Source organism: Dipodomys spectabilis, unplaced genomic scaffold (assembly GCF_019054845.1).
Source record: "Dipodomys spectabilis isolate Male_0828 unplaced genomic scaffold, ASM1905484v1 ptg000002l, whole genome shotgun sequence".
Taxonomy (NCBI): Eukaryota; Metazoa; Chordata; class Mammalia; order Rodentia; family Heteromyidae; genus Dipodomys; species Dipodomys spectabilis.
In genome coordinates this window covers 40,739,080-40,810,282 of record NW_024870679.1, presented here as the reverse complement: position 1 = coordinate 40,810,282, position 71,203 = coordinate 40,739,080, and the positions used below count along the sequence as shown (strand labels likewise).

At 43.2% G+C, this 71,203-nt stretch overlaps 1 protein-coding gene across 1 annotated transcript; it reads left to right on the top strand.

Annotated features, from left to right (window-relative positions):
- Window positions 1-19,300: 19,300 nt before the first annotated feature.
- Window positions 19,301-59,241, top strand: Ptp4a2 (protein tyrosine phosphatase 4A2). Its single transcript, XM_042675172.1, has 6 exons — window positions 19,301-19,682; window positions 39,010-39,714; window positions 46,102-46,194; window positions 55,037-55,167; window positions 57,277-57,351; window positions 58,573-59,241. The coding sequence occupies exons 2-6, from the start codon at window positions 39,619-39,621 to the stop codon at window positions 58,679-58,681; spliced, it is 504 nt and encodes a 167-aa protein (XP_042531106.1). The 5' UTR covers window positions 19,301-19,682; window positions 39,010-39,618; the 3' UTR covers window positions 58,682-59,241.
- The last annotated feature ends 11,962 nt before the right edge of the window (window positions 59,242-71,203 follow it).

Sequence of the window (71,203 nt, the reverse complement as noted above, 5' to 3'; positions counted from 1 at the left end):
GGCTAATCAGAGATAAGAGTCTCATGGAGGAAGTGGTGCTAAGCCTCAAAGTGGTAGTGTGCTAGCCTTGAGTGAAAAAGCTCAAGGACAGAGCCCAGGCCTTGAGTTTAAGCCCCAGGACTGACACAATAATGCTTTGAACCTCAATCCTCAGGTCTCAGTCTTCTGAGAAGCTAGCATTACAGACATGGGCTACTAGTGCTCAGCCAAACTTCTATTCTTAATGAAAGTAACAACATTGAAAAGCAGGTTCAAAGCCAGCCTGGGCAGGAACAGCCATGAGATTTATCTCCAGTTAACCTCCAGAAAACTGGAAGTAGCACTGTGTCTCCAGAGGTAGAGCCCTAACCTTGAGCCCAGGCTCAGAGTTCAAGCCCCACAACCAACCAACCAACCAAATAAATAAATAAAATAACATCATCTAATAATTATTGAGGGCCTTTGCCACTGCCAGTGCAGGTAGTATTGTGCAAGCCTATTGTGCAAGTCCTTATCTGTGTAAAGTGACATTGTTATGATCCTCCCTGGCCAGGAGGAGGTTGAGAATTAGGTAAAATGACTTTCCTCAGGCATTTGGCTAGAAAGTGAATGAATCAAGAACTGGCTTCCAGTCGGATGCTGGAGGCTCACGCTTGTAATCCTAGCTACTCAGAAGGCTGAGATCTGAGGATCATAGTTCAAAGCCAGTAGGGGCAGGAAAAGTCCATGAGACTCTTATCTCCAATAAACCACTAGAAAACAGGAAGTGGTGCTGTGGCTCAAGCGGTAGGGCACTAGCCTTGAGCTGAAGAGCGCAGGAACAGCGCCCAAGCCCAGAGTTCTAGCCTTACGACCACCAAAAACAAAAACAACAAAAAGAAGTGGCTTCCAGAAGCCCTGTCCTTAACTAAGGTGATAAGCCCTGTACTTCTAAGGAGGTCTCCAAGTGCCCAGCAAACCTGGGCCTACTACATGAGGATCCATCTGAGTGGAAAACAAGGAATGTCCAAGACCCTTCTCTCTTGCTAGGGTTTCTTGTTTTTGAATTTAGTTAGTTAGTTGGTTAGTTAGTTAGTTTTGTCCCTTAGCTTCACTCAAGGCTAGTGCTCTACCACCTGAGCTGCAGCTCTACACGTGGCTTTTAGGTAGTTAAGTGGAGTTAAGAGTCTCACAGGGGCCGGGAAGGTGGCTCAGTGGTACAGCGCTTGCCTTGCATGCATGAGGCCCTGGGTTCGATTCCTCAGCACCACATAAGCAGAAAAAGTCAGAAGTGGCACTGTGGCTCAAGTGGTAGAGTGCTTGCCTTGAGCTGAAGAGCTGAGGGACAGTGCCCAGGCCCAGAGTTCAAGCGGCTCAAGTGGTAGAGTGCTTGCTTGAGCTGAAGAGCTGAGGGACAGTGCCCAGGCCCAGAGTTCAAGCCCAGGACTGGCAAAAAAAAAAAGTCTCACAGATTTTTCCCACCTGGGCTGGTTTTGAACTACAATCTTCAAATCTCACACTCCTAGTAGCCAGGATTACAGCTGTGGGCCACCAGCACTCTGGCAGAGTTTCTGGTATGGGGGAAGGAATGAGAGCCTCTGTGCTAGTTCCCAGCCTCCAGTAACCTCAGCCCTCCTTCTATAGCCCTTTCTTCCCAGTTTAGATAAAGTGTTCATTCATTGGCCTCCCCAGGGCTGGTTCTGGAAGCTGGGCCCCGTCTTCAGCCATGTCTCCTTTCTGCAGCCTGCCTTTTTTGAACTGCCTTCTGTGTCCCTGAGCATAGAAGCAAATGACACACAGGCAGGGATAGTATCACTTTCTTTATATTTCAGGGACAGTGTTGAGGGCTGCCTGCTCCTGGAGTTAGGGTTCACTTTCAAAGGTTCCTGTGCTAGCCAGGCTGTAGTAAACACTGGAAGTAGGGGGAACGAGGCAATGAGCCTGTGACTGCATCAGGGCTGACGCACTCCCTGCCTTTTCCCCTACCTCAGTCCCAGAGTAGCATGGAGGGCAGGACATTGGCCAGGCCTACGCTTCCTAGCCTTTATTCAGCTGCAGGGAGAGGCCAAGGGCTGAAGTGGAGACTAGAGCTCAACCTTTCTTGACCAGGAAGAAAACTAGCTGATACAGTTGAACACTAGAGAGAGGGCAAAGATAAAGTGATCAGAGGAAAGAGTCAAAGAGGCCGGGAAGGGATTGGTGCCTAGGACTCACGCTTGTAATCCTTGCTACTCAGGAGGCTGAGATCATGGTTCAAAGTCAGATAAATCCTAGGCAATCTAGGATTAACTAGCAGAAGCCAGGAATGGAGGGGTGGCTCAAGTAGTAGAGTACCAGAACAGAAAAAGCTAAGGAAGAACACAAGGCCTTGAGTTAAGACCTCATACTGGCATGTGCGCACATACACATGCACACATACACATCAGATGCCAGGCTCTCAATACATGTAACTAGGACAATAATAATAATAATAACAACAACAACAACAGGCGGGCGCTGGTGGCTCATGCCTGTAATCCTAACTACTCAGGAGGCGCTACCCTAAGTAGCAATCTTTGTAAATGCTAGCAATACCCATCTGAGTTGTTATGACTATGATTTCCTTTTACAAGTAAGGAAACTGAGGGTTAAAGTTCAGAATGGTTGTTGGACACCTGTGGTTCACATCTATAATCCTAGCTAATCAGGAAGCTTGAGATCTGAGGATTGAAGTTCAAGACCAGCCTAGGCAGGAAAGTCCTTGAAACTTTTATCTCTAATTAACTACCAGAAAAGCTGGAAGTGGAGCTGTGTCTCAAGTGATAGCATGTTAGTCTGGAGCAGAAAAACCTAGGGACAATGCCCATGCTCTGAGTTTAAGCCCCAGAATGGCACACACACACAAAAAAAGGTTTAAAATTATCCAAGGTCAGCCAGGTGCCTGTAGCTCACACCTGTAATCCTAGTTACTCAGGAGGCTGAGATCTGAGGATTGAGGTTCAAAGACAGCCTGGGTTGAAAAGTTCCTGTGAGACCCTTATTTCCAATTAGTCAGTAAGAAACTGGAAGTGGAGCTGTGGCTCAAGTGGTAGAGGGCTAGCCTTGAACACAGGCTCAGGGACAGTACCCAAGCCTGAATTCAAGCCCCACAAACTGACCATAAAAAAAGAATTATCTGGGGCTGGGAAGGTGGCTCAGTGATAGAGTGCTTGCCCTGCATGCCTGAGGCCCTGGGTTCAATTCCTCAGCACCACATAAGCAAAAAGAAAAAACCCGGAAGTGGCACTGTGGCTCAAGTGGTAGAGCGCTAGCCTTGAGCAGAAGAGCTGAGGGACAGCACCCAGGCCCAGAGTTCAGGCCCCACAACCGGACCCAAAAAAAAGAATTATCCAAGGTCACTCAGGTATTGGAGAGTCTAGCTATGGATCCTTGTCTGTATGTTCTTTGCTCAATCATATGTATTATTTTAATTAATTTAATTTACTCAATTAGAGTAAAGTAGTTATTATTAGTTTTGGTTTACAGGTTGGGAAACTGAGGCTCCTCTGGAAAGTGAATTAACTTGCCTAAGAACCAGAGTGTGTATATATACATGTACATATATACATATATATATATATATATGTATATATATATACATTTTTTTTTTCCTGGTTGTAGGGCTTGAACTCTAAGCCTGGGCACTGTCCCTCAGCTCTTCACCTCAAGGCTAGCACTCTACCACTTGAGCCACAGCACCACTTTGCATTTTCTGCTTCTGTGGTGCTGAGGAATCAAACCCAGGGCCTCATGCATGCGAGGCAAACACTCTTCCACTGAGCTACCTTCCCAGCCCTAAGTCACATATTTTGTTTGTTTCTTTTTTTGGGGGGGATGGCAGTCATGGGGCTTGGGAACTCAGGACCTAGGTGCTGTCTCTAAGCTTCTTTTGCTCAAGGCTAGCACACTACCACATGAGCCATAGCACCACTTCTGGCTTTTCCTTTTTCTGTATATGTGATATTGAGGAATCAAACCCAGGGCTTCACGCATGCTAGGCAGGCACTCTACCACTGAGCCACATTCCCAGTTCCTGTTTCTTTAAAAAAATATATATTTTTGGGTCTGAGAATGTGGCTCAGTGGTTGAGTGCCTGCCTAGCATGTGTGAAGCCCTGGGTTCAGGTGCTCAGTACCACATACATAGAAAAAGCCAGTGGTTGGGGCTGAGAATTAGCTTAGTGGTTGAGCGCCTGCCTAGTATGCATGAACCCCTGGATGCAATTCCTCAGTACCACACAGAAAAAGCTGGAAGTGGTGCTGTGGCTCAAGTGGTAGAGCGCTAGCTTTTTTTTTTTTTTGAGTTGAGTCATGGGGCCTGGGCCTGAACTCTGGGCCTGGGCGCTGTCCCTCAGCTTTTCAGCTTAAGGCTAGCATTCTACCGCTTGAGCCACAGCACCACTTCCGGCTTTTTTCTTTTTGCTTATGTGGTGCTGAGGAATCGAACCCAAGGCCTCATGCATGCAAGGCAAGCACTCTACTACTGAGCCACCTTCCCAGCCCAAGTGCTAGCTCTTGAGAAAAGTAAACTTAGGGACAGTGTCCAGACCCTAAGTTCAAGCCCCAGGACTGGCGCTCTCTTTCTCTTTCCCCCTGTCTTTCTCCCTCTCCTTCTCCTTCCCTCCCTCCCTCTCTCCCTCCTTCTTCTCTCCTTCCCTCCCTCCCTCTTCTCTTTTTCTCTTTCTCTCGATATATTTGTATACAGATATATATATCTATATATTATTAGTATATATTAGTTGTATGTGAGGGGGGGATACACTGCCATTTCCATGCACACATACAACATAATCCATTACTTTTCTTTATTTATCCCTCCTCTCTCTCTCTCTCTCTCTCTCTCTCTGATGGTTCAGGCTAGCCTTGAACTCAAGATACTTTTATCTCATCCTCTTGAGTGCTGGGATGGGATTACACATCCTGGCCCCACTTTACATCCTTAATACTACATGTTGACCTCTTGGGAGCCCAACTGTCCCTAAGCGCTGACTCCATTATTATGAGTCCATCTCAGTTTGGTCTGTGTATCATGTTGCTTTCTCGCTGCCTCAGTGTTTTTCATGCTGTCTGGAGACCATCTGAACACTTAGCTTCCCTCTGGACTGTCAGCTCTCTGTGGGCTAACTCTGGCTACTCCCTCAGCTCTGTGTATCTGCTAGGGCCTGGTACAAAGGAAGGGTTGTTTGAATGAAAAAATAGATTCCTGGACTGGGACTGTAGCTTAGTGGTAGAGTGCTTACCTAGCATACATGAAGCCCTGGGTTTGATTCCTCAGTACCACATAAACACAAAAGGTTGGAAGTGGTGCTATGACTCAAGTGGTAGCGCCCAGGCTCTGAGTTCAGGCCCCAGGACTGGTGCAAAAAAAAAAAAAAGAAAAGAAAAAGCTTCCTTAATGAGTTGAGATTTGAGATTTGAGGTCTGCTGGGCTGGGTCAGAGCCATCTCTGCTCACTCCACCTACTATAGGCCTCTTTTCATAGGGAGGCCTGCACAAGCCTGAGAGCAAAAGCCAGGGCAGTAGGAAAGCTGCTTTAGAGTCCTTCCTCTCTCCTCCCTCTTCCTTTTCCAGACACTTAGGAGAAGTAAGAAACCTCGAGGGTGCCCTGCACCAGCCTCAACCCCCATGTTGTTAAGGAATGCAAAAGGTGAAGAATCACCATGGTAACCAGCACCAGGTGTGCTGGTGAATACTTAGTTTCTGCAGCATCCCTGGGAAGGCCTGCCCAGGGCCGGTCTCAGGCCTGTTTTCTGGCTTCAGGGAACCGCATTTCATTTGTTCTCTTTAATGGGACATTATAGGAGACTTTTGCTTTTCATTGCCTGCATTTTCCTATAAGTGGAAAGAGAGAGGGGGGAAAAATCATTTTCCTTTCTCCTTCCCACTTATTCAGAGAAATGCCAGAAAAACGCGATCATTCCCTTTAGAGGGCTTTGCTGCCGCTGGTCATGAAACCCCATCATCATTTCAATTGCTCTGTTTTAAAGGTTTGTGAAAACTGCACCAAATTGATTTTTTCCATATCTATTCTATCTGTTATTTCTGTGGTCTCTCTCCTTCATTGCTGCATTTTCTCAGGGCAGGGGGGGGGATTAAGTCTAGATGAAAACTTGAGGTACTCTTGTGGTTTAAAATTCCAAACTGAAGAGAGTTTGTAGAGGGTACCAAATGCTTGTCTCACTCTTTCTTTTTTTCTTTTTTTTTTTTTTGGGTCCGGTCATGGGGCTTGAACTCTGGGCCTGGGCACTGTCCCTCAGCTCTTCAGCTCAAGGCGAGCGCTCTACCACTTGAACCACAGTGCCACTTCCAGCTTTTTTCTTTTTGTTAATGTGGTACTGAGGAATCAAACCCAGGGCCTCAGGCTTGCAAGGCAAGCGCTCTACCACTGAGCCATCTTCCTAGCCCCTCGCTCTTTCTTATACATGCATTTATGTTTTTATTTTTTACCATAGGTATGTTGAAAAAGATTTGGCTCACAGATTCTAAACTCAATTTAGCTTCAGGTCTTAATCACTATTGAGCCTCACAGAATCTTATAATCACAGGATGAATTGAAAAGAATCTTAGAAGTCTTCTGGCTCATAAGTACTCCAACTTTGAGATTTTTATCAGTAGTTCAAAGTCAAAAAAAAATAAGAGAGACTGAAATGCAGTTGTCAGAATTTAATTTGGATAAACAAAAGCATTAATGAGACTCAATGATCTTGTGCTCTGTTTTGCCTTTTTTTTTTTTAATGGTGTACTGGTGTTTGAACTTAGGTTTGTTCCCCAGACCCTTTTTGCTTCTTATTCTGCATAGGTTCCTGCTTTTTGTTAATCCTGCTGGACCACAATCCTCCTATTTACGTGAGATGATATGTGTACACTACCATGCTTAGCTTCTCTTTTTATTAGATGAGAAGAAAGTTTCCTAAACTTTTTTTTTTTTTGGGGGGGGGGGTCCGGTCATGGGCCTGGGCGATGTCCCTCAGCTCTTCAGCTCAAGGCTAGCATTCTACCACTTGAGCCATAGCACCACTTCTGGCTTTTTTTTTTTCTGGTTATGTGGTGCTGAGGAATCAAACCCAGGGCCTCGTGCATGCAAGGCAAGCACTCTACCACTGAGCGACCTTCCCAGCCCCTTCCTAAACTTTTTGTATGCTTAGACTGGAACCATGATCCTCCTGATTTCCACCTCTCAAGTGGAAATCAGGTATAGCGTTATAGGTGTAAATCCTTATGCCTGCCTTTCAAGGCCAGCCCCAGTAAAAAGCTCAGTAGACACCCTTCTCAGTCAATAGCTGATTGCAGTGTCATCCCAGCTCTGTGGAAGGCTGAGGCTCAGAGGATCAAAGTTCCAGGCCAGCTTGGGCAAAAAAAGTTCACAAGACTCCATCTCAACGGAAGAAATTGGGCATGGTAGTATCATTCCAGCTACAGTGGGAAATGTAAAATAGAAGAAACATAATCAATGTATAGACTTCCAGCAAAAATGGAGCTCTTGTCTCAGAATAATAACCAGTGCAGCCAGGCACTGGTGTAATCAGTAGGGTGTAATCAGGAGGCTGAGATCTGAGGATCAAGGTTCAAAGCCAGCCCAGGCAGAAAAGTCCTGTGAGACTCTTATCTCCAATTAACCACCTAAAAACTGGAAGTGGTGCTGTGGCTCAAGTGGTAGAGCTTGAGCACAAAGATATGCAGGGTAAGGACCTAGGCCCTGAGTTCAAGCCCCACAACCAACAACAACAACAAAAATAACCAGTGCAAAAGGAGTTATAGGTGTGGCTCAGTGATAGAGCACCAACCTAGCAAATGTGAGGCCCTGAGTTCAAGTCTTAGTAGTGCAGGAAAAAAAATGTAGGAGGGCTGGGAATGTGGCTTAGTGGTAGAGTGCTTGCCTGGCATGCATGAAGTCCTGGGTTCAATTCCTCAGTACCACATAAGCAGAAAATGCTGGAAGTGGTGCTGTGGCTCAAGTGGTAGAGTGCTAGACTTCAGCAAAAGAAGCTCAGGGACAGTGTCCAGGCCCTAAGTTCAAGCCCCAGGACTGGCAAAAAAAAAAAAAAATGTAGGAAGGGTATATACTTTCTGAACGAAAAGATTTTCTTGTGTGTGTGTGTGTGTGTGTGTGTGTGTGTGTGTGTGTGTATGTGTGTGTGTGTAAGAGAGAGAGAGAGAGATGGGGGGAGAGTGTCCTGGTACCAGGACTTGAGCTCAGGACCTGTGCTCTTACTTGGCTTTTTTGCTTACAGCTGATGCTCTACCACTGATCCATACCTCTGCTATAGCATTTTGCCGGTTAATTAAGAAGACGTAGTTTCATGGATTTTTCTGCCTGAGCTGGTGTGGAACTTTGATCTCAGCTTCCCATGTACTTTAGGATGACAGGCACATGCTACTGTGCCCAGTCATGAGAAGAGATTTCTTGGACTTTGCTGTCTTGGTTGGCCTTAAACCTCATTCCTCTACTTCTCAGTCTCCCAAGTAGGTAGGATTATAGGTTTGATCATAGATACCAACAAAAGTCACTTTTTTTTGGGGGGGGTGGTATCGTACTGTGGTTTGAACTCAGGGTCTGGGTGCTGACCCTTAACATTGTTGTTCAAGGCAGGTGCTCTATTGCTTGAGCCATAGCTCCACTTTCAGTATTTTGGTGGTTAGCTGGAGATGAGAGTCTCATGAACTGCCCAGGCTAGCTTCAAACATCCCCAGATCTCAGCCTCCTGAGTAGCTAGGATGACAGGCATGAGCCACTGGTGACCGGCTCAAAATTCACTATTTTAATCTCTACACATTTTCCCCATTTCTCTATGCACTAGCCTTCATTGGAGAGTGAATATTTGGGAGCTACTGATCTGGGTTACTAGTAGCAGTTTATCTTGGAGGTGGTGTCTGGACTTCTGTTTGAATATCTCTGGGAGCCGGGGTGCTTACTACATTTAAGAATTTATGACTCTTGGCCTTTCCCTTGCCTGCCCTTTTTTAGACAAGCTGGATGTCCTGCGTATGTACTTCCTTATCTCCTCTGTGCTTACCACTTTTGTGTATTCATCTCAGGGTGGTTTAATTGCTGTAGAAACATCAACTGTGCCAGCTTCTTGAGAGCAGGATCTTTTGCCTGTTTCTTGTTGGATCCTCAGCCCTAGCACGTGGCAGAGATTCAGCCACAACTGTTGACTGAAGGAATGGACTTCTTTCCATTAAACTAATGACATCATGAAATGATTGTTAATAATGGCCATGACAATAACAAACTTTTGTTCACATGTACTCTATGCTAAGCATTTTATGAGATTTTGATCAGGAACAGACTTTTGTGTTAGGGCCTTCAGGATAAAATGAAAATTATAATTGATGAAGCATGTTATTTTAAAAGGAAATTTCTCCTGGAATTTATCCTATAAAATTCCCTTAAAAGAGCTCCAAGATGGATGTTCAGTGATGTCTATTTCAGTATTGCTTGGAACAGCAAAATGTTGGAAATAACCCAAAGACCTATCAATAGGGAACCTGCTAAATAAATTATAGTTCAGTCATTCTATTGGGAAGCCTTTAAAGAGAACAAAGTAGAGCTAAATATACTGACCTTATTAAGGAAAACAATCTTATTTCTGCTAGACATGAACACACACAAGTACATACACTAAACCACTCATTACATACACATACACATCTTACATAAACCACACATACCCTCCCATACATAAATATACAGGAAAAACAAAGGAATATACAGAAAAAAAAAACTCTGGAGGGACAAATGTCAATAATGGTTTGTTCTCTGGCTAGGTAATTAAAACAAAACAAACACAACCAAAACTTCAAGGATGTTTTGTCAAGGTACAGTAGTCCCTGCTATTTGGAAGGCTGAAGCAGAGGATTACAAGTTGAAGTCAAACCTGAGCAACATATTAAGACTCTGTCTTGGGGGGGGGGGGGGCACTCAGTGGTAGAGTACTGGCTTTGCATGCATGAAGCCCTGGGTTCGATTACTCAGTACTAGATAAACAGAAAAAGCTGGAAGTGGCACTGTGGCTCAATGGTAGAGTGCTAGCCTTAAGCTGAAGAGCTGAGGGACAGCGCCCAGGACCAGAGTTCAGGCCCCACGACCGATTTGGAAAAAAAAAAAAAAAAGACCCTGCTGTCTCAAGAAAAAAAAACAAAACTAGGGCTGGGAAGGTGGCTCAGTGGTAGAGCGCTTGCCTTGCATGTATGAGGCCCTGGATTCGATTCCTCAGCACCACATAAGCAAAAAAAAAAGAAAAAAGCCGGAAGTGGCGCTGTGGCTCAAGTGGTAGAGCAGTAGCCTTGAGCTGAAGAGCTGAGGGACAGCACCCAGGCCCAGAGTTCAGGCCCCATGACCGGACCCCCCCAAAAAAAAAAACTAAACTAAAACATAATAAACTACAACCAGACCAAACATGAAAACATAAAAGAAAAACAACCTCTTCCTTCCCTCTTTTCCCTTTTTTTTTGAGACATGATCTGTCAGTGTAGTCCAGGCTACCCTTAACTTTGGATTCTCCCGTGTACTCAGGAAGTACTGGATTGCAGGTGTGCACCACTATACTCAGCTAAGAAAAGCTTTGACATTGAGATTAACATAATCCCTTGTCTCTTCGCCAGGTCTTCTGTCTCCTTCTTCAGCTTGGAGCCAGTTCTCAGGTCCTCAATGTCTGTGAGTAACCTGGGGACTTTTTTTTCATCACATGAGCTTCATTTTATTTATTGGATTATTTACTTATTTACTGCCAGAACTGGTGCTTGAACTCTGGGCTTTTTCCTCTCAGCTGGCAGTCTACTACTTGTGCCATAACTCCTCTTCTGGCTTTTTGCTGGTTAGTTAGAAATGTTTTGTCTGCTTGGCTGGTTTTGAACCTTGATCCTCAGACCTCAACCTCCTGAGTAGTTAGGATTACAGGCGTGAGCCACTGGCGCCTGGCTACCTGGGCTTTAGAAGAGGGCTAACATTTGATAACTTCTAAAGTTTGTTCAGAAATTGGTAGTTCGGTTTCTCTCCTACCAAAACTTGTGAGAAGAGGGGGAAGATCAGGCCATCTCATTCCTATTACATGAAGATGGCTGACAAGGCCCCGTTTATTTTTCTCTCTTGTGAATGTTTGCATTTTAAGAAAAGATGACTTGCTAGCTTGGCTTTCAATCTTCAAATCTGCAGTTTCTATGCATATAAACTGAGATTGGGTAAGAATAGGTTGGGGGGTGGGGGGAAGAGTCAGACCAACCATTATAGCATCCTTAAAAACATAGCAGTAGCCAGGCACCAGTGGCTCAGGCCTGTAATCCTAGCTACTAAGGAGGCTGAGATCTGATGAGCACGGTTCAAAGAAGCCGAGGCAGTAAAGTCCGTGAGACTCTTATCTCTAATAAACCACTAGAAACTGGGAAGTGGCGCTGTGGCTTAAGTGATAGAGTGCTTGCCTTGAGGTAAAGAGCTGAGGGACAGTGCCCAGGCCCAGAGTTCAAGCCACAGGACCGACAAAAAAAAAGAAAAAGAAAAGAAAGAAAAGAAAAAGAAAACATAGCAGTAGTAAGTTAGGATCACCGATGTGACAAAACCTGAAGATTACCACTAAGGAAATTACACACCCTTTGAGGAGAGGAGTGATGTGTTCTGCACTATGGCGGTGAAGGAGTCCGCTCAGTTTCACAGTGTGACCTTGATTGCCCCGTTTAACTTGGTGCTTTGAGGGCTCCATGTGTAGAAACATTATCTGGTCAGAGCTTATATTAAACATTTATACAGGCACAGATAACCTACAGTCACCCTGAAAGCAGTTGTCATAATAATGAATTTACACTGTTAAATCAACATCCAGAATGTTGTAGATTGTAACCACATGATTGAGGTGTTGGGCTCTGGAAAAATACTTGCTGGGTATGAATTCTCCTGGAAAAATACATGGAATTCAAATCTTCCTTTATTAGGCATTATCACAGCTGAGCAACCTGGTCAAGTAGCTTTGCTATTACTCTCATAAATTCGGGTAAGAATAGGATAATAATGTAAAATGGCAATAATACTATCCACTTCCTGATATATGAAAATTAACTGATCCACATAAAGGGTTTATTTATTTATTTTGTCTGTCTTAGGGCCTGAACTCTGGGCCTGGGCACTGTCCCTGAGCTCTTCAGCTCAGGGCTAGCGCTCTACCACTTGAGCCACAACACGACTTCTGGCCTTTTCTGCTTATGTGGTGCTGAGGAATCAAACCCAGGGCCTCAAGCATGCAAGGCAAGCACTCTACCACCGAGCCACCTTCCCAGCCCCTATTTTATTTTGGTGCCAGTTGTTAGGAAAATGGAGGAGAATGGAAAAGGAACAGACTAGACTCAATGCTCAGTACTGGCGCTTGGACTCAGGGACTAGGTGCTTGCTATCCCTTAACTTTTTCACTCAAGGCTGGTTTGTGTTCTACCTCTTGAGCCACAGCTCCACATTTGGCTTTTTAGTAGTTAATTGGAGATAAGCATCTCATAGACTTTCCTGTCTAGTTGGCTTTGAACCATGATCCTTACTTAGATCTCAGCCTCCTGAGTAGCTACGATTACGATTATAGACATGAGCCATTGGTGCCTGGTTCCACATAAAGGCTTTAGAACAGACCCTGATACATAGTAAGTAGTTGATAAATGTTAGGGGTGAACATTGTCATTACTTCCTAATCCTTCTTAGGATGTAGGGAGATTTACTCTTCACTTCCCAACAAGTCTATTTTTGTTGTTGTTGTTGTTGGTCCTGTAGCTCCAACTCTGGGCTTAGGCACCGTCCGTCCATGCACTCTAGCTCAAGGCGAGTGCTCCACTGGTTAAGCCACAGCACCACTTCCGGTTTTCTAGTGGTTTATTGGAGATAAGAGTCTCAAGGACTTTCCTGCCCAGGCTGGCTTTGAACCGCGATGCTCAGATCTCAGCCTCCTGAGTAGTTAGGATTATAGGCATGAGCCACTGACACCTAGCTAACAATTCTAGTTTTAATTATTAATATACTCTTTGATATTTTCTTACTGCCAAACAGGGAAACTGAGTCACAAGGTATTAAAGAAGACTTAATGAAACCAAGAGGCAGGGTAACACCAGAGGTCCAAGTACCAGCATGGACTCCACTGTTGTTTCCTGGCACTGTTTTGGCCAGATCCCTGTCCCCCACTGGCCTCAGTTTCTCCATTTATAAGATAGAACAGGAAGCTGAGTCTCCATTCTCACTTTTTCCTTCTTTGCCAGTTCCTAAAGTATTGTGTCTGGCTCAAATCCAGTTACATCTCAAGTATTCTGATTGTCCATGAGCCTCCCTGGAGAAGGCTAAGGCCTTCCAGTCCTCTCAGGCTTAAGACAGGCAAAAACAGAAGTTTTCTAGCTACAACTGGCACCAGGAGTGCAAGCTCTCCACACAGGACCCAGGATGGTGTCGTAAACTCAGACACTCTACCAGAATCTACACAGGGAGCTGGAGAGGCTTGGAGTTGAGGAAGTGGCTGAGAACAGGGGCTTGCTTTGGATCCCTCAGGCTTCCTGTGCAAGCTGATCTTTGAGGCCAGGGTTGGGTAGGGTTGTGAAGCAACCAGGAAGAACCAGAGAGCCCCCGCCCCTAGTAAAAGAGAACTCTAAAATTCCGGAAGAGAGATTAGAGGCAGGGGATGGGTGGGGCTGTGAATCAGTACATTCTTTCCTTCTTCCTTCTGCTCCTCCTCTCCCTCCTCCTCCCCCTCTTCCCCTCTTCTTCCTCTTCCTCCTTCTCCCCCTGAGTTATCACTGCGGGTTGGGCCCTCTCTTGGCCTTCTGCTGACTGGCCCACTGGTACAGTACAGATGAAACAAGCATTGCTAGGCAGCCTCCCATGCTCCTCTGAACTTTGTAATAATCTGGATCGTTTATTTTGCAGCTCATGACCCCATTTGGTTGCTGGCAGGGGAATTTTAGTTGTTTCCAACTGGGTCCTGTCCATAAGAGTGTTTCCTAGGCCTGCCTGAGCATTAGCAAATAGAATGATTTCTTTTCTCTCTTCTGTCTTCTTTTTGGTGCCATGGGGGAGGGGGGGGGTGTCAGTGGGAGGGGGTTCGAACTCAGGGTTTGGGTACTATCCCTTAGCTTTTACCTCAAGTCTGGCATTCTACCACTTGAGCTCTACTTCTGGCTTTTGGTTGGTTGACTGGAGATAGAAGTCTCATGGAGGGCTGGGAAGGTGGCTCAGTGGTAGAGCACTTGCCTTGCATGCTCAAGGCCCTGGGTTCGATTCCTCAGCACCACATAAGAAAAAAGCCGGAAGTGGCGCTGTGGCTCAAGTGGTAGAGTGCTAGCCTTGATCTGAAGAGCTGGGACAGCGCCCAGGCCCAGAGTTCAGGCCCCACGACCAGACCCAAAAAAAAAAAAAAAAAAAGTCTCATGCACTTTCCTCCCTGGGCTGGTTTTGGAACGTCAATCCTTAAAGTTCAGCCTCCTGAATAGCTAGGATTACAGGCATGTGCCACTGGCACCCAATTTAGCTCTGATTTCTTAAGCAGGGCCTCACTATGAGGCAGTGTCAATTGCTCTAACTAAAAAAAGACTAGTGTTAGAGGTAGGGAATATGAAGGTTGAGGGAAGACAAGGTAACTTTCCAAAGGTCATCCAGTGGCAGAGCCAGAAATAACCCAACTCTGTTGGTTTTCCACTATGCCCCGCCTATTCCTTTAATTTAGATCACTGAGTTTTTTTGTTTCTGGGGGCAAGAAAGTAGCATTTATATGCTAGCTACTTTAAATATTGTGTCCTTAATTTGATTTTTGCATTTTTTTGCATCATATAAATAGATGTGTTCACCAAGTCCACAGCGCTGCAGGCGAGGAGAGTAGAGGTCAGGAATTTTAAGTCACAGAGCTGAGATTTCAGTGTAGTCATCTTACCAAGCCTATGCTCTTTCCAAAACCACAGCTAATGTCTTCAGAGTGCTTGACAATTTACAAAGCACTTTCAAGCTTTTCATTTCAGAGCTTTCATTCCCATATGGCAGACAAGGATACAGGTTCATATTCATGAAAACATGTAAGGTCACAAAGCTAATAGTGAAGAGCCGAGTCTGTAACTTTATTTATTTTTATTTTTTGGTCCAGTTGTGGGGCCTGAACTCTGGGCCCAGGCACTGTCCCTCAGCTCTTCAGCTCAAGGCTAGCGCTCTACTACTTGAGCCACAGTGCCACTTCCGTTTTTTTTTTCTTTTTTGCTTATGTGGTGCTGAGGAATCGAACCCAGGGCCTCATGCATGCAAGGCAAGCGCTCTACCACTGAGCCACCTTCCCAGCCCTGTAACTTTATTATTTATCTCTCTCTTTTTTTTTTTTTTGGTAGATCGTGGGGCTTGAACTCTGGGCTTAGGCGCCGTCCCTGCGCTCTTCAGCTCAAGGTGAGTGCTCTACCGCTTGAGCCATGTTGCCACTTCCGGTTTTCAAGAGGTTTATTGGAGATAAGAGTCTCACAGACTTTTCTGCCTGGGCTGGCTTTGAACTGAGATCCTCAGATCTCAGCCTCCTGAGTAGCTAGGATTACAGGCGTGAGCCACTGGCGATCGGCTTTTATTATTATTATTTTTTTTGGGGGGGGGGGGTCCAGTCGTGGAGCCTGAACTCTGGGCCTGGGCACTGTCTCTCAGCTCTTCAGCTCAAGGCTAGCGCTCTACCACTTGAACCACAGCGCCACTTTCCAGCTTTTTTCTTTTTTCTTATGTGGTGCTGAGGAATCGAACCAAGGGCCTCATGCATGCAAGGCAAGCGCTCTACCACTGAGTCACCTTCCCAGCCCCCAATTTTTATTATTTATCTCAAACAAGATCAAGATCAAATTCTTTATGCTCCAAATTTTGTGGACCACTCAGTTCTGGCATTACAGGTGTGTACCACCATACCTGGTGCCTCATTTATTTTTGTCTAGTCTCCTGATTAGTTTAGATTACAGACCCTGGTGCTACCTGGCTCAGCTAAAGCCTGAAACTTTTTTTGTTTTTAAACTGATGCTAGAGCTTAAACTCTGGGTTTGGCCACTGTCCCTTAGCTTTTTTCACTTAAACCTAGTGCTCTACTAGGTTTTTGGTGGTTAATTGGAGATAAGACTTTCCTTCAAGGGCTTGCTTTGAACCATGATCCTCAGATCTCAGCTTCCTGAGTAATTAGGATTACAAGTGTGAGCCACAGTACCCACTTAGAGCCTGTAATTTTAAAATAAATTCTGCAAAGACAGTCAAAAACTTATTGAATTAATTCACTCCATGGTGCCAAGTAGCATTCTAATAATTATAAGATTAGTTAACATTTATTGAATACTTACCATATGTCCAGTAGAGTGCCACATAAATTATGTACACTAACTCCTTTAGTGCTCAAAAGACCCTATTTTTTTTGGGTCCAGTCATGGGGCCTGAACTCTGGGCCTGGGCACTGTCCCTCAGCTCTTCATCTCAAGGCTAGCACTCTAACACTTGAGCCACAGTTCCACTTCCGGCTTTTTAAAAAAATTTTTGCTTATGTGGTGCTGAGGAATCGAACTCAGGGCCTCAGGCATGCAAGGCAAGCACTCTACCACTGAGCCACCTTCCCAGCCCCTCAAAAGATCTTATGTGGTTAGTAATATTATCCTTTTTATTTTCTAAATTAAGAAAATAAGAATCAGAGAGCTGAAGTAATTTTCCAAAGTTACACAGCAACTACGTGGCAATGAATGATACATTGATCTCTGCCACCTACCATTACTTCTTTCTCTAACTGCTGTGTGTGGCAGGCCCACACAGCTCCTGTTCCCAAGGAGCTAAGGCTCTATAAAATCAACCAAAGATACAGCCAGCTTTGCCTCACAGGGGTGCTGGGAGGATTAATAAGCTAATGGCACTTGGAATGCTTCAGCAATGGCCTTGAATAAACTTAGGGCACTAAAGTGTGAAACTCTTTGCCAAGGGTGGTTCATACTTTAACAAGGCACCTGCAGCCTCAGTTCCTGATCTGTGGTGTGGAGGAAGTAGAATCACATTACTGCCTTCCTTGGGAAACCATTTGGATGTTTGAGATTAGAACTCTTCTCTGCTTGCATGGGGAAAAGTAGCCTGACAGTCTCTGGGGTCTTTTTCTAATGTTTCACAGAAAGCTTTTCAGATAACACTCAGGGGCACCAACTGTTGATGGAAGTCAGAAACGTTAACATGGAGATTATTTGGGCTCCTGGGCTAAAGGCAACTTCTGTCATTTCCTCTCTCTAAAATAGGGTAATGATAGCTTCCTCACAGGAGTATTTTGAAGAATAAACTTGATCATGTAAACGCACTTCATGCAGGGCTTAGAATGGATGGTTAATAAATGGCCATTATGGTTATCTTTATGTTATCATGTTATTTACTGATATTTTAGGGGTAGCCTGAGAGCCAGATGGAAGGAAGATTCCTTTGTTCAACAATCTACAGAATTCCCCTAAGCAGATCAGTCTAAGAAGAGAAGCATTTATGATATGTTAAGTGCTGGATTTGGTAGGCCTGAGGTGTTTTGAGAACTTAAGGGCAGAATCAGTAACTAGCAGAGGCAACCAAAGGTTTGCAGGGGAAGTGCACCAGTAGGTGCTTTCAGGAAGTGGGAAATGTTGCTGGGAGGCAGGTAGATGCCAGGGCTCCTCACCAAAAGGCCTTGATTCTAATCTCTGGCTCCTCAAGGCCTCTCAACTCCCACACAGCCCAGCTAGTCAGCCTTGCCCTAGAATACCCCCTCCTGGGCCACCTGCTGGTGGTAAACATCCTGAGCTCTATGCTGTGGCTAAAAGCCCTCTGAGTCATAAGACCTTTTTCCTTTCAGCGTTAAGCTCTGACAGAATATTTTTGGTCAGGAGTGATGCTCCCGGTCTACCGTGTGGGGAATGGCTAAGGTTGACTGATGACTGCTTTTCCCCACAGGGCAGGATGAAGGTGTATGGTGATGTCTGGGGAGAATGGCAGAAGAAAGGGGGCCTCTCATTTCCTTGTAGTTAGGAGCCAGTTTTGATCAGGTAAAACTCTTCTGGGGCGATTAGGGAGCATCAATGTTCTGCCATACCTCCAGCACCCTCGGGGGAAGCCTCCTCCCTTCCTCCCAGACCAGCCTTCATGGCCTTTAGTTGCTGCCATCTGGCAGACACCCAAACTAGTTTCCCAACTCACTGGTGACCACATTTTCCAAACCAAAACTCAGGACACGTGACCCGGTAAAGAATTTCTGACCAGTTTAAAGTCAAAAGATAAAAAACCCTTTCCACTAAAGAGAATCTATAATAATCAGCACCTTTAAAGTGGGATGTTAGAAGTCTTGAAACAGCCTCCCTTACTTTTCCTGTGTGAGCTGGTCCTGGGGCTTGAATTCAGGGTCTGGTTTGGGCGCTGTGTCCCTTTTTCATGCCACACTAGCTTTCTACCATTTGAGACAGCTCCACTTCTGGCTTTTTGTTGTTGGCTAACTGGAGATCAGAGTCTCAAGGATTTTTCCGCTTGGTCTGGCTTTGAATCTTGATCCTTAGATCTCAGCCTCCAGAGAAGCTAGGGTTACAGACAGGAGCCTCCAGGACCCGGCTGACATCTTTTTAATTAGGCATTTTTTCCCTTCATATTTTATATTACTGATAAGATGAAAAATGCCCCATGAAGTAGATGGCTATTGTTTCCATTTAACAGTTGAAGGTACTTAGGTGAGGAAATCACTCAGCAAGTTCAACACCCGAAGTCCGATTTGGGGACTTATGTTCGGGCGAGTGCTGAGGTCTGTGTTTGTCTCATGGACAGAGATGGGGGCTGGGAAGCAGCGCAGAAATATCCTCCGCGAAGATACACATGCCATCTGAGGCCTCCAGCAAGGGCAGCCAAGAGCTCAGCTGCCCGGATTCCCACTTCTGAGCTGGAAACCGCCAAGCCCAGGCCTCGGCGGCCGCCACGCAGTTCCACCCGGAACAGCCTCGGGCCTCCCCACCCGGGAGCGGGAAGAAGCACCACGACCCTGGGGGGCATTCCGTGGCCACAGGCCAGAGCCCCAGCCCAGGTGGGGACGGGCGGGGCGCAGCGGACGCGGCGACTCCCCAGGCCGCTGGCGTTCCCTCCTCCTTCCCCCACCCCCCTCCGGTCACATGGGCGCGCCTTCCGTCGCCTGGAGTGCCGCGCGGAGCAAACCACGAGGAGGAGGAGCGGGGGAGGCGCCGAGGGCAGTGGGTCAGCGCCCGCGGGGTAGGTGGGTGGGACCAAGCGCTCCGCGAGCGGTCGGCAGCCAGTCAGCGGCGCCGAGGGCGGGCAGACGGCGGCGCGCGCCGCGCCCCGCAGCGCCCCCTGAGGGGCGGCGGCGGGAGCTGGTTCCGGCTGCGCGCGCAGCGGTGGCGGCGGCGCGATCAGCTAGGCTGTAACCGTCGTCTGTCCAGAGCGGCCGGAGCGGCAGCGGCGGTGGGGTACGGCGCGAGGCGACGCCACAGGGCAGCGGCGGCAGCGGAGGCAGCGGCGATAGCAGCAGGAGACGCAGTAGCGGCGGCAGCAGTAGCAGCAGCAAGACGGACTCGTGGACACGCGCCGCCGTTCTCGCCGCCGCCGGGCCGGGCCGGGTGTCGCGCGCCGAGGCTGGGGGGGAGTCGCCGCCGCCGCCACCACCACCGCTACCGCCGCCGCCGCCGCCGCCGAGGTGACTGAGGAGAGAGGCGCCTCCTCGCTCCCGCCACCGCTGGACTTCAATGCCCAGTCCCCAGCTCGCCAGCGTGAGTGCGCCCCTCCCGGGCGGCCCCCGCGCGGCGGCCCGGGCCTCGAGGCCGGGGATGGGGGGGGGGACGGGAGGCGCCGCTGCCATTAGAGCAGGCCCGAGACACGTCCCCGGAAGGAGGGCCCAGCTGGGCCGGGCCGGGCCGGTGCCGGGGAGCGCGGCGGGCAGCAGGCAGCGCGAGGGTGGTGAACCCACGGGGTCGTGTGTGCGGGGGGGCCGTGAGTGCGGGGGGAAGGTAAGCGCGAAGTGCGCGTGGGGGAGAGCTTAGGGCAGGCTGCGGGACTGGGGGACTGTGTGTGTGTGGGGGGGAGGTAGAAGGTGAGCCGCGCATGGACGGGGTGCAAGGGTGCGCCCGCGTTTGTCCAGCGTGAGAGCAGGCGTCCTGGAGGCCTTTCACTCGCTCTTTGTGTGTGTTGGAAGTGAACCTTGTTGTCTTGAGGGAGGGAGTTTCCTAACCCTGGATCATTTTTATCTCTGGCTGCTTGCGATCAAGTTAAGAGGAAAAGAGGCTCTGTCCCAACACAGTGATCTGGGACTCGAGGAGATCCTCCCCACCTAGAAAGAATGTGTGTGGCATCCCCCCCCCCTAATTCCCTTCGACCCCCTCGTTTCATAAAGTTGACATAGGTGTATTTGCTTCGAATCTTAACTTGGTTTGAGAACTCTGAGAACTAACAGAAGCTTGACTCTTGCCCACGGTGCTACTTTCCTTGCCTGTAGAGAATTTAGGAGCACCGTCTCTTTTGGAAAGTATTGCTAATATTTTCAGGTAAAAGATATTTTACTTTAACTGTAACTCCTCTGTACAGTATGTTCACAAATAAAATTAAATTAAATTAAAAAAAAAAGATATTTTACTTTAGACAAGCAGAAGTATTCTCCTACCCTTTGGAGGAAGGCTCCTAAGAAATAATAGTGTAGCGTTGTTGAAGCAAAAAGAAACCACCTACTGGGTTAGTTTGTTATTTTCTGGAATTTGTCACGAAATACTGTAAAAAGTGACTAATTCTAGCACCCCCAAAGGTATTCAGCAAGTGCTTGTGAGTTTGGAGTCACTAAACTACCACTGCTGGATTAGTGTATGCTACTTATTCTAATGGGCAGTATTACTAAGTAGTTTCAGACAGGAAGTGAATCGAGTTATATGTTACATTTGCAAAAGGAAAGTAAAGATACCGAAGGACACATTATTAGGGCTACAGAATCACTTGGCGGCATACCATTGTATTGGTGAGAAGTTGCCAGGGTTCTGATACTGACTTTTTTTTTTTTTGGGTCCGGTCATAGGGCCTGAACTCTGGGCCTGGGTGCTGTCCCTCAGCTCTTCAGCTCAAGGCTAGCGCTCTACCACTTGAGCCACAGCGCCACTTCTGGCTTTTTTCTTTTTGCTTATGTGGTGCTGAGGAATCGAATCCAGGGCCTCAGGCATGCAAGGCAAGCGCTCTACCACTGAGCCACCTTCCCAGCCCTGATACTGACATTTTTAACGTTTCCTATTGAATGGGCTAGCTGGTGCCATGGACTTTTTCCATGGAAGTATGGATGCCTGTGAAGAGTACCTTGGTGTAGGGATTTTATTTGTAGTCTTAGAAGATAAAATCTCAAAGAAGTTAGGAATAAGTGGTTCTTTTGATAGTGGGCATATTATAATCAGGCAAAATCCTTGATACATAATTAGAAGTTGGGAATTATATTTTTCCATAAGAGTGTTCTTGAACTCTGGGTCTGGGCACTGTCCCTCAGCTCTTCAGTTTAATCACCAGCATTCATTCTCTGCTTATAAAATAATGTCATATTTTGTGAAGGGAGGGATTAATTAGTATGTTTTTTTATAGTTTTTCACAGTCACTATTAATATGATAGATATCCTTGTTTGCATTTATTTGACACATTTTGAGGTTAAGGAATTTGTTTTGGGTCATTTGGTTAATAAGAATTTGGTTAAAATTTTGCCTGACCCAACAGACCCTGATTTTCCCAGCAAACCATACCAGCCTCTCAGGTTGGATGAGACCTCTCTCATCCATACAGTACCCAGAAGCTGTGCATATAAGTGTTTGGAAATAATGGAGAAGACAATGACTGACGGTAGGGATGGTTTGGGAGATGCTGACTTGAGGCTCTTTGAAGCTTAAATGTGGGAGGAGATTATGCTTTGAAAACTCTATTGGGGCCTCCAGGTATGTGCTTTGAGACAGTTTTTATGAGGCACCTGGGATGTCTAGGAGAGGGAAGTCTGTTAAAAGAAGTGCAGCAGCCTTTTATGTCATTTTGGTTTTTTGGGGGAGTGGTGATGGTGGTAGAAAGAAAATACTAGAGCTAAGAGTCAACTGGAAAGTTGCGACTTCATGAAAGTTACTCAGTTGAGATATATGGGTTGTTTAAAATCAGAAGATCATTTATTTATTTATTTGGGCCTGGGCACTGTCCCTGAGCTTCTTTTGCTCAAGGCTAGGACTCTACCACTTGAACCACAGTGCCATTTCCGGCTATTTCTGCTTATGTGGCGCTGAGGAATCGAACCCAGGGCCTTATGCATACAAGGCAAGCACTCTTACCATTGAGCCACCTTTCTAGCCCATAAGGTAGTATTTTATTTTATTTATTTATTTTTGGTCAGTCGTGGGGCTTGAACTCGGCTTGGGTGCTGTCCCTGCACTCTTCCGCTCAAGGTAGTATTTTAGAACACCTTTACAAATGAAAAAATAATTTAGAACTGCTGAAATGGGTATTTTCTGACTCAGAACAGTAAAAGCCAGACCACTCCCTCATGAGTCAGTAAAGTAATATTTAATTTGAATGAACCCAAGTTTATAGGCAGAAGCCATTTACAACATCATTGAACTTTGGTGGCACTAGGGAAGAGTAAATGTATGCCTAGGCATATAGTTGTTTTTCTTTGGTCGGTCATGGGGCTTAAACTCTGGATGCTGTCCCTCAGCTCTTCAGCTCAAGGGTAGCACTCTACCACTTGAGCCACAGTACCAGTTGGGGGTTTCTGATGGTTTTTTTTTTTTTTTTTGGTCGGTCGTGGGGCTTGAACTCTGGGCCTGGGCGCTGTCCCTCAGCTCTTCAGCTCAAGGTGAGCGCTCTACCACTTGAGCCACAGCGCCACTTCCGGTTTTCTGGTGGTTTAGTGGAGATAGGAGTCTCATGGTCTCTCCTGCCCCGGCTGGCTTTGAACCGCGATCCTCAGATCTCAGCCTCCTGAGTAGCTAGGATTACAGGCGTGAGCCACCAGCACCAGGCTACTGTGAAAGAAACTCTTATCTCAATTAACCACTAGAAAACTGGAAGTGGTGCTGTGGTTCAAAATGGTAGAGCACTAATGTTGAGCAAAAAAGCTCAGGGATAGTTCCCAAGCCCTGAGTGAGTTCAAGTCCCATAACCAGAAAAAAAATGTGAACAAGGTAAATTGGATTTATTTTTCTTTAATTTTAAATTTACTTTTATTTATTTATTTTTGTGAATTGAATGCTAGTGGCATCTGTAATCCTAGTGACTCTCAGGAAGCTGAGATCTGAGTATCACATCAGTTGGAAGCTAGCCTGGGCAGGAAAGCCTGAGACTTACTTCCAGTTAACCTTCCAAGAGCCAGAAGTGGAGTTGTGGCTCAACTGGTAGAACACAAGCTTTGAGTGAAAAAGCCAGTCAAGAATTCGAGGCCCCTGAGTTAATGGCCCTGAGTCATGCTCTACTATTGAATTATATTTCAGCCATTTTCTTTTTCTTTTCTTTTTTTGGTCAGTGGTGGGGCTTAAACTCTGGGCCTGGGCGCTGTCACTCAGCTCTTCAGCTCAAGGCAAGTGCTCTACCACTTGAGCCACAGCGCCACTTCCAGTTTTCTGGTGAGAAGAGTCTCATGGAGTTTCCTGCCCAGGCTGGCTTTGAGCAACCAGTGCCCAGTTTTCAGCCATATTCTTGAAATAACTTTTTTCCTTTTTTTTTTTTTTTGTCGGTCGTGGGGTTTGAACTCTGGGCTTGGACACTGTCCCAGCACTCTTCAGCTCCAGGTGAACGCTCTACTGCTTAAGCCATAGCACCACTTCTGGTTTTCTAGTGGTTTTTATTGGAGATGAATCTCAGGGACTTTCCTGCCTCGGCTGGCTTTGAACTGTAATCCTCAGATCTCAGCCACCTGAGTAGTTAGGATTACAGGCATGAGCCACCGGTGCCCAGCGTCCTTTTGTCTTTTAATGGTTTTGGTTTCTAATATGATAATCACAGAGCACTATAATTTTGAGGTGCAAAGTTGAGATTCAGTAGGAATTTAGTTTGTAGAGTTTGTGCTTGTTCTTTTGTTGAAATGTCATGTTGGTAACCAGTGAAGCCTCTCTGGACAAAGCATTTACAAATAGGATTCAGAGGAACAGTATATACACTTTTGGCTATTGCTCCTGGAATAGTGAAATTTCAGTAGGAATAAAATAAGTCATTTCCCCTTCACCTCTAGGTATTGTTCTATCAATTAATACAAATTTGTGGACTAGATCTTTAAAATTTGGGAGACTTTTCAGATTGGGGATCTTTAAAATTTTTGAGTAACAAAGTCAGAATACATAGTTTTGGTAGATGTAATGAGTATAGTAATAGTAGAGCTCTGGTGGTCTTGAGATACTTGTGAAATCCAGTATCAATCTTCAGTACTTCAGGTTTCACACTCTTTTCTTTATATTATTCCTGTGCCAGATAATGAGTTACCACATTTAAAATGCAATCCTAAGTCATGTTCTTTTAACTATACACATAAGAAAAAAAAATATATTTTTTGCAGGTTGTGGGGCACTGTTCCTCAGCTCTTCAGCTCAAGGCTAGCACTCTACCACTTGACACAGCGCCACTTCCAGCTCTTTTGCTTATGTGGTGCTGAGGAACCCAACCCAGGGCCTCATGCATGCAAGGCAAGCACTTTACAACTGAGCCACCTTCCTAGTCCGTCCGTCCGTCCGTGTTCCCCCCCCCCCCTTTTAATGTTTAAAAAAGGCTTAAAGTACTTAAATCCCTGTCATGAACAGTGGATGCCACCAAGTATAATTACTTTGCCAAATAGCCATTTGAGTCTGTTAGTCTTAAGTATTAGTCTTTCATGCATTTGCAGGTAAACTATTAAGTGTCTGGTAAACTGAGTGCAATGGCTTATACCTATAATCCTACTACTCTACAGGTGGAAATTGAGAAGATCATGGTTCCAGGTTTACTAGCACACAAAGTTCAAATCCTCCTCCCCCCATCTCAACCAATAAAAAAAGCTGCTGACTGTGCCTGAGAAGCATAAATAGGATCTCTGTCCAGGCTGACCTGGGCATAAATGTGAGACCCATAATGAATCAAGGTTTGATTTTAGTGCTTGGCTCAAGTGGTAGAGTGCCTGCTTGCCAAGCAAAAGGCCCAGAATCATTAAAAAAAAAAAGGTGGTGGTGAAGAAAGCTACAAGCTGTAGCTTTCTTCAGCTATCTATCTGTATCCATCCTATCTCTTCGTTAATTAATTTCTGTTGGTCCTGAGGCTTGAACTCAGGGCCTGAGTGCTATCCCTGAGCTCTTTTGCTCAAGGCTAGCACTCTATCATTTTGAGCCACTGCTCCACTTCTGGTTTTCTGGAGGCTAATTGGAGATAAGAGTCTCACAGACTTCCCTGCCAGGGCTGGCTTTGAACCATGATCCTCAAATCTCAACTTCCTGAGTAGTTTAGGATTATCGGCGTGAGCCACTGTCTCCTGGCTCATTAAATTTTGTGCTTGAATTCAGGGCTTGGGTTCTGTCTCTTCACCTTATATCACTCAGGCTGGTGCTCTTCTACTTGAGCCACAGCTCTACTTAAGATTTTTTGTTTTTAGTGGTTAATAAAGAGTCTCAAGAGATTTTTCTGCTCTGGCTGGCTTTGAACCTCAATCCTCAGATTTTAGCTTCCTGAATAAGATAGGATTACAGGCATGAGCCACTGGTGATCAGCTCAAGTTATTTGTTTGTTTTTGGTCCGGTTGTGGGGCCTGAACTCCGGGCCTGGACGCTGTCCCTCAGCTCTTCAGCTCAAGGCTAGTGCTCTACCACTTGAGCCATGGCGCCACTTCTGGTTTTTTCTTTTTTGCTTATGTGGTGCGGAGGAATCGAACCCAGGGCCTCATGCATGCAAGGCAAGCACTCTACCACTGAGTCACCTTCTCAGCCCAGCTCAAGTTATTTGTGTTATTTATTGAACCACATTTTCTAGTTCAGCTGACTTCTGGACAGTTTCTTGGGACTTGATGCCTTACAGAATTACTTGGTATAAATCTAAAGTGGGTGTTGAATGTAAAACTTGTGCTCCTTGGAGTTGTAGAGTTTACACTGAGCCAGAAATCCACTCCCTTAGTACCTTTATGAAAGTAGCCACACCGAGCCACTATCCACTTTCACAGATTCCCATAGTAAAGTTGACTTAGGTGAGAAAAGTTTTTCTTGTGGGCTAGGAATATGGCTTGGTGGGAGAGTACTTGCCTAGCATGCATGAAGCCCTGGGTTCCATTCCTCAGTAATATATAAACAGAAAAAGCCAGAAGTGGCACTGTGGCTCAAGTGGTAGAGTGCTAACCTTGAGCAAAAGAAGCTCAGGGACAGTGCCAGGCCCTGAGTTCAAATCCCAGGACTGGCAAAGAAAGAAAGTTAGTTTTCTCTGCATTTATTCAATTAGTTTAGATTTATAGGACACCAAAATCTTGGCTAATAAATGATTTTGAGCTTGCGTACTCATTATGCACTTGAAACCAGGGCCTTGTGTTCTTGCCTATCTTTTTTTTTTTGGGGGGGGGTCTGGTTGTGGGGCCTGAACTCTGGGCACTGTCCCTCAGCTCTTCAGCTCAAGGCTAGCACTCTACCACTTGAGCCACAGCGCCACTTCTGGCTTGCTTTCTTTTTGCTTATGTGGTGCTGAGGAATTGAACCCAGGGCCTCATGCATGCAAGGCAAATAAGTGCTCTACCACTGAGCCACCTTCCCAGCCCCTTGCCTATCTTTTTATGGATTGTGCTCTACCACCTGAACTGTGCAGTGGCCAGTGCAGCTTTTTTTTTCTTTTTCTGGTATTTGGTGATAAGAGTCTTACATACTTTTTTGCCTAGGCTGGGTTCAAACCAAGATCCTTAGATCTTTGTCTCCTAAGTAGTGAGGATTACTGGTTGAAGCCACCAGGGCTTGGTGAGCTATATATTTTTTTGTGACCTTGAGTACATGTTTTTTGATTGTAAACACTTCTTTCTTACCATAGGTTCTATTAACACTGTCTACCCCAGGTTAAGTGATCTAGAAATGAAATTTTGCCATTTGTACCTATTTTTTTTTTTTTCTTGTGGGTCATGGGCTTGAAATAGGCCTGGGTGTTGTCCCTGAGCTCTTCAGCTCAAGGCTAGTGCTCTACCACTTGGGCCATAGTGCTACTTCCAGCCTTTTCTATTTATGAGGTGCTGAGAAATTGAACTCAGGGCCTCATGCATGCGAGGCAAGCACTCTACAGCTGAGCCACCTTCCCAGCCCCATGTACCTAAATTTATATTGTACTACGCTGGCTTTTTAACAATATAGAGAGGGCTGGGAAGATGCCTTAGCAGTAGAGTGCTTGCCTAGCATGTATGAAGCCCTGGGTTTGATTCCTCAGTACTATATAAACAGATAAAGCCAGTACTGGTGCTGTGGCTCAAGTGGTAGAGTGCAGGTCTTGAGCAAAAGAAGCTCAGATATAGCACCCAATCCTTGAGTTTAAGCCCCAGAACTGGCAAAAAAACAAAACAAAACAATCCCCCCCCCTCCAAAAAAAAAAACAGTGTAGAGAATTTTAAGATCTGTCTTTCTTTCCTGGTTGGACCTGGTTTGAAAAAAATATTTTAAACATTACAACTTTTTTTACCTTAGAGAAGTGGTGTATTTTCATTCCTTTCATAGTATTTTTGGTTTGAAATTTCATTTTTCCAGAAGATGTTAGTTTTTTTGGCTTAAAATACAGATATGATACATTTATTTTAGCAGATCAGATAAGTTACTTTGTATTTTTATTTCTACAGTGGGCAAAATGTTAGCTCTTAACAAATGTATTATTTGACAAAAATTCAAAATCACCATCAAGTTTGCTTTTTTTCCATTTGTCATTTGAGTCATCCCCCAGCCCTAAACGCATTATTTTTTCCAGTGCTTTGCAGGAAACATTAACTAGGTTGTATTATCACTGTATTTGTGAAGTGGATTTATATATATTTAAATTTTACTGTTTTTAGTAGTAGAGAAAAATGGTGTGTTTTATACTTTCCATTATTGGTGAAAGCCTGTCACGAGGGACAGAAGGATATGAGTCATTAATAGGATTTGTCAGCAAATTGAGAAGGATATGACAGTAACAATAGCTGGTTATGACAGTATTCCTTTTTTTTGTTTGTTTTTTTTTTGGGTCATGGGGCCTGCTGAACTCTGGGCTTGGGTGCTGTCCCTCAGCTCTTCAGCTCAAGGCTAGCTCTCTACCACTTGAACCACAGTGCCACTTCCGGCTTTTTTGGGGGGGGGGGTCCGGTCGTGGGGCCTGAACTCTGGGCCTGGGCGCTGTCCCAGCTCTTCAGCTCAAGGCTAGCACTCTACCACTTGAGCCACAGTACCACTTCCGGCTTTTTTCTTTTTTCTTTTGCTTGTGTTGTGCTGAGGAATTGAACCCAGGGCCTCATGCATGTAAGGCAAGTGCTCTGCCACTGAGCCACCTTCCCAGCCCCAATGAGTACATTTCTTGTTGAACATTGTTACTCCCTCTTTTTCTTCTATTATCCCTTCTCTTCCCCCACCTCCTCTATTTTTCCCCCCTGTGAGATTCTTTTTTTTTCTTTCTTTTGGTCGGTTGTGGGGCTTGAACTCTGGGCTTGGGCACTGTCCCAGCGCTCATCAGCACAAGGCGAGAGCTCTACTGGTTGAGCCACAGTGACACTGCCAGTTTTCTGGGGTTTATTGGAGATAAGAGTCTCATGGACTTTCCTGCCCGCCCTGGCTTTGAAACGTGATCCTCAGATCTCAGCCTCCTGAGGAGCTAAGATTACAGGTGTGAGCCACCAATGCCCAGAAATTCTTCATCTCCAATTAACCACCAGAAAAGCAAGAAGTGGAACTCAAGTGGTAAAGTGCTAGCCTTGAGAAAAAAGCTCAGGGACAGCACCTAGGCTGAGTTCAAGCCCTGGTAGTGGTGTTAAAAAAGAAAAGAAAAGAAAAAAAGCAAATATCGATCTTTTAGGGTGAAAGGTAATTCAAATGTAAATCATAGACTATTCTGCTAACATTCGTTTTCTTCTGGTACTAGGAATCAAACACAGAGTTCTGCTTATGTTACTTATACTAGCTCTGTACCACTGAGCTACATCCCTAGCCCTTGGTTTTATGAGACAGGGTTTTGCTTTGTAGCCCAGGTTGGGCTCCTGATAACCTCAGTCTCTTGAGAACTGGGATTCCAGGCATGTATACCCAGCTAGACTATATATATACTTTTTTAATGAGATGGGTTCATTTGGAGTTAGTTGTTCAGTAGAATTTAGTTAAGCTAATTTCATCTGTTTATTGGGAAAAGTAATTCATTTATCAATTAAGATTTTTTTTTTGGGGGGGGTGGTCTGGTCGTGGGGCCTGTACTCTGGGCCTGGGCACTGTCCCTCCGCTCTTCAGCTCAAGGCTAGTGCTCTACCACTTGAGCCACAGGGCCACTTCTGGCTTTTTTCTTTTTGCTTATGTGGTGTTGAGGAATCGAACCCAGGGCCTCAGGCATGCAAGGCAAGCGCTCTACCACTGAGCCACCTTCCCAGGCCTCAAATAGGATTTTTTAAGTTGAGAGAATATTTTTGTGTCTTTGGTAATTATGGAGTTGCTCAGATCAAAATAAGCACCATTAGTTTGGCAGTATTTACTCTCTTTCTAGTCTTGTCAAAATCTCCAAGTTTTGGGGCTGGGAAGGTGGCTCAGTGGTAGAGTGCTTACCTTGCATGCATGAGGCCCTGGGTTCGATTCCTCAGCACCACAGAAAAGGCTGGAAGAGGTGCTATGGCTCCAGTGGTAGAGCGCTAGCCTTGAGCTGAAGAGCTGAGAGACAGCACCCAGGCCCAGAGTTCAGACCCCATCACTGGCAAAAAAAATAAAAAAACTCCCAAGTTTTCTAGCCAAAGACAAATCGTTCTCAAATGATACTACCATTGTCATTTGCTATTCCTTCTAGTTTTTGTCATAAGAATTTTGTCTTTCCTCACATTCTTATGTAATATGCAACATTTACTTTAATCATACCACTTTAAAGGTTGTGAATATTACTGCATTTTGTGAAAATGAACATTATGCTATCATTATTGGATGATTAGTAGGTAAGACAGAATATTTAAAAGGTCACTAGCAGCTTACACAGAGACTGTAAAGTATTACATGATTTATAAAAAGCAAGCTTAGGGCTAGATGGCAGTGGCTCATACACATAATCCTAGGTATTTCAAAGAGATAGAGATCAGAAGGATTGAAGTTTGAAGGCAGCCTGGACAGAGTTTGAGATTGAAATTTGAGGCCATAACAACCAACTTTCTGGTGTGGTAGTCCAACCCTAGGTAAAACAGACCCAAGACCCTATCTGAAAAACAGCTAAAGCAAGAGAGAAGAGGGGTGAGGGGAAAGGAAGTGAAGTATAATTTACTCAGTTTTAGGGGAAACTCAGACCAAAAATATCCTAATAACAAAAAAAAATTCTAGGGCTCAGACCAATCAATACTGACAAGGCATTTTGGGGAGTGTTTATTCTATATCCTCTATATAGAAATCTTCCCTTTCCCTTTCCAGGAATGATAATGTACAGAATATATTTTGTTCCATTTCACAAAATGGGAAATGAGAATGTTAAACTATTAAGTTCTGAAACATGGTATGTTTTTAAATAATGCTAACAATAACCTGAAAGTTTTTGCTTTGCATGCTGCTCCTGAACTCTGTAGGGCATTTTGAAAGGTGATTCAAATAATCCTTTCCAAGTATCTGTTCTGCAACCTCAGGGAGCTTGCAGCTGTTATACTCATTTTAACTGTCCTGCTGTAGCCCAGAAAACACTTCAAAGCCATGTTGACAGGCTGAATCAGGTGTCCTTTGGCTTTTTAACTTCTAAATTTGCTTTATTAAAGTTCAGAATTTTAATTTTATTTATTTACTTAACTTGAGGCTGAGGTTAAACCCAGAACCTGGAGCATGCTAGAAAACAACCAGTGAGTTATATACCCAGAACCCTTAAGTGTATTTCTAGCTGTGTGTGTATATGTGTACACATATGAGCATGTGTGCCAGTTCTCTGGCTTGAAATTGACCTGGGTGCTGTCCCTCAGCTCTTCAGCTCAAGATGAGCACTCTACCATTTAAGCCACAGTGCCACTTCTGATTTTCTGATAGCTTATTGGAGGTAAGAGTCTCATGGACTTTCCTGCCTGGCTGGCTCTGACCCATGATCATCAGATCTCAGCTTCCTGAGTAGGATTACAGGTGTGAGCCACTGGTGCCTGGCTATATTTATTAATGAAATAATGGATTCAATAAGTAAATCTTAGGTGAATGTATGTACAGTGAGATTGGAAACAGGATTAAAATTTAAATTGTTTTCCAGGAAAATTAGTCTTCTCATTTAAGGAAAGAAGGATGAAAGGAACAAGGAAAACAAACATTAGGACTTAATATATGGGAAAGTTGCCATAGTTGAAAGGAAAAAATGTGCTTAACTGAATGGTAAAGAGACTTGGGAGACTTAAAATGCTCATTAAATAAAGTCTTTAAACATAGAGCCCATAGAAGATAGCCATGAAACCTTTGTCTGGAAATGAAAGTATAGGAGAGTAGAATCAATTGATTAGTCATTTAATGTTACTAAAAAGATTAACTGAAAACAGCTGGGCTTGGTGGCTCACCTCTGTAATCCTAGTTACTCCGGAGGTTGAGATCTGAGGATCATGGTTCAAAGCCAGCATAGGCAGGAAAGACTCTTAGAAACCACTCAGAAAACCGGAAGTGGCACTGTGGCTCAAGTGGGTAGAGCACTCACTATCCTTGAGCTGAAAAGCTGAAGGACAGAGCCCAGGCCCAGAGTTAAAGCCCAACCACCAACCCCCCAAATATGTTAACTGAAAACAATTAAATTAATGTCTAGTGTTAGGATTTTACTAAGTAGTATGTTTAATATTATTAACCAATATAATAAAAAAACAGTAATAGTGAAAATTGGCCACTGTGCTGTTAACTACATTTAAATTTTTTATTTATGAAAGGAATTGTGACTTCTTTATTTTTTTATTTTTTGTTGGTTATGGGGCTTGAACTCTGGGCTTGGGTACTGTCCCTCTGGCCCTTCAGCTCAAGGCTAGCGTATTACCACTTGAACCACAGCGCCACTTCCGGTCTTTTAGTGGTTTATTGGAGATAAGAGTCTCTCGAACTTTCCTGCCCAGGCTGGCTTTGAACCTAGATCCTCAGATCTGTCTCCTGAGTAGCTAGGATTACAGACATGAACCACCGATGCCAGGCTTATTTCTTTTCTTTTTCTTTCTTTCTTTCTTTCTTTCTTTTTTTTTTTTTTTGGGTCCGGTCGTGGGGCTTGAACTCTGGGCCTGGGCAGTGTCCCTGAGCTCTTCAGCTCAAGGCTAGCATTCTACCACTTGAGCTACAGCGCCACTTCCAGCTTTTTTCTTTTTGCTTATGTGGTGCTGAGGAATCGAACCCAGGACCTCATGCATGCAAGGCAAGCGCTCTACCACTGAACCACCTTCCCAGCCCCAGGCTTATTTCTTTTAAGGTGAGGTTTAGCTGGGCACTGATGGCTCACGCCTGTAATACTAGCTACTCAGGAGGCTGAGATCTGAGGATCAAGATTCAAATCTAACCTGGGCAGGAAAGACCAAGACACTCTTAACTCCAATAAACCGTCAGAAAACCGGAAGTGGTATTGGGGCTCATGGTAGAGCGCTTGCCTTGAGCTGAAGAGATCAGGGACAGCGCCCGGGTCCAGAGTTCAAACCCCATGACCGACAGAAAAAAAAAAAAAAAGATGAGGTTTATTTGGAGAATTGCTAGTCTTCAGAGGACAAATAGTATACAATATTGAAAAGTAATATTGCCAAGTGTGGTATGAATATACCACAACATTTGTTGTGGTACTGTGCAACATTTGTTTTACCGTTATTTGTAGAGATGGAAGTGGTTAGAAAAGGGCAACTGCTAGTTAACAGAGTACTGCACAAACCTGAAAAACACTCTTCAGTTGGGTGGGTATAGAACCCTCAGGACTTTAGCAAATAACTCACTATTTTTTAAAGCAGATGTGATTATTGGTTGTTTTCCATTCTTTTCTGAGAACTAGGCCTGTGTATATTGTAATAAAATGTTTGAAGACATTTTCTTACCATCAAGGTCATATTTTCTTTTTATAGAACTTATTGATTTCTGAACTGGAACTTGATTCTCAAGTTCCCTCCTTAAATGAAGAAGTGCAAAAGTGGAACTAACCAAGGGAATAATTATAAAAGTTGTGCTAGGTGCAGTGTCTCATTTTTGTAACCTTTATTCAAGGGTCTGAGGTTGGGAGGACTTTGTAGTTTTAAGGCCAATTTGGAGAGAAAAAGGTGGTAAGGCTTCATTTCAACTAATAAGAAGATGGGTGAGATGGTATGTGACTGTCATTCCAGCTATGTGGGAAGCATAAATAGGATCATAGTCCATATGGTCTAAGACAAAAAGTGAGACCTTACTTGAAAAAATAATGAAAGAAAAAGCTGGAGGTGTAGCTCCATTGGTAGAGTGCCTTATCTAAGCAAGGGTAAAGCCCTGAGTTCAAAACTACAGTACTACCCCCCCAATCCAAAAAAAAAAAAATCTCCAAAAGAAAGTTGCTTTTTTTAGCTAGTTTAAGATGTGTGAGTGCTGTCCTTCAGCTCTTCAGCTCAAGGCTAGTGCTCTATCACTTGAGCCACAGCTATCACTTGAGCCACAATGCCACTTCCTTTTTTTTTTCTTTTTTGCTCATGCATGCAAGGCAAGCACTCTACCACTGAGCCACCTTCCCAGCCCTGTGTTGGATTTTCATTGGTATAGAATTTAATGGATACCTTAAAAAAAAAAAGCCTTGTACTATATGAAGTAATTGGAGGAAGGGAAACACATACTAATTTACATTTCCTAAGTCTTAAGAAGCTAGATGTAATACTCGTTTGGTAAGTGCAACATTAATATTAGAAGGATGAACAAGGGCAAGTAACACAGGATAGGGCCATTGTTAAGGATTGTGATGAATTGAGAGTAAGTCATGAAAGAGAAAAATTTCAGTGTCCCTCCCCTATGGTCTAACCCGTTTTCACTGTATTTGATGTTGGTGTAATTTGTGGAGGGGAAGGGAAAAACAAATTGTTTAAATAGGGATATAGGTAGACCCATTGCAACAATGGAGATGTACAAGACCTTAGGTCTAAAAACGAACTTTACAACTTTGGGGGGTAGGGTGGGTGGGAGTGGGGGGAGGGGGTGGGGTGGTGGGGGTAGGAGTAGGGGGATGGGGGAGTGGGGTGGGGAGTGGGAAGGGGAAACAAAGGAGGAGGCAACAATGCTTGATAAGAAATGTACTCAATACCTTGCCCATGCAATTGTAACCCCTCTATACGACATTTTCACAATTAAAAAAAAAAATAAAGAAAAAAATTTCAGTTTGAAACTAGTTAACCAAACGCTAAGTAAATAGTAAAGGTGAATTCTCTTAATTTTTTTTTATTATCTTTAAGTAGTTGTGCAAAGGAGTTGCTATTCAACAAATCAGTTTATGAAAACCATGTGTCTTGAGTGAATTCTCTTTAGTTTACAAGTCTTCAGAAACTTTTTAGATGGTCATAATGCAGTAGAGAATAACAAAGATTTTTCCTGTTTATTCTTTGATGGTTTAAATTTTTTTGTTGTTGGTTGTAAGGGCTTGAACGCAGGGCCTGGGCGCTGTCCCTAAGCTCTTTTGCTCAAGACTGGAGCTTTACCACTTCATGCTTTTTCTGTTTATATGGAACTATAGGGAATTGAACCCAGGGCTTCCATGCATGCTAGGCAAGCATTCCCAGCTATAGGTTATTTGTTTTGTAGTCTTAGTGTGTCATTAGAGTTAACATTAGTTTACTGAACTGACAGATACAAAAATTCTTCCTGTTGATATGTAGTTGTGCTGTTGTGGGAGAAAAGTAACAATTTGCTTTTATCATGTTAATTTTGTCTTGTTAATTATTTTTGTGTGTGTATATGTTTGTGTATGTGTTTGTAGAGCTTGAACTGTTAAGCTTTTGTGCTTAACCCACAGCTACTACTTGAGCCACAGCTCCACTTGTGTGGCTCCATTTCCAGATTTTTGGTGGTTACTTGGTTAATTGGAGCTACTCAGGATTATAGGAGTGAGCCACTGGCTCCCACATTTGTTTGTTGTGGGTTTTTTTTTTTTTTTTGTCGGTCTGGGGCCTGAGCCCTGTCCCTCAGCTCTTCAGCTCAAGGCTGGCGCTCTACCACTTGAACCATAGAGCTACTTCCAGCCTTTTCTGCTTATGTGGTGCTGAGGAATCAAACCCAGGGCCTCATGCATGCAAGGCAAGCACTCTACCACTGAGCCACCTTCCCAGCCTGGTTGTTAGTTTTGATAGAACATTACTGTTTCCTTTGGCAGAAATTTCTTCGTTGGAACTTTCAGTACTAAGAATTGAAAACCTAATAATTAGTTATCCTTATCCCTGGAAATGGTTCTTTCCAAATGAGATGGGAGAAATAAGATGGGATAAAGCTTGTTCTGTTTGTTGAACAGATAAACAATGGAAAGTAGGCAGAAAACTTAATTCGAGAACTGTAACCTTTTAAGCCTAGTTACACTACAATATGAGTCTTTCAGTTCCTTTATTCAGCTGACACACATTAGATGTGTTAATATCATTAAACCAAAGGGATTAAAACAGGTTAGAATTTCCTTGTGTTTTTCTCTGCACTGCATGGAAACCACTATTCTTTGAGCAGTTACGTTAACAGCCTTCTTCATATAAGGTCATAGTTGCAGATGATTGTTACGGGAGATACTTGAAGAAAAGTTTCACCTTTTTGGGAGTACTCCCAGAATTGAAGGAGAAATAACTAGGGAATTAGGAGGCCAGGGTTCTTGTCCTTGATTTCAGTTAGCAGGGTGGTCTTCGTTAAGTCATTTTAGCCTCTGAGCCTTGAGTATCTTAAGACCTTTTTTTTTTTTTTTGTGATATTGGGGTTTGAATTCAGGACCTTGTTAAGCAAGTGTTCTACTATCCCTTGACCAAAGCCTTTCTTTCCACCCTTCCGTCCTTCCTTCCTTCCTTCCTTCCTTCCTTCCTTCCTTCCTTCCTTCCTTCCTTCCTTCCTTCCTTCCTTCCTTCCTTCCTCTCTCTCACTCTTTCTTTCACTCTTTCTTTTGTTCGTTCGTTCATTCGTTTTTGGGGGGCTAATTTTTGCCTTGGCTTACTTTAGACTGAAGTATCCACCTAGTCTTTGCCTGCCAAGCAGCTTGGATTACAGATGTGCTTTTACTATACCATATTTTTTTTTCAAGTTTTTTTTCCCCCTCCAAGTTTTTAAAAAGCTAAGTGAAAACAAGGCGCTGGTGGCTCAAAACAGTAATCGTAGTTACTTGGGAGGCTGAAATCTGAGGATCATGGTTTGAAGCCAGCCTATGCAGGAAAGTCAGTGAGACTGTTATCTCCAATTAACCACCAAAAAGCCTGAAGTGGAACTGTGGCTCAAGTGGTAGACCACTAGCCTTGAGCAAAAAAGCTCTGGAACAGCACCTAGATGCTAAGTTTAAGGCTCTAAAGTGGCTATGTTTGGTGGTACAATTAGAATTATAAGTTAAAGAGGGGGTCTTCTGTATTTGTTTTTTCTTTTTTTTTAATTTAATTTAATTTTTTTTGTGAACATACTGTACAGAGGGGTTACAATTACATGGGCAGGATAATGCATACATTTCTTATCAAGCATTGCAGCCTCCTCCTTTGTTTACCCTTCACATCCCTTCCCTACCGCCTCCCCAATCCCCCCCCCCCACCAATGTTGTAAAGCTCGTTTTCCACATGACCTTGAACTTCTCATTGTTGCAACAGGTCCACCTGTATCCTTAAACGACTTGTTTTTCCCCATCTCCTCCACAAGTTATACTGACATCAAATATAGTGAAAGCCTTTCTTTCTTTCTTTCTTTTTTTTTTTTGGTCAGTTGTGGGGCTTGAACTTGGGGCCTGGGTGCTGTCCCTGAGCTCTTGTGCTCAAGACTCATGTTCTACCACCTTGAGCCACAGTGCCACTTCTGGTTTCTTGGTGTTTAGTTGTAGATGAGTCTCAGGGATTTTCCTGCCTGGGCTGGCTTTCAACTGTGATCCTTAGATCTTCAGCTTCCTGAGTAGCTAGAATTATAGGTGTGAGCCACCACGGCCTGTTTTTTTTTTTTTTTTTTTTAATGTCTGCTTGTGGAAGTTTTATGTCTTTACAGTAGTGAGTAAACTCATTTTGCTGAGATACTATTGAATTGATGTTTTTAGAATGCTCTTTTGAGTTTCATATGTAGTTTTCATATTTTAGGAATATTTTAGTTTTATGTTTGTGTCCATGGTGATGTAACTTACAAAATACATAATAATACCATTAATAATGCATTTAAGAAAATAATAAAAGACGAGAATAGAAGAATAGGTTTGGAAATTTCTATGCCTGAGTTCTTCCTCTCTTCCACCTTCACCCCCTGCTCTCCAAATTGTGCTCGGGCTGAGAGCCCTCAAGGCTGTTCTATCACTTGAGCCACAGCTCCACTATTGGATTTTTGGTAGATTTTGCTGCCTAGGCAGTGTTCAGCCTTCTCAGTAACTAGGATTACAGGTAGCCACTGGTACCCTCCTAGGCTTGAGTTCTTACCTGTATTTCAATGTCTTCCTCAAATGGCCTATATATAACCCATATTTTTCATGTTTCTGATTACAGTCTTTTTTTTTTTAAAGAGACATTCTTTGGGGGGTAGAGTGTTTATAATAGGACCTGGGGCTTTTCTTTTTGGGGTCCGGTCGTGGGACCTGAACTCTGGGCCTGGGCGCTGTCCCTCAGCTTTTCAGCTCAAGGCTAGCGCTCTACCACTTGAGCCACAGCACCACTTCCGGCTTTTTGCTTTTTGCTTTATGTGGTGCTGAGAAATCGAACCCAGGGCTTCAGGCATGTAAGCAAGAGGTCTACCACTGAGCCACCTTCCCAGTCCCTTGAAACTTATTTCCAGTTAACCACTAAAAAGCCAAAGAGGAGCTAAAGCTCAAGTGGTAGAGCACTACTTGAATAAAAAAACTTAGGGACAGTACCCACGCCTTGAGTTCAAGACCACCAAAACAAACAAACAAAAAAACACAAAAAAAACAAACTTCATGAACCCAGTTTGGAAGAAAATACAAACTTTTTTTTTTTTTTTTTTGGGTCCTGTTGTGGGGCCTGAACTCTGGGCCTGGGCGCTGTCCCTCAGCTCTTCAGCTCAAGGCTAGTGCTCTACCACTTGAAACACAGTGCCACTTCCGGCTTTTTTCTTTTTGCTTATGTGGTGCTGAGGAATCAAACCTAGGGCCTCATGCATGCAAGGCAAGCGCTCTACCACTGAGCCACCTTCCCAGCCCCGAAAATACAAACTTTTGAGTCTCAATTTTTATGTAGGTATACAAGGATGTTAAATTCCAGTTTGTTTTTTTAAGGTTCTGGGTATATCCTTTTGTCCTGTTTTTTATAGATGAAAATAATTAGAATTGGTGACATTTCACTTGTCTTGGCTCTTAAAAATACAGTATTTGAGGCTCAGAAGGCGGTTCAGTGGTAGAGTGTTTGCCTTGTATGCATGAGGCCCTGAGTTTGATTCCTCAGCACCATATAAGCAGAAAAGGCCGGACGTGGCACTGTGGCTCAAGTGGTGGAGCTCTATCCTAGAGCTGAATTGCTGAGGGACAGCGCCCAGAGTTCAGGCCCTATGACAACCAAAAAAAACACCACAAAACAATAGTATTTGGGCTAGGAATGTGGCTTAGTGGTAGAGTGCTTGCCTGGCATGCATGAAGCTCTAGGTTTGATTCCTCAGTACCACATAAACAGAAAAAGCCAGAAATGGTGATGTGGCTCAAATGGTAGAGTACTAGCCTTGAGCAAAAGAAGCTCAGGGACAGCACCCAGGCCCTGAGTTCAAGCCCCAGGACTGGGGGTGAAAACACAGCATTTACTTAAGGCTTCATGTTTGCTTTTATCAATCTTACTTCATTTTATTTATGCTTTTCTTTTCCAGGTTTTTCGTTGGATTATACGTTGCACATTTATGGCGATTCTGAGTGTGAGGGCAGACTTCTGCCAGGCTCAGCACAGCACTCTTGCTGACAAGTGAGCTTGGAGGTTCTATGTGCCATAATTAACATTGCCTTGAAGAATCTGGACACCGAGACTGGCCTCAGAAATAGTTGGCTTTTTGTTTTAATTGAAAGCATATTTCTTTTAATGACTCCAGTAAAATTAAATATCAAGTAAACAAAAGTGGAAAACAAACTACACTTTTAACTTGTCTCACTAGTGCCTACATGTAGTAAAGGCTGCTTAAGTTTTTGTAGTTGGATCGTTTTTTTGGAGTCGGAGGTATCCGTCTGCAGACATTGAGGCCCAAGTTGAATTTGGATTCAAGTGGATGCTAAACACTTCTGCCTATCTTGAAGAAAGAAGCTTCATAAGGAATAAACAAGTTGAATAGAGAAAATACTGGTCAATAATAGGCATTTTAGTGGTCTTTTTTTAATGTTTTCTGCTGTGAAACATTTCAAGATTTATTGATTCCCCGCCCCCCCCCCCCCCCCCATTTTTCCCCTTTACACTCACACAAGCACGCTCACACTTTTTATTTGCCATAATGAACCGTCCAGCCCCTGTGGAGATCTCCTATGAGAATATGCGCTTTCTGATAACTCACAATCCTACCAATGCTACTCTCAACAAGTTCACAGAGGTAAGATTGTAGTAGACTCTGCTGTATTGGGTTGATTTATAGTTTTAACAGCATTTAAAATTTCCTGTAATTGAATTGAAATATAGATTATTTATGCTATCAGTTCTGGTTTGAATTAAAGTAGATTAAAAAAAAGTTAGGGGCTGGGAAGGTGGCTCAGTGGTAGAGCACTTGCCTTGCATGCCTGAGGCCCTGGGTTCGATTCCTCAGCACCACATAAGAAAAAAGCTGGAATTGGTGCTGTGGCTCAAGTGGTAGAGTGCTAGCCTTGAGCTGAAGAGCTGAGGGACAGCGCCCAGGCCCAGAGTTCAGGCCCCACGACCGGACCAAAAAAAAAAAAAAAGTAAATGGAATTTGGAAATGCCATAAAGATTATCTAGTCTGTCCTTTTTTTTTTCTTAGTCTATTCTGGGGCTTGAACCTCAGGGCCTGGGTACTGTACCTGAGCCTCTGTGTTCAAGGCTAGTGCTCTATCTCTTGAGACACAGTGCCACTTCTGGTTTTTGAGTGGTTAATTGGAGAAAAAAGTCTCACGGAGACTTTTCTGCCCAGGCTGGCTTTGAACCTCCATTCTCAGATCTCAGCCTCCTGGGAATCTAACCTTTCTTCACTTTATCACCCAAACAAGGCAGAGTTGGGGAAATTCAGTCAAGACAAAGCCCTTGCTTCAGGTTCAGTTCTTCTTGTTTGGGGTGATGTTGTTGGGGGCTTTTTCCTTCATCCCCTCAGCCTGACAGAGCCCAGAGCCCTATGTTTAAACTTTTACACCAGTCTCATCTTAATTTCTTAAAAAATATCTTCAATGAGCTGCTCTCTTGCTATTGAAAATTAGCCCGTGGCACAAGGACTGATTTGTTGGTTTTTTTGTTTTTTTTTTTGGTGGGTCATGGGGCCTGAACTTGGCCTCGGTGATGTCCCTGAGCTCTTCAGCTCAAGGCTAGTGCTCTACCACTTGAGCCACAGTGCCACTTGCAGCTTTTTCTGCTTATATGGTGCTGAGGAATTGAACCCAGGGCCTCATGCATGCAAGGCAAGTACTCTACCACTGAGCTACCTTCCCAGCCCCTCAATCATAACTGTAATAAGTATTTTTATTTTTAAACAGAAGCATATTTTGACACAGATGTACTATTCAAGCCACATTTTGGCTTAAGGAAAAATTTCAAAGTACTGAAAAAATCTTTAATCTTATTTTTCTTATTTATTTATTTTTTAGTCAGTCCTGGGGCTTGAACTCTGGACCTGAGTGCTGTTCTTGAGCTCTTCAGCTCAAGGCTAGCGCTCTAACACTTCAGCTATAGCACCACTTCTGGCTTTTTCTGTTTATGTGGTACTAAGGAATCAAACTGAGGCATGCTAGGCAAGCATTCTATAACTGAGCCACATCCCCAGACTGGAATTCTCATTTTCATTCTTACCATAAGAATTTGGAATACAACCAACCTTTTGATGGATGACAATTATGGAAGCTTTTTTTTTTTCTGGGTGCTGGTCCTGGGGCTTGAACTCAGGGCCTAAGGGCTGACTCAGTGTTTTTGCTCAAGGCTAGTGCTCTGCTACTTAAATCTCTACTCCACTTCTGGCTTTTTGATAGTTCTAGCTTTCCTGCTTGGTCTGGTTTTAAATTGCCATCTTCTGATCTCGTCCTCTTGTGGGTAGTACAATCCTGGGTTGAGGTTCATTTTAATTGTGTGTGTGTGGGGGGGGGCGGGTGTGTGTGTGATTTGCGCAGTTTGTGCATCAAGTGTGGGGCGAGTTGTCTGCCACTGAGCTGTACTTAGTCCTTGTATTTTAAAGTTTATTTATTGATATATTTGGGGGTTGGGTGGGTAGTTAGTGCTGCGGCTTGAACTCTGGGTCTGAGCACTGTCTCTAAGCTTCTTTTTACTTAAGGCTAGTGCTCTACCACTTGAGCCATAGTGTGCTACTTTTTTGAATAGTTTATTGGAGATAAGAGTCTTTTCTGTCTAGGCTTGGAACCATGATCCTCTCAGATCCCAGACTCCTGAGTAGTTAGGCTTACAGGTGTGAGCCACTGACACCTGGCTAATTTATTATTTTAAATTAAGTGTATATACTGGAGCTTGAACTCAGGGTCTGAGCATTGTCCTTTAACTTTTTTGCTCAAATATGCTACTCTACCAATTGAGCCATAGCTCTTTTTCCAGCTTTGGGAGTCTCACAGACTTTCCTGCCCAGACTGGCTTCAAACTGTGATCCTCAAATCTCAGCCTCCTAAGTAGAGTTACAAGTGTGAAGCACCAATGCCTGGTTTAAAATTTATTTTTAACATTCCTAACTGAATATAGTACTTCTGTCTTTCCTGTGTCCTAATTATAAGAAGTCCTTTAGCAATATTAATAGCTTCTTTCTGGAGATACTTAGTGTTGAATACTTTTTATATGATAATAATCATTGTCCAACTGTTTATGATTGATTTATATTTACCATTCTCTGAAATTCTATTTTTTTTTTTTGGTGGCGCTTGAGCCACAGCGCCACTTCCGGTTTTCTATTGATTTATTGGAGAGAAGAGTCTCATGGACTTTCCTGCCTGAGCTGGCTTTCGACAGTGATCCTCAGATCTTAGCCTCCTGAGTAGCTAGGATTATAGGCATGAGCCACCAATGCCCAGCTGAGATTTTTTTTTTTGTCTCTTTGAACACAAGGCTTTTTATGGGTGAAGGAAGCATTTTACCATTGAGCTATATCTGTAGTCCCTTAGGAAGAGTTTTAAAAGAGCAGGGCACTATAATTGTACATTAGTCAGCCTGGGGCTGTCCCTGAGCTCTTCAGCTCAGTGCCACTTCTTGCTTCATCTGCTTATGTGGTGCTGAGGAATCGAACCCAGGGCCTCATGCATGCAAGGCAAGCACTATACCACTGAGCATCACTTTCCCAGCCCTGTATCTGGCTTTTTTTGGGGGGGAGGGGAGGTGTCCGGTCGTGGGGCCTGAACTCTGGGCCTGGGCACTGTCCCTCAGCTCTTCAGCTCAAGGCTAGCACTCTACCACTTGAGCCGCAGCGCCATTTCCGGCTTTTTTCTTTTTTCTTATGTGGTGCTGAGGAATCGAACCCAGGGTCTCAGGCATGCAAGGCAAGCGCTCTACCACTGAGCCACCTTCCCAGCCCCTGTATCTGGCATTTTAAAATACCACTTTTCCAAGTTTCAGAATTGCCTTTTTTTTTCTTTCTCACCAGTCCTGGGACTTGAACTCAAGGCCTGTGTCCTGTCCCTGAGCTACTTTACTTTTTGGTTGGTTGTAAGACTTGAACTCTGGGCTGTCCCTCAGCTCTTCAGCTTAGTGCTAGCGCTCTACCACTTGCACCACAGCACTGCTTCCGGTTTTCTAGTGGTTTATTGGAGGCTGGGAAGTTGGCTCAGAAGCAGAGTGCTTGCTTTTTTTTTTTTTTGGTCAGTCGTGGGGCCTGAACTCTGGGCCTGGGCGCTGTCCCTCAGCTCTTCAGCTCAAGGCTAGTGCTCTACCACTTGAGCCACAGCTCCACTTCCGGCTTTTTTCTTTTTGCTTATGTGGTGCTGAGGAATCAACCCAGGGCCTCATGCATGCAAGGCAAGCGCTCTACCACTGAGCTACCTTCCCAGACCCAGAGTGCTTGCTTTGCATGCATGAGGATCTCAGTTCATTTCCTCAGCACCATATAAGCAGAAAAGGCTGGAAATAGAGGTGTGGCTCAAGTGTTAGAGTGCTAGCCTTGAGCCGAAGAGCTGAGGCTGAGGGACAGTGCCCAGGCCCAGAGTTCAGCCCTCACAACCCACAAAAACCTAAAAACCAAAAACAAGAGTCTCACGGACTTTCCTGCTCAGACTGGCTTTGAACCATGATTATCAGATCTCAGCCTCCTGAGTAGCTAGGATTATAGGCTTGAGCCACCTGCGTCCCACCCTGAGCTATTTTTTTGCCCAAGGTGAGTGCTCTACCACTTGAGCCACAGTGCTGCTACTTCAGGCTTTTTTTGAGTAGTTCATGGGAGATAAAGAGTCTCACAGAACTTTTTGCCTGGACTGGCAGTCCTAAAACCTCAGCCTCCTGAGTAGCTAGGATTACACGCATGAGCTACCAGCACCTGACTTCAGAAGTGCTTTTATGTATTGTTTCTTTAAAACAAACAAACAAACAAAAAAGCTGGGTGCTGCCAGTGGCTCAGGTAAGATCCTTCTTGAAAAATAGCTAAAGCAAAAAAGGCTGGGGGGTGGGGCTCAAGTGCTACAGTGCATACTTGAGGCAATGTTCAATCCCTATAATTGCAAAAAATAAAACACAAAAAACCTCCAGTGTTTTATTATGTAAAAATCAAAAGATTATGGGGAGCCAGCAGCTCATGCCTGTACTCCTAGCTACTAAGGAGGCAAATATGAGGATCAGGGTTCAAAGCCAGCCTGAGCAGATAATTCCGCTAGACTCTTATCTCCAATAAACCACCAGAAAACCAGAAGTGGTGCTATGGCTCAAGTGTTAGAGTGCTCACCTTGAGCTGAAGTGCTTAGGGATAGCGCCCAAGCCCAGAGTTCAAGCCCCATGACCGCCCACCCCAACCCCCAAAAAAATCAAAAGAAAAGCAAAGTAAGAAAAGAAAATTAAAAGAAAAGCAAAGTAAGTCAATTTAGTAACAATTGTTAATAACTGATTCTAGGTGTTTTTCTATATATGTATATGTGTTTGTAAATACATAGATAGGCTTAGGCTATGTAGGTTTTTTTTTTTGGTCAGTGGTGGGGCTTGAACTCTGGGCCTGGGCACTGTCCCTCAGCTCTTCAGCTCAAGGCTAGTGCTCTACCACTTGAGCCACAGCGCCACTTCCGGCTTTTTTCTTTTTGCTTATGTGGTGCTGAGGAATCGAACCCAGGGCCTCAGGCATGCAAGGCAAGCGCTCTACCACTGAGCCAACTTCCCAGCCCTATGTAGGTTTTTTTTAACTTCCTCCAACCTCCTTAGTATTTATTAGCTGTCACAGTATACACTACAGTTAATGTTTTACTTTTAGCTGTTCCCTCAGTTTGGACCATTAATATAGCTTCTACCTCTTTATCATTCACTACCTAAATCATGTATGTCCTTTTTTTTGGGGGGGGGGGGTCCACTTGTGGGGCCTGAACTCTGGGCCTGAGTGCTGTCCCTCAGCTCTTCTGCTCAAGGCTAGGGCTCTAACACTTGAGTCACAGCACCACTTCCGGCTATTTTTTTCTTTTTGCTTATGTGGTGCTGAGGAATCGAACCCAGAGCCTCATGCATGCAAGGCAAACGCTCTACCACTGAGCCACCTTCCCAGCCCCTCATGTATGTCTTTATAAAGATTATCTTTCTATACATTCTTAGAAATAGAATTTCTAGGTCAAAATGTGACCTTAAAACATTTGTAAGCCAGGTGCTGGTGGCTCCTCAGGAGTCTGAGATCTAGGATCATGGTTCAAAGCCAGCCCAGACAGGAAAGTCTGTGAGACTCTTATCTCCAATAAACCACTAGAAAACTGGAAGTGGCAACGTGGCTCAAGTGGTAGAGCGCTTGCCTTGAGTTGAAGAGTCCAGGGACAGTGCCCAGACCCAGAGTTCAAGCCCCACCACTGACACACACACCCCCCCCCCAAAAAAAAAAAAAAGAAAAAGGTTTTTGTGGCTGAGCACCACTTGTTCACTCTTGTAATATGGCTACTCAAAAAGCTTGAGGTCTCTCACAGTTCAAAGCCAGCCCAGGCAAGAGAGTATGACACTAATCTTCATTTAACCATCAAGCCACTGGGTGCCAGTGGCTTGTTCCTGTAATCTTAGCTACTCAGGAGGCTGAGATCTGAGGATTAAGTGGCGGAGGGATTGCCTTGAGCTGAAGAGATGAGGGACAGTGCCAAGGCCCATGACCAAGAAAAACAAATTGAGAGTGGAACTCTGGCTCAAATGGTAGAGTGCTAGCCTTGAACAAAAAAGTTAAGGGGCATTGCTTAGCCCCTAAGTTCAAAGACTGGCACACAAAATTTTATGGCACAGGCCTATAATCCTAACTTCTCAAGATCTGAGGATTGCGGTTCAAAGCCATTCCGGGCAGGAAAGTCTGTGAGACTCTTCTCCCCAGTTAACTGTCAAAAAAAAAAACAAAAAACCCAGAAGCTGAGCTGAGGCTCAAATAGCCTTTGGAAAAAAAAGTCATTTGTCTCCCACAGAGTGTATATAAATCTCTGTTGTATATGTTACTACAGTGTGAATGATTTTGACCTTTGTCTAAGAAAGATAACCTCATACTTCCAGAAACAAATGAAATTGGCTGGTATACTTTGCCAAAGTAGATTTAATTATTTCATCTTACAGTAATATATTTCTAAAACTTTGGTTGCAGATTCTAAAAGCAAGTTCCCTTTATAATTGTTTTTCTTTAAAGGAACTTAAGAAGTATGGAGTGACAACTTTGGTTCGAGTTTGTGATGCTACATATGATAAAGCTCCAGTTGAAAAAGAAGGAATCCACGTTCTAGTGAGTGTGTAATGTTTTGTTACATATAAGTTATACCTTTAGCATAGATAGTTATAAAACTTGACACTTAGTACTTGTTACTTTTAAGATTATAGTGCAATATTTTATAGTGATTTTTAAAATTTCTTTAGATCAATAAATTGACAGTTTGGTTCATTTGTGTACAAGTCTACAAATTCAGAGTATTTTCTTTTTTTTTTTTTTTTTGTCGGTCGTGGGGCTTGAACTCTGGGCCTGGGCGCTGTCCCTCAGTTCTTCAGCTCAAGGCGAGCGCTCTACCACTCGAGCTACAGCGCCACTTCCGGTTTTCTGGTGCTTTATAGGAGATAGGAGTCTCACGGTCTCTCCTGCCCGGGCTGGCTTTGAACCGCGATTCTCAGATCTCAGCCTCCTGATTAGCTAGGATTACAGGTGTGAGCCACCAGCGCCCGGCACAAATTCAGAGTATTTTCAACAAAAAGCAAATTTTAATGCACACATTTCAAGAAAATGGAAATTAGCATTTTGTATTCTTTAGGAAATTTAGTATTTTATTTTTAGGCTAATAGCTTGAATATAAAAAAGTAGTTAATATTTTTAGGGGGCTGGTACCGGGATTTGAAGTCAGCCTGAGTTCTCAGCTTTTTCTGCTCAAGGTTAGTGCTCTACCATTTGAACCACATCTCCACTTCTGACTTTTTGTTGGTTAATTGAAAATAAAAGTCTCAGATTTATCTGCTTGGGCTGACTTCAAACCTTGATTCTCAGATCTCAGCTTTTTAGTAGCTAGGATTGCAGTCATGGCCAATGGTGTATGGCCAACAGACATTCTTACTTCACGTGTCACCTGCCACTATGCAAGTAGCAAGTTAGTTACTCAATATTTTGTGGATAATTGTAGAAAACTAAAAGGTGTGAGAAGAAAATAAGTAGAAAGGGCATCTTGCTCCAGAAGGATAGTATTCCGACATTCTGAGAAGCTTTTGTGGAGTAAGATTTCTTTTATAGTTCAGTTTGAATATAGTGATTAAAATTAATCTCATATGAAATTCTTTTTTTAGTACCTAAATATTGCTATTACAGAAAACATGAACCTTGAATTAGTTAAAATTTTATGTTTTCTTCCCTAAATGGTTGTCTAAATCACAGGAACAGCTTTTTTGTTGTTGTTGATCGTGGGGCTTGAACTCTGGGCTCGGGCGCTGTCGCTCAGCTCTTCAGCTCAAGGCTAGCACTCTACCATTTGAGCCACAGCACCACTTTCAGCTTTTTCTATTTATGTGGTGCTGAGGAATTGAACCCAGGGCTTCGTGCATGTGAGGCAAACACTCTACCACTGAGCCACCTTCCCAGTCCCCTGAGGTATTTATTGGAGATAAGAGTCTCACAGACTTCACTGCCTGGGCTGGCTTTGAACTGCCATCCTCAGATCTCAGCCTCCTTAATAGTTAGGATTACAGGCATGAGCCACTGGTGCCCAGCTCACAGGAACAGCTTTTACGAGCATGTAATGAAATGACCTTTTAGTATCTATTCTTTTTGTGACAGTCCTGGGGCTTGACCTCAAGGCCTGAATTTTCTTCAAGGCTAGCACTCTACCAGTTAAGTTATAACTCCACTTCCAGCTTTTTGGTGATTAATTGCAAATTAGAGTCTCATAGACTTTCCTACCCCGGCTGGCTTCAAACTGCAGTCCTTAGATATCAGCTTTCCTGAAGAGCTAGCATTGTAGACATGAGCTACTAGTACCTGGCTAGTGCCTTGTTTTGTAGAGTTATTTGATTTGATTGTGAGAAAGCAATGTAGAATGATGAAATTGGAAATTTTTGTAAGTAATTAGAAAGTAATAAGGAAGGTAGTCCATCGATTCTGACCTTTTTTTGTGGGGGGAGGGGGAAGAAAGTATTGGTGGTTTTTGGCTTAGCCTGTACTTACCTAGATAAGGGCTTTACCAGTTGAGCCATACCACTAATCCTTTTTGGTTGAGGTTAATTTTCAGAGTTTGCTTTTTTTTTTTAATTTAACTTTTTTGCTTGGAAGTAGGTTTGAGCTGTGATGCTACCTGTAGACTATGGTCTCTGCTGGGCAAAACAGCACTTGCCATACATACCTGTTTTTTTTTTTTTTTTCCTGCTTACGTGGTGCTGAGGAATTGAACCCAGGGCCTCATGCATGCAAGGCAAGAGCTATACCACTGAGCCACCTTCCCAGCCCACATACCTGGTTTGTATTGAGATTACTCCTGAGTAGCTAGGATTAGGTGTGAGCCACAGGCGCCTGGCTTATATATTATTTCTGAACCATAAAGTTTCCTTATTTCCCTTTTGATAAAAACGTAAAACTAACCTGGGTGCTGGTGACTTACTCCTGTATCTCTAATTACTTAGGAGGCTGCGATTTGAGGATGGCAGTTTGAAGCCAGTCTGGGCAATTCTTTATCTCTAATAAACTACTCAGAAAAATCTGGAAGTGACACTCTGGCTCAGGTGATAGAGCACTCTCCTTGAGCAAAAAGCAGCTTCGGGACAATGCCCAGGCCAAATTTCAGCATCAGGATAGACTTAACCAAAAAAAACAAAGCCCATACATACATAGCCAAACACTGCTTAATTTTTTTTTTTTTTTTTGGTTGGTCGTGAGGCCTGAACTCTGGGCCTGGGCGCTGTCCCTGCGCTCTTCAGCTCAAGGTGAGCGCTCTACTGCTTGAGCCACAGCGCCACTTGTTTTCTAGTGGTTTATTGGATATAAGAGTCTCCTGGACTTTCCTGCCCAGGCTGGCTTTGAACCGCGATCCTCAGATCTCAGCCTCCTGAGTAGCTAGGATTATAGGCGTGAGTCACTGGCACCCGGCTTAAAATTTTTGTTTTAATAGTATGACATAATAATTTGCTTGTATTTCTATTTTAAATGATTTTATCTCAGTTAACTAAATACAAACGTATACGTAAAATAAGGATTCTGTTTTGTTCTTGTTGTTGGCTTGTATTTTATGGTATTTGGGATTGAACTCAGGATCATATGTATGCTAACTAAGCAAGTACTCACTTGAGGCATACCTCTGGCCTTAGCAATTTTTTCTTTTTTTGGGCCAGTCATGGGGCTTGAACTCAGGGCCTAAGCACTGTCCCTGAGCTTCTCTTGTTCAAGGCTAGCACTCTACCACTTGAGCCACAGCGCTACTTCTGATGGTTTCTGTTTATGTGGTACTGAGGAATCAAACTCAGGGCTTCATGCATGCTAGGCAAGCTGTCTACCACTAAGCTACCTTTCCAACCCCATCACTGTGTTTGTTTGTTTGTTTGTTTTTTTAAATAGAAACAAGAATTTAAAACTCCGGGGCTGGGAGAGTGGCTCAGTAGTAGAGTGCTTGCCTTGTATGCATGAGGCCTTGTTAGATTCCTCAGTACCACATAAGCAGAAAAAGCCAGAAGTGGTGCTGTGGCTCAAGTGGTAGAGCACTAGCCTTGAGTTGAAGAGCTCAGGGACAGTGCCCAGGTCCAGAGTTCAGGCCCCATGACTGACCAAAAAAAAAAAAAAAGAATTTGAAACTCTGAAATTAACTGAATATAGTTAATTTCTTAGTAATATGAATATGTTTTCTAGTCTGTAGATGAGAAATAAACTTTTTTTTTTTTTTTGGCTAGTCCTGGGGTTTGAACTCAGGGCCTGGGCACTGTCCCTAAGCTTCTTTTGCTCAAGCCTAGAACTCTCCTACTTGAGCCACAGTGCCATTTCTGCCTTTTTCTATGTATGTGGTATTGAGAAATGGAACCTAGGGCTTCATGTATGTTAGACAAACACTCTACTACTAACTTAAGCCACATTCCCAGTCCAATGAATTTTTTTGATATATGATAGGGTGCGAAAGTAAATTTGGTTGACTATAATCTATTTGAATCAGTTATGTTGATAAACACCTTCATGAAATAGACATGAACTAGAAAACCTGAATCTAGTTTGTAGATGATAATGGTAGTTCTAAGACGTATTTCAGGCCCTTTCAGCTTTTTTTTTGTTTTGTTTTAAATAGTTCTGATCAGATAAAAATCACTAACTCAGCCGGGTGCTGGTGGCTCACGCCTGTAATCCTAGCTACTCAGGAGGCTGAGATCTGAGGATCGCGGTTCAAAGCCAGCCCGTGCAGGAGAGACCATGAGACTCCTATCTCCAATAAAGCACCAGAAAACCGGAAGTGGCGCTGTAGCTCAAGTGGTAGAATGCTCGCCTTGAGCTGAAGAGCTGAGGGACAGCGCCCAGGCCCAGAGTTCAAGCCCCACGACTGACCAAAAAAAAAAAAAAAAAATCACTAACTCATGCTTGAATGAAATAAGGACATTTAGTGTTAAGCTCAGAATTTCTTTTTCCCACATATATTTAAGATGGTGTCTCAATTTACATTTTCGAGGGTTTGGAACATTTTACTATACGAGGACCTTCAATCCTTTGGATGCTTTTGCAAATTGAATAGATTAATTAATGGTGGTTTCAGCTGTGTTAGTTTGAGGTTTAGATACTTCTTTTTCTTTGTGTCAGTCGTGGGGCTGGATCTAGGCACTATCCCTCAGCTCTTCAGCTCAAGGCGAGCGCTCTACCGCTTGAGCCACAGCACCACTTCCAGTTTTCTAGTGGTTAATTGGAGATAAGAGTCTCGGACTTTCCTGCCTGGGCTGGCTTTGAACCAAGACCTCAGATCTCAGCCTTCTGAGTAGCTAGGATTACAGGGGTGAGCCACTGGCACCTGACTAATACTTTCGTTTTTGGGGCGGGGAGGGGTCCGGTCATGGGGCCTGAACTCTGGGCCTGGGCGCTGTCCCTCAGCTCAAGGCTAACACTCTACCACGTGAGCCACAGCACCACTTCCGGCTTTTTTCTTTTTGCTTATGTGGTGCTGAGGAATCGAACCCAGGGCCTCAGGCATGCAAGGCAAGCGCTCTACCACTGAGCCACCTTCCCAGCCCCCAATACTTTTATTTTTTAACTGGGCACATTAGGGTGTGCTAGAGGAAGTAAGCTCTCAACTAAAGTGCTTACCTGTCTTACTGCTATTTGCAGCTCTATTTGGTATTTGTAAACTCTAGTGACATTTATACTAATACATCCTTTTTAATTATGGGGCATAGTTGACAATTCAAACACAATGTGCTGTTATAGCTAATGGGTTATGTGAAATGTAGTGTTGCCAGTGGGTAAACCAAAATTAATTTAGTACTGTAGGTTTTCTCTTTCTAAAGTGCTTTTAGCCAATTTTTAAAATTACTTTAGATTTTTAGACATCTTAAAGAGTATTTTCAGAAGTTTTGTGACAAAAGTCAACATACAAAGATTACCTAAGACATATATACATGTGACACATATGTTAAAACACACATGCACTTGCCTATGCATCCACCTTTGCCTCAAAGTTAAAAAAATTAAACCAAAAACTTCATTGGCTGTCTTTGAATTATATAATTCTGAGTATTCTTTCTACTTTTCAGTTTCCTTTGTGCACCTCATATTTGTCATTAGCCTTACTAACAAATGATGTTAGCAGCATATATAAGCTACTCCCAGGAAGCCAGGTCCAGTTTCTCAGATCCTAGGTTGTTAGCCATTCTTATAATAATAGCCTTTATGCGCCAGTCCTGGGGCTTGAACTCAGAGCCTAGGTGCTATCCCTGAGCCTCTTGGGCCACAGCTCTACTTCTGGCTTTTTTTTTTTTTTAATTCATTGGAGATCAGGCTTTCCTGCCTGGACTGACTTCAAACCATGATCCTTAGATCTTAGCCTCCTCAGTAGCCAGAATTGCAAGCCTGGCAGCCTTATATTATTATTATTATTTTTGGGTCCGGTGGTGGGGCCTGAATTCTGGGCCTGGGCGCTGTCCCTCAGCTCAAGGCTAACACTCTACCACTTGAGCCACAGTGCCATTTCTGGCTTTTTTCTTTTTCTGTGTATGTGGTGCTGAGGAATCGAACCCAGGGCCTCATGCTTGCAAGGCAAGCGCTCTACCACTGAGCCATCTTCCCAGCCCACATTATTTTTTAAGAGAAAAAAAAAAGTTCCTAAGTGTTTTTGCATTTTCTGTCCTTGGAAGGGGATAAAATTTGAATCCTGTCCATTTATGTGTTTTGTTTTTTTTTGGGTCCGGTCGTGGGGCCTGAACTCGGGGCCTGGACGCTGTCCCTCAGCTCTTCACCTCAAGGCTAGCGCACTACCACTTGAGCCACAGCGCCACTTCTGGCTTTTTTCTTTTTGCTTATGTGGTGCTGAGGAATCGAACCCAGGGCCTCGAGCATGCAAGGCAAGCGCTCTACCACTGAGCCACCTTCCCAGCCCCATTTATGTGTTTGTTAAGACCTCTTACTAGGTGCAAGGAAGGTAAACTATATCAGTAAATGCAAGTAGGGTCAAAAGACAACACAAATTAATAAATAGCAAAAGAGAAAGGGCCAGGTACCCATGGTTCACACCTGTAATCCTGACTACTCAGGAGGCTGAGCTCTGAGGATTCCAGTTTGAAACCAGCCTGGGCAGGAAAACTATATGACTCTTTTTTTGTGTGTGGGGGGGTCCAGTCGTGGGGCTGAACTCTGGGCCTGGGAGCTGTCCCTCAGCTCTTCAGCTCAAGGCTAGTGCTCTACCACTTGAACCACAGCGCCACTTCCAGCTTTTTTTCTTTTTGCTTATGTGGTGCTGGGGAATCGAACCCAGGGCCTCATGCATGCAAGGCAAGCACTCAACCAATGAGCCACCTTCCCAACCCCCTATATGACTCTTATCTCCAGTTAACCATCAGAAAACTGAAAGTGGACCTGGACTCAAGTGGTAGAATCAGCTTTGAGCAAAAAATCTCAGGGACAGTGCCTAGGCTCTTGTTCAAGCCCTAATACTAGTACAAAACTAAAAAGAGAAGAATATTTGAGAAAATTGTCACTATTTGCTCATGAACTTAATGAACTTTAACAATGTTAAACAACGTATCTATAATTTAGGCATCAATTTTTTTGTTTTGTGTGTGTTTTTGTTTTTTAATGCCAATCCTGGGGCTTGAACTCAGGGCCTAGGGGCTGACCCTGATTTTTTTCTGGCCAAGGCTTCTTAGTGTTCTGCCATTTGAGCCACAGCTCTGCTTCCATCTCTTTGGTAGTTAATTGGAAGTAAGAGTCTCATAGAATTTCCTTCCCAGGTTGGCTTTGAACCATGAACCTCAGATCTCAGCCTTCTGAATAATTAGGACTACAGGTGTGAGCTACTGGCACCCACCTAGACATAGGTTTAAAAAATTGCCAGTGTGGTGCCTTACACCCCAGATACTAAGGAGGTAGAGATCAGAAGGATCTTAGTTGGATGCCAGCCTGAGCAAAACGTTAGAGTCCTTATATCAACCAATGAAAAGCTGGGCATAGTGGTGCACACCTGCCATCCTAGTTATACAGGAAGTACAGATAGGATTATGGTCCAGCTCAGCTCCAGGCAAAAATGCAAGACATTTTCAAAATATAACTAAAGCATCTGAATGCCAGTGGCTCATGCCTATAATCCTAATTACTTAGAGGCTGGGATCAGAGGATCATACTATAAGGCCAGCTAGGGCTGAAAAGTCCATAAGGCTCCATCTCCAGTTAATCAGCAAAATACCATAGGAGAGGCATGGCTAAGGTGGTAGTGTGTAAGCCATGGCAGGAAAGCTGAGAGAGAACACAAAAGCCTGGGTTAAAGCCCTAGTTCTGGAGAACACACCCAAACATAAATATATATTATATATGCATTATAAACACACGCAAAACAAAAAAGAGCCCAAGGCGTGGCTCACATGATAAAGCACTTACCTAGCAAGGACAAGAATCTGAGTTTAATCCTCAGTATTAAAAAAAAATTGTCCGTATTTTTATTTTCAAACTTAATAGTATAAGGACAAAGATGGTAATGTGTTTTTGTTAGATTCACTAATTATTGTAGGTAACAGATTTTTTTTTCTACATGGGGTTGAGTACTGGTGGCTCGTGCCTGTAATCCTAGCTACTCTGGAGGCTGAAATCTGAGGATCAAAATTTAAAGCCAATTTAGGCAGGAAAGGCTGTGAGACTCTTTATCTCCAGTTTCACCACCTAAAAACTGGAAATTTTTGAGCTTTGAGCTGTGGCTCAAAGCACTAGAGCACTAGTCTTGAGCAAAAAAGCTCAGGGACAGCAACCATGGCCTGAGTTCAAATCAGTGACCTCCCCCCTCCACACAGGTGCGCACACACATGCATACGCGCGCGCACACACACACACACACACACACACCACCACCACCACCACCACCACCAATACCAACAACAACAGCAAAACATTTAGACTAATGAAACTTTAATTGGATGTTTTGCCAAAGAAAACTTTTAAATCGTGTTATGAAGTGTTTGCCCTCTCTTACTTGGTCTTAGATTTAATTATAGTTTTTTATGTCTAAAATTATGTCTAACTACTCAACTCAGATATAGTTTTTGAGAGAATACTAGTCCTTATGCTCTGATAATGAGATGTTTGCAAGATAAATTTAGATATTCATGACACTGATATCATTTTATAAAGATGATTTAGTTTCTTTGGAAAATTCAAATTTTGATCTGAGATAATTTTTTAGCAATGATCAGAATTGTGTGAAGAATAGGTAAGGGTGCAAGTGGAGCTGTGACTAAATTGGTAGTTTGCCAGCCCCGAGCAAAAAGCTAAGGAACAGCACCAGGCCCTGAGTTCAAGCGCATATACACAAAATATTAGGTAACTATATTGTTAGCTCAGTTTGGTCTGCCCTGTCTACTCTTTGTAGCTCTTCTGCATTAGGAAGTTAGTCCCAGAGAAAAATGCCAATTTAATGTAAAAGTAAATTTCATTTCAGGATTGGCCATTTGACGATGGAGCTCCACCCCCTAATCAGATAGTAGATGATTGGCTGAACCTGTTAAAAACCAAATTTCGTGAAGAGCCAGGTTGCTGTGTTGCAGTGCATTGTGTTGCAGGATTGGGAAGGTAACAGCCTTTTGTATCTCATCTGGTTGTGTAGATTCTGATGCCATGTTGTAGTTAGTTGTTTTATTTTTTTCTCCATTTTAAGTAATCGAGGATTTAGGCCATTAAAGTGGGTAACAAAATTTGAAATTTCAGCTACTACTGAGAAATCTGCACAGTTAATTTTGGATTGAGAAGAATAGGGAGTTAATAGGTAGAGAACAGATGGTTGAACCTTAAGCTCTTGTAAGATATAGTCAGTGATAGTTGATGTTGATTTTAAAACTTTTTCCTCTGAGCATTGCTTGAAATGGTGTTGCAATAATTTCATCAGTAGCAGATTAAATGCCAATTTATGATGTGCACTTTGACTCAAAACATTTAATGTCAGCTGCCATTGCCTGAAGGTTATTGTGACTCAGGCTGTTAGTTCTATTTAGATGTTTTTAGTGTGGTACAATTTCTTCATAAGTCAGAAGTTCCAGACTAACCCTGAAGGCTGAAGATAGTGTTATAACTTGACTTGGGCAGTTGTATTTCTGATATCTGTTCCCCTTAGGTAGTCCAAATTGATGGCACTATATAATTAGCTTTTTAAAACACCATTTACTTCATGGGGAGCTACAAAATAACCAATTTGACAAGCTTTAGACACTTCAGGCACATTGTCCTTGTTGGTGTGATAATAAGAGGGAATGAATACATTCTGAGACCTGGCTTGGAATATGTATATTCTTCTCTTCCCCAAAAGAGGAGGAAAAAAAGAAACATTTCTTTTGCTAGATTTCCCCCCCCCCCCCTTTTTGGCAGTATTGGGGTTTGAACTCAGGGCTTTGTACTTTCTTCCTTACTTGCTGATCTGTTGCTCTACCACTTGGGCTGTGCCTCACACCTTTTCTTACCCTTTTCTGTTCATTGTAGAGATGGACTCTTTTGGACTTTTCTGCCCAGGCTGGCTTCAAACTGGTGATCCTCTAGATCTCAGCCTTCTTGGTAACTAGGATTACAAACATGCACCACTGCTACCCAGCTTCTTTGTTAGATTAAGAAATAGAGAAGTAATGATTGATGATCATTATTCTTACCTTTGGCATTCTTAGCTTAATGAAAGGATTTTTGTTGAAAAATCTATATTAACCTATTTAGTATTTAGTAAGGATATACTAAAATTTGTAATAAAATTCTGGGGTAGTGGAGAATAGTATATTTTGCCATTTAGTGTACTTCTTTTTTTTTAAATTAGTAGTGTCTCACTGTAGCCTAGGCTAGCCTCACACAATATCACTTACTACAGGTTTAGAATCTAGTGCTTTACCAAAAATAGATAATGGCAGAGATGTTATATTAAGAGCTATTTCCATTGTATAAGGAAATATCAAATCAGGCATGGTGATTCAAGCCTATAATTCTAGCTATTTAGGCTGTGGATAATAGGGCTTGAAGTTCAAGGCCAATCTGGGTATAGAAGTTTGCAAGACTCCATCTCAACCAATGACTAGGCCAGGTGGTATACCTCTGTCATTCCCAGCAGCTGGGAGTGTACATGAAGGAGAGGTGTGCAGTCCAAGGTGGCCCAGGCATGCAGCAAGACCTTACCTTAAAAATGACCAGGGCAGAAAGAGGCAATAGGCATGGCTCAAATAGTAGAGTGCCTGAGTTCAATCACTAGTACCACCAGAAAAACAAAGAAAAAGAAAATGGTGTGTGTAAGTATATATGAAAGAATAAAAAACTCAGACTTCGCTAATATGTAATTCTAGGTTAAAGGAAAAAAACCCTTTCAGGCACTTAATGGTGGCTCACAACCTGTTATCCTAGCTACTCAGGCTCCTGAGATCTGAGGATAGTGGTTCAAAGTCAGCCTGGGCAGGAAAGTCTTACCTCCATTTAACCACCAGAAAAGCTGGAAGTGGATCTGTGACTCAAGTAGTAGAGTGCTAGCTAGCCATGAGCAAGAAAGGCTTATTGATAGTGCCCAGGCCCTGAGTTCAAACCCTAGGACCAGTGTGTGTGTACACCACACAAACTCTTTGTGTCTGTTTCTGTCTCTCTGCCTCTACCTCTGCCCCCTCACCCTCCTCTCTAATTCTAAAGATTCCTGGATATTTACAAATGGCTTTCTTATTTCAGGGCACCTGTGCTGGTTGCACTTGCTTTGATTGAATGTGGAATGAAGTATGAAGATGCTGTTCAGTTTATAAGACAGTGAGTATGAAGTTTTCTATTCAAAAACAAATTAAGATCAAACAGGAGGAAGGAATTAAGGAAAGTAGTATGGATTTGGTAGTATGGAATTATTAACTATCTTGGATCTTTAACTATTGAAAACAAAAATTTAGGGGCAAATGATATATTTTTTTTTAACTTAGGGGTCAAATTTGGACATTGTAGAATATTTCCAGTGTATGGTTTGATTACCTAGAAATCTTGGTTAAATAGCATCTCATGATATATTTCCCCTTTTTAGTAGGTTGCAAAATGCCTTCTGGATGTAATACTGTATGGCCAAGAGGCAAAAAGAATGTACAGAGAAGCAGTTTAATTACCTGAGATTCTAAGTGACTTGTTCAGGCACAAAATCTTGATGGTAGTACCCAAACAGAATCTTGGCATTGGGCTGAAATAGTGGGCTGTACTGTTTTATTGTCTAGAATTATTTGGCAATTATTGTCTTGCTCTTACCATTTGAACCCTATCTTCAAAATAAAAAAGAAAAGAAAAACAATAATACAAAAAATGACAGAATTCAGGGGCCAATGGCTATCATGTCTATAATCTTATACCTAGAAGGCTGTTAATCAGAGAATCATAGCTCAAAGCCAGCTTGGGCAGACACATCCATGAAATTATTTCTAACTAATCAGTAAATAGATGAAAATGGATGTGTGGCTCAACGGTAGAGCCACTAGAGAGGAAAAACATGAGCAAGAACTTGAGGCCATGAGTTCAAATCCCAGTACCTGCACCAGGAAAAATAAGACTGATAGTGTGAAATGTATGGTAGCCATCTGTGTATGTCTTGAGCTTGTTGCTTCATGTTAATATGTTTTGAGGCATTCACTGAAATATATTACCACCCTAAAGCTACATTTCACCCCCTTAGTCTTCTTTCTAAACTGAAGAATACATTAATTGTAAAGAGAATGATCAGACAATTGGACAAATAATACTGATATTTACTTAATGCTAGCAATGAAAAAAATGTCTGTATTTCTTAGGAAGGATTAGGAAATTTATGTTACAATTTAGATCTTTTAAAATGTGATGCGGGGAAAAGTGAAAATGATGTAATATCGGAAATCTGCTGGTTTTCAGCACAGTGGGGCTGTTAGAAGAACTTAAGCCATAAATAATGTGTTTTGGTGAATCAGCTTTTTTTTTTCTTTCCCAATAATATGAGAATGTGTGCTGTTCTTACTTTTTCAGAAAAAGAAGGGGAGCATTCAATTCCAAACAGCTGCTTTACTTGGAGAAATACCGACCTAAGATGCGATTACGCTTCAGAGATACCAATGGGCATTGCTGCATTCAATAGGAAGAGACAAAGGCTTACTTGATTGTGTCATTTAGAGGAAACTCTTGGTACCTGGAAATGTGAATCTGGATTCTTACCTGTGTCATCAAAGTAGTAGTGATGGATTCAGTATTCCTCAACTTCTAATGATTGGGGAAAAAAAACCCAAAAAGGTCCCTCTATAACATGAATAAAATATTTGAGAAAGGAAAAGGATTAATTCCATGAAGGGTGATTTAGCTCCGAGTTTTGGAGTTTTAATTTCTGCCAGGATAGAATGATTTCATAATCTCCTTTTTTAACTTTTTCAAAATGGTCTCTAAGGAAAACCAGCAAAATATTAACCTGTGCAGAACCATCTGTTTGGGGAGCACATTCTTCCATTATGCTTGGCACATAGACCTTGAGGATTTGTGGGGTAAGGAGTATATTTTTCCCCTTTTTTCTCCCATCTCCTGCCCCCTGCCTTCCCTTGGTAAACATTGTAAATGGTATAGAAGCCCTTGTTGCTATAGATGTGCGTGCAGTCTGGCAGCCTTAAGCCCACCTGGGCACTTTTAGGGAGGGAAAAAAAAGCACCAGGAAAAAAAAAAAAAGAACAGTTGCAGATGCACATATATATATGACCCAGGTGGTTTTTAGTCTTTACTGATGATGGGGTGTTCATAGTTTCTTTTCTTCAAAGCCCCAATCTAACATTAGGCAAAGTAGCCAGGAGCCTTTTGTTTTTGTAAATTACTGGGAAATGGAATTTGAAGAGGAGTGTGCTCGTACAATTTAGCTGAAAGTAGAAATCTTTCTCAACCATTGAAGCTAAATGGGTATCCTAGAAGCTTGCTTGCTGAAGATGACAGCTCAGGCCATTATTAAGATGTTTCCAGGCAGAGAATTAGTACAAAGTGGTACACTGTAGATTTGGGGGCTCTAGCTCTATTCTGACTTTTCTGTCTAATTATGTCAGAATACTTATAGCTTCAAATTATTTTAGGACTTAACTTGTACCCTAGATTTCCAGAAACAAAGGAACAACAGCAAATTCACTGTATTTTGGTTTTGAGAAATGCCTGGGTGGTTATTTCCAAACTGCTCCCTATATGTACAGTTCAGCTTAGCCACTGATTGCCTTGTTATTTTCTTACTAGGTTCTTTCTGAGATAAGGAAAAAAAAATCACCAGTTTGGAATTAGCAATGCCTAGTGAGTGTGTGTCCACAGGCTATACCGGGGTAAACAAGCAATACCAAGCAGCCCAGATCAGTAGCAAAGGGACCGTGTTGCTTGGGAGGTGGTATGGTGGTATGTTTGCAGATTCTCCTCTGGATTCAACACTTTTCTCATTAGCAGAAGGCAGTTACAACCAGGCTGCAATGACAAAGGGAGTGGAGAGACTTTGTCAGGGGCTCTTATTCTTATTTTTCACGTAAAAATTAAATTTCAGATTAGTATTGTCCCGCTTCTAAGGCTCTGAATCCAGGCTTAGAGTCATCGTGTCCCACGGGAATTTGCTGTGCCGAGCTATAAGCTTCTCATTTTGTAGCATCAGCTAGGCCAGTAGGAATGGACTGGGACCTCGTCTCACACTGATGATAATACCTCACACGTTGGCCGGCTATGTGAACTGCCTCTTTACTATTGCCAGAGTTTTTATTTTTAAGTGCAAATGTGTAGATTTTCTCCTCCCTCATACCAGAAGATAAAAATAATGCCTTTTGCCATTCATTCTAGAATTTTAAAGTTAAAAAAATGATGGTACTAACCAAAATTTTATTTTTGAATATGACAATAGATAATATAGACTCAAGATCAGAACATCATACCTTCTAAGTGTAGATAAGGCTGTTGATTCTAAGAGTTTTGATCAATAGCATCAAAAAACTTCTCAGTTGACATGCTGTAAATTTTATTGACTGTGCCCATCAGTGTCAGTACCTGCCCAAGGAAAATTACATTCCTGGTTTTGTGTGAGAAAGGTGTATAAAGCAAAATGAACATTTGACCTTATTTTGTTTTAAATTACAAGCTGATGTTCTCAGAACTGGATCTTCTTTCTCTCAAAATTAAAACTTTTTGTTATTGTTTTGGATTTAATGAAGTATTGCTAGCTGAAGCCAGTCTGACATGGGAAGAGATGTCAGACTGATGAGAGGTGTGCAGCCTGATTAAAACCAAACCCTGAACCCTTTTAAAGAACAATAAAACATATTTTACATGCTCTTTGTGTGTATGTGTGTGTGTGTGTGTGTATGTTTGTGTGTTATTTCCTAGCTTAAGTTTATTATGTTTGCCTCTCCTTCCTTTCTCTCAGGGCTTGTTGGGTTCTGGTAGTTTACTACAAGGATGTTGAAATAGAGGTTGGGAAATTCAAAAATGACTGTGCTATGTGCTTGACTTTAGTTGAGATGTATTTAAAATTTTTTAGCTTAGTTCTTGGGTACCAGAATTCATATCTTTTGTCTCATTCAGAGGATTTTACACCATAGGTATTCTTTTTTTTTGTGTACTAGATTTCCATCCCTTGCCTACCTATTTATTAGGTTTTCCTTTCAGGTATTCCCATTAGCATATAAATATTACAAACATGCTGTTACTATGTATATATATTTTTTTTTTTGGGGGGGGGGGGTCCGGTCGTGGGGCTTGAACTCTGGGCCTGGGCGCTGTCCCTCAGCTCAAGGCTCAAGGCTAGCACTCTACCACTTGAGCCACAGTGCCACTTCTGGCTTTTTTCTTTTTGCTTATGTGGTGCTGAGGAATCGAACCCGGGACCTCATGCATGCAAGGCAAGCGCTCTACCACTGAGCCACCTTCCCAGCCCTTGTTACTATATCTTATATATTAAAAACCTAATTTGAGGAAGTGGAGCTGTGGTTTATATGGTGTTAGAGCACTAGCCTTGAGGGAAAAAAAAATTCAGGGACAGTGCCTAGGCCTTAGTTCAAGCCCCAGGAATGACAAAGGAATAAAAATGCAACTTCATTGACCCCCACATCTACCTAGCAAAACTCCATCTTCAGTCTGCTTTCCTCTTTTGAATTCATTCCAATGTAGGTTTTTAATCCATAGGATCACCAGAACTTGAGATGCTTAATCCTATAATCAAACTGTACTCTGCCCTCTTTCCTTCCCCTCCTCCCCCAACAGATTTTGAACACAGGGCCTTGGACTTTGTTAGGTAGATGCTACCTGCTACTTGAGCCACACACACCCATTTGTATATTGCTTGTAGTTATTTTTCAGTTAGAATTTCAATATCTTTGCCCAGGGCTGGCCTTAGAATGTGATCTTCCTACCTGCTTAGAGCCTTCTGTGTAGCTGAGATTAGGGTTGTGAACCATGGTGCCTGGCTTCTCAGAATTTTCTGATCTCAATGTGACACAGTTGATTATTCTCTGAAAAGCTTCACTGTTTCACTGTTCACTTGAATACTCTTTCCCCTAACGTCCACCATCTTAAATTCCCTGGAACCTGTAAATGGTACCTTAAATGGTGAAGGGGACTTAATAGATGTGGTTAAAGATTTGAGATGGGAAGACCATTCTAGTACAGATGAGCCTGTTCTGAAAGCACAAGTTTTTTTGTTTTGTTTTTTTGCCTGTCCTGGGGCTTGAACTCAGGGCCTGGGCACTGTCCCTGAGCCTCTCTATGCTCAAGGCTAGCACTGTACATGAGCCATAGCACCACTTCCAGCTTTTTCTGTGTATGTAGTACTGAGGAATTGAACCCAGGGCTTCATGCATGTGAGACAAGCACTATTAATACTAAGCCACATTCCCAGCCCAGCACAAGTTCTTTAAAATTAGAAAACCTTCCTTACCTAAGTCAAAAGAGCAACATTGTTGGCTTTGAAGATGGACAATAAGGATTAAAGCTTCTGTAATCTGGAAAGGCAAAGGCAACTTTTCCCCCCCTACAATCTCCAAGAAGAAGAGTGCCTTGACAACACCTTGATTTAGAACTAGGTCCTCTATAGAGATTTTAGTAGAGAATGCCAGCCTGGGAAGAAAAGTGAGACACAACTCTAGTTAACCACTCCCCCAAAAGCCAAAAATGGAGGAGTGGTTCAAATGGTAGAGTTCTGTCCTTGGGCAAAACTCAGGGATGGCATCTAGGCCCTGAATTCAAGCCAAAGGACCAGTACACAACACCTTGGGCTTTGCTACTTAGTGACTCAAACCACTAAACAAAACCAAGAGGGATGACTTGAGACTAAAGTCACCAGATGCATGCTGTGGTTGGGAAGTTCAAAGATACCATGTAAGAGGGATGGCTTATTGGTAACTATTTGAGCATTTACTACATAGGGCACTGAGAACATAGTGGGAAACTAAGCTTAAAGGCCTTGATAGGGCTTCAGTTCTGAAGAAGCCAGAATAGGTTTCCAGGTGGTGATCAGGAGTCCTAGAGAGGAAGACTAAAGGAGCTAACAGGAGTTGGCTGAAAAGCCTACTCTGCCATGTGAAGGTGGTCTGTAGAATGTGTAAACTGAAAATAGCTTGGTGTGTGCATAGATAGGAGTATAGATAAAGTGGTTGGAGTGTAGTTAGAAAGACGAATGTAGGCAGAGCCTGCCCTGTGTTGATTTAGTGAGTCTTGGGAGGTAGTTGAGGTGTTTACATTCATATTGCAGAGTATTTACATATGGTAAGAAACTGGAAGGTTAATTCTTAACCCAGAGAGGCTGTCAAAGGCAACTAACTGTCCTTTATTCTAAATGCCTGTCTAGTGCTGGTAGGTTATGACTAATGCTTGAAATTTGGGAGGATTATAGCTTGAGGTCAGTTCAATCAGAAAAGCTTGTGAGGACATCACCCCCTCTTCTCTGGATGCTGATGTGTGGGTTTATTAGCTATGATAGGAAGTCTAATGGTAGGTAGATTTAGAATGTTCAGGCAGGAAGTGAGATCCTGTCAGAAATAATCAGCAGTGGGGCTCTGGTGGCTCATTCCTGTAATCTTAGCTACTCAGGAGATCCGAGGATTGCGGTTCAAAGCCAGCTCAGGGCAGGAAAGTCCGTGAAACTTACCTCCAGTAAACTGCCAGAAAACCAGAAGTGGTGCTGTGGCTCAAGTGGTGGCTCGCCTTGAGCTGAAGAGCTGAGGGACAGTGCCAAGGCTCAGAGTGCAGGCCCACAACTGGACCCAAAATTTAAAAAAAAAAGAGTAGAAGCTGAAAGATTTTTTTTTTTTTTTTTTTTTTTTGGTCAATTGTGGGGCTTGAACTCAGCCTGGGCGCTGTCCCTCAGCTCTTCAGCTCAAGGCTAAGTGCTCTACCACTTGAGCCACAGCACCACTTCAGGTTTTCTGGTGGTTTATTGGAGATAAGAGTCTCACGATCTTTCCTGCCTGGGCTAGCTTTGAACCGCAATCCTCAGATCTCAGCCTCCTGCATAGCTAGGATTACAAGTGTGAGCCACCAGTGCCCTCCTTGAAAGATTCTTTATAGATGGTGGTTGATGGGTTTCTGGGGTCCACTGAGGGAATAGCTAAGGACAGAAGTAGAAGACTCATTGGGTGCTGCCAGTGGCTCACACCTGTAATTCTTAACTACTCAGGAGGCTGAGATCTGAGGATCACGGTTCAAAGGTAGCCCTGACAGGAAAGTCCCTGAGACTCTTATCTCCAGTTAACCACCAGAAAAGCAGAAGTGGTGCTGTGGCTCAAAGTGGTAGAGTGCTTGCCCACAGTTCAAGCCCATGACTGACAAAAAACAAGAAGAAAAAAAAGATTCTCTTTCTAAAGCTACCAGAATCCACATCTAGAAGAAAGGGTAATCAGAACATTATGCTTACATTTTAAGTTTAAATCAGATCAGCTGGCATATTTATTCATGGAAAAAACTTGTAAACCCCTTTCCACTTTCCTGCCTCTGATTCCCTCCACAGACCACATATATTTGGCCAACTATGCTGTAAGAGGCTACTAGCAAGTATGTTAACAGTGTGATGTGGGCCATCTCTCTTGTGTCTCCAGTGCTGTTTTGCAATTAGGGAGGGGAAAAGATAGGGGAAATGGATAACATTAGTCAACATCTGTTGAATTCTACTGTTCCCAGAATTTCATGTGCATGATCAGATTTAAAAAAAAAATATTTTAGGGCTGGGAAGGTGGCTCAGTGGTAGAGCGCTTGCCTTGCATGCTCGAGGCCCTGGGTTCGATTCCTCAGCACCACATAAGCAAAAAGAAAAAAGCCGGAAGTGGCGCTGTGGCTCAAGTGGTAGAGCACTAGCCTTGAGCTGAAGAGCTGAGGGACAGTGCCCAGACCCAGAGTTCAGGCCCCACAACCGGACCCAAAAAAAAAAAAAAAAAAATTTTAAAGGTGAAGTACAGAGGGGTTAGTTACACAAGTCAGGTGAGGAGTACTTTGCTTCTGATCAGGTTTAACTTTCATAGTCTTGTGCATAGGTCTCATTGCTAATAAAGTTACAGCAAGCCAGTGGGACGGTCAGTATTCAAGAATATTGGATTATAAAACTAGCACTTTTTTACATGGTTAATGTGTTGTAGTGGAGTAGGGGATGTTTGTCGGGGACTTTATTCTCATAATGTTGCTGTGGGTGTTGCCCTTTATAAGAGCACCTATTCAGCTGGGCACTGGTGGCTCTTGTAATCCTAGCTACTCAGGAGGCTAAAATCTGAGGATCGAGGTTCAAAGCCAGCCCGGGCAGGAAAGTCTGAGACTCTTATCTCCAGTAAAAACCACTAGAAAACCGGAAGTGGCGCTGTGGCTCAAGTGGTGGGGGCGCTTGCCTTGAGCTGAAGAGCACAGGGACAGCTCCCAAGTCCAGAGTTCAAGCCCCACCAAAAAACAAACAAACACCTATTAATTGAGCTGTACCTTTATATTTAGTAAGAGGCAGGAGGGGGTTGTTGGTACACTGTGTGTGTGTGTAGCAGTTCTAACTTCTCAGTGGGTTTTTTTTTAGAATGGGGGGCTTGGTTTTATTTTGTGCTAGTACTGAGGCTTGAACTCAGGGCCTATACACTCTCCCTTGGCTTTTTTTGCTTAAAGCTAGTGCTCTGTCCCTTGAGCCACAGCTTCGCTTCTGGCTTTTTGGTGGTTAGTTGGAGATAAGAAAATCACATAGACTTTCTTACCTGGGCTGGCCTTGAACCATGAGCCAATGGCCACTGGCTTCTCAGTGGATTTAACTTGTGCAAACTGTTTGTAAAGGGCCCTGCTAGTAAGAAACCACAGCATTTGAACACAGTAGTTTATAGTTTATAATTGGCTTCCTATTACTGTTGGCTGTTCTCCTTCATAGAGTATAACTCCAGGACTGGTATTAGCTTGAAGAAATTTTCAAATTGATTTTATCTCTAATCCATTAATGCATGGCCTAAATTCCTGCAGAAGCATTAGATAACTACTGAGGTTGTGCTTTAAGAACCGTAACTGGATCTGAACTGCCAGTGGTACAGCTTGCATTTAACACAGATAAATCTCTGTTCTGAAAACCCTGTTTTAGCTAAGCTCTGTGACTTATTTTTTATAGCATCTCAAGGTAAGGCTCCCTTGAAATCTGGAGAAATTTCCCCAAATCATGCTAGAACACAAACACAGGATTTGTAACATGAGTAGATTTAATTGCTATTTTCCTTTTGGAACCCAACATAAATATTCAAGCAGGTCAGCCCCCATGTTCAAGGGTACACAAGTGGGATGCCTTTTTATTTATTTATTTATTTTTTTGTTGGTTGTGGGGCTTGAACTCTGGGCGCTGTCCCTCAGCTCTTCAGCTCAAGGCTAGCACTCTACCACTTAAGCTACAGTGCAACGTCTGGTTTTCTAGTGGTTTATTGGAAATAAGAGTTTCATGGACTTTCCTGCCCGGGCTGGCTTTGAACCTCGATCCTCAGATCTCAGCCTCATGAGTACCTAGATTACAGGCGTAAGCCACTGGCACCCGGCTTGTGGGATGCCTTTTTAAAAATGAGCAAATATGAAATAGAACCTCAGTAAAGAAAATGCTATTAATGTGACCGAGTGCATGGAAAACTGGAGCGTTAGCATAGGTAAATGTTTTAGTTAATTTTTTTGAGGCCTAGAAGTGGAGAACAATTTGCAGCTGCAGGAACATACCAATTAATCATCTTTCAGTGCTTTTATGTAAATGATTATGTTTGACTTTCATTTAGAGTTGCCTCTAACACCTGGAACTCTGAAATTGATTAACAGGTAAAAATTTAATGAACACATAAAGATCTGAATCATGTTTAGATTAATTTATAGTCCCTTTATTCATTTACTTTAAGTCCTTAAAATCTAAAAATCATAGGATGAGACAGAAAATAGAAAAGAGGAAACAGCCTTTGAACTTACCAGTTTTTTGAAATTGGTGTAAAGGATGACTTTGAAAAGCTAGGGTCTGCAAAGGATTTTTCTTTCCTTTGCTCTAGGTGTCAGTCCTATGTGTAGTACAGAAGGATTTTTAGTTGGTTCATGTCCTGAGACTATACAGGAATTATTTTTGGCAGTACTGAATATACTAATATACTGAATGCTCTATGTAACTCCTTCCATTCCCTCTGTTCCTTTTACCTCCCTTCTCCTTTGTTCCCTTCATTCCCCTCTCCTCTCCTTTCCTGGGCTCCCCTTCTATTCCCTTCCCTTCCTCCCTCCCTCCTTCCCCCCTTCTTTCTTTCTTCCTTTCTTTCTTTCTTTCTTTCTTTCTTTCCTTCCTTCCTTCCTTCCTTCCTTCCTTCCTTCCTTCCTTCCTTCCTTCTTTCTTTCTTTCTTTCTTTCTTTCTTTCTTTCTTTCCTTCCTTCCTTCCTTCCTTCCTTCCTTCCTTCCTTCCTTCCTTCTTTCTTTCTTTCTTTCTTTCTTTCTTTCTTTCTTTCTTTCTTTCTTTCTTTCTTTCTTTCTTTCTTTCTTTCTTTCTTTCTTCAGTCCTGGGGCTTGAACTCAGGGCCTGGGCACTGTCTCTGAGCTCCTTTTGCTCAAGGCTAGCATTCTAACACTTGAGCCACAGTGTCACTTCTGACTTTTTCTGTTTATGTGGTATCAAACCCAGGGCTTCATGCATACTAGGCAAGCATTCTACCACTAAGCACATTCCCAGCCCCAAGCAGTGTCATTTCTATCCATCTAAAAGTAAAAGAAATATATCCATACCACGAATTATTACTCAACCATAAAAAGTCAGTGCAGGTAACTACTACAATGTGGCTGAATGTTGATCACCTTATATTCAGTGAAAGAAGGTAGACACAAAGGAGCACAGAGTATATGGTTCCATTTAGATGAAATATTCAAAATAGAGACAAAGTGGATGAGTGGTTCCCAGGGACTGATGGGAGGGGAAGTTGGGAATTAACTGCTCAGTGGGTACTGGGTTTCATTTTGGAATGATGAAAATGTATCAGCAATATTATGGTAGTTGTATTAAATACTCACTGAGTTGTACATTTTAAACTGTTTGATTTTATGTTGCAGGAAATATACAATAAAAATTTTTAAAGAAAAATGAAAAAGGAATGAAGTCAGGTATGGTGGTACACATCTATAATCTTAGGTATCTATACAGGAGGATTGGTTAGAGGTCAGCAGGCAAAAAGATAGGAAGAGCCTATCTCAAAAAAATAAGTTGAAGTCGGGTGCTAGTGGCTCACACCTGTAATCCTAGCTACTCAGGAGGCTGAGATCTGAGGATCTCGGTTCAAAGCCAGCTCGGACAGGAAAATCCGTGAGACTCTTATCTCCAATAAACCACTAGAAAACGAAGTGGCGCTGTAGCTCAAGCAGTAGAGCGCTCGCCTTGAGCTGAAGAGCGCAAGGACAGCACCCAAGCCCAGAGTTCAAGCCCCATGACCGACCAAAAAAAAAAAAAAAAAATTGAGGGCCTGGGAACGTGGCTTAGTGGTAGAGTGCTTGCCTACCATGCACAGAAGCCCTGGGTTCAATTCCTCAGTTCCACATAAACAGAAAAAGCCAGAAATGGAGCCATGGCTCAAGTGGTAGAGCACTAGCCTTGAGCAAAAGAACTCAAGACAGCACCTAGGCCTAGAGTTCAAGCCCCAGGACTGGCAAAAAAAAAAAAAAGATGAAAAAAAATAACTTCAGGCCAGGTGCTAGTGGTTCACACCTGTAATTCCAGCTACTCAAGAGGCTGGGATCTGAGGATCACAGTTTGAAGCTAATTCTAGGTTAGAAAGTCCATGAGAGGTCTGGGAATATGGCTTAGTGGTAGAGTGCTTGCCTAGCATGCATGAAGCCCTGGGTTTGATTTCTCAGTACCACATAAACAGAAAGGGCTGGAAGTGATATTGTGGACCTGGGATTGAACTCAGGGCCCTGTGGGTGCAAGGGAAGTACTCTGACCCTTGAACCATGCCCCCAGCCCAATTCTATTTGTATGAAATATCTGGATTAGGCAAAGGTATAGAAGCAGAAAGCAGGTCAGTGGTTGCCAGAGGCTGAGTAGAAGCAGAAACAGGAACGACTGTTTAATGGATGCAATATTTCCTTTTGGGCTGCTTGAGTATGCTGGAATTAGATCCTAGTGATGATTACTCAACACTCTGAATAGGCTAAGTGTCCCAAAACCTTTGGTTCAAATGGTAACTTTTATGTGGCATGTATTTATGGGGTGCATATTTCTTGCTGAAAGATTTTCTGAAATGGAGCACTGCTGGACCAGGTTGAGAAGGGTTGCTCCTGCCCTTTCCCTAGCAGTGTCTGAGACTAGACTTGAGTACGGTGGTCACAGTAAAACCAAACAACCTAATTCCATACAGAATTTGTACTCTTCTGGGAATCGAACCCAGGGCTTCATGCAGCCTAGGCAAGCACTCTACCACTAAGCCACATTTCCAGCCCACATAGTATTTAATAAGAAAATAAATATGCTAGGTTATTTCTTTTTTGCTTAAGACAATTCATTTAGCATTGGCCAAGGTCCTCAGCAAGGTGGGAGTTCCCTCCTTCTGACTTCCTCCAAGCTGACTGTGGCCCCTTTGCCGGTCATACTGCTGCAGACTGAGCCATAGGCTGCACATGCACTTTACCTTCCTGAGCACGTAGCATGTGAGAGGCAGAATTGACTTACATAAGCACACTGACCTCTTGCTTCTCGCCAAGTCTAAAATCATGAAATCTTTTTGCCAGTGTGCTCTTGCTGCCTCTGGACTGGAATGCTAAGTACAGGAAGAGTTGTCTGGCTTAACAATCTGATCAAAATATGCCCAGGACTGGACAAGGTCAGTGATTGACTTGTGGAAGAACTTCAGATTAAAAAAAAAAAAAAAAAAAAGGCAGTGGGAAGAACAGAGCTAGGGCTGTGTGGAGAAGAAGGACCAAGCAATCTGAGTATTCCCAGGACAGCACAAGCAGCATTTCATATTCACATTTGATTTAGTTTTAAAAAAGAAATGTACTCAGATGCTTCATAATTCAAAAGGAAGGGTGAGTGTATTGTGAAGAGCTTTTCTCTTCACCATGTCCCCAGTCATCCCATATCACCAAAGGTAACTACAATTCCTTCCCACCCCAGTTTTTCTTGCATATTCTTCTAGAAATTTACATATTTGCATATATAAATATACATGTGTGGTTAACTTATGGGAGGGTCAGGGGAATAGGGGGTTCCTTTTTACCCAGCTAGCAAACTAAACACATTGTTAAACACTCTGATTTTTCTTTTCACTTACATATTTTGGAGCTTGGCCTATGGTAGATGGGAAGACTCTTTTCATTCTTTTTTCTTTTCTTTCCATACTTTTCCAGGCTACTTTCCTAACCAGTTAAGGAAGCAGGGTACTAGAATTCACTGGAATGGGTAGGATCCTAGGATCACAAAGGTAAGTCATTTTAGTTTGCTGTAAATTATGACAGTCAGTCATGGCAACACCTGATCTTCTGAACTGTGATAGAATCACTGTTAGTAGACTGATGGGAAGGGAGCATTTCTCAGTGCTTAATATGTCAATAGATTCATAAAGTAGTGCTTTTTAAACTTTGGTGTCCTTCAGAATTACCTGGGGAGCTAATTAAGAGTGAGGCCAGGCAGGCTCCACACTTCTCCACTGCCCCAGGAAGTCTGCCTCATAGGAGCTGGAGATGGGGAAGTCCAGGAGCCTGAGACAGATGGTCCTCAGGGTTTCTAAGAACAACCAAGCTGGATGGAAAATCAAGAGCATTTCACTAAAGGAATAACTGAATGATACACTAATTCACATTATTAAAGAGATTTTATTGCCATATTCTAAAACCAGAAAAGAAATTCATGAACCAGTAAATGGGTTTTTCAAACCATTTGGAAGAGTCTGCCACTGCTCCCTCTCAGTTCTGCTTCTTTTTGTTTTGTTTTGTTTTGAACTGGTACAAGGGCTTGAACTCAGAGCCTGGGGGCTGTCCTTTATGTTTTTCACTCAAGGCTACTTCTTTACCACTAGAGCCATACCTTCACTTTCGGCTCTTTGGTGGTTAATTGGAGATTACAGTCTTACAGGGATGATGCTTCTAGGATCCTGAGACCAGTGTCTGGTGCATGAGTCCTTAACAAGATATTTGACTCTTAACCCTAGACTCTCAACACCTCTCTTATGT

What these genes read in the sequence shown, in the direction of transcription:
- Ptp4a2 (XM_042675172.1), top strand. Translation starts at nt 39,619, where the DNA reads ATGAACCGTCCAGCCCCTGTGGAGATCTCCTATGAGAATATGCGCTTT. An exon ending in CTCTCAACAAGTTCACAGAG is followed by an intron (nt 39,715 to 46,101) that starts GTAAGATTGTAG and finishes TTTTCTTTAAAG; the next exon opens with GAACTTAAGAAGTATGGAGT. An exon ending in AAGAAGGAATCCACGTTCTA is followed by an intron (nt 46,195 to 55,036) that starts GTGAGTGTGTAA and finishes ATTTCATTTCAG; the next exon opens with GATTGGCCATTTGACGATGG.